This window comes from Vigna unguiculata, chromosome 10, assembly GCF_004118075.2.
Source record: "Vigna unguiculata cultivar IT97K-499-35 chromosome 10, ASM411807v1, whole genome shotgun sequence".
Taxonomy (NCBI): Eukaryota; Viridiplantae; Streptophyta; class Magnoliopsida; order Fabales; family Fabaceae; genus Vigna; species Vigna unguiculata.
In genome coordinates, this window is record NC_040288.1 from 39880414 (window position 1) to 39942525 (window position 62112).

At 29.3% G+C, this 62112-nt stretch overlaps 6 protein-coding genes, 2 long non-coding RNA genes and 1 other non-coding gene across 11 annotated transcripts in view; 4 read left to right on the top strand and 5 right to left on the bottom strand.

The window, feature by feature from the left end:
* LOC114166316 (protein MODIFIED TRANSPORT TO THE VACUOLE 1-like) overlaps window positions 1-2109 on the bottom strand; it is a 4859-nt gene extending 2750 nt beyond the window's left edge. Inside the window, exons 1-3 of the mRNA XM_028051030.1 lie at window positions 1575-2109; window positions 474-1223; window positions 93-248 (exon numbers count right to left, since the gene is read on the bottom strand). Coding sequence (XP_027906831.1) covers window positions 93-248; window positions 474-1223; window positions 1575-1781 — 1113 coding nt within the window. The 5' untranslated portion in view covers window positions 1782-2109. The remainder of the gene's footprint in view (window positions 1-92; window positions 249-473; window positions 1224-1574) is intronic.
* Window positions 2110-4686: 2577 nt separating this feature from the next.
* On the bottom strand, window positions 4687-6104 carry LOC114167558. Its single transcript, XR_003600263.1, has 2 exons — window positions 6013-6104; window positions 4687-4996 (listed from the first exon to the last, which is right to left on the bottom strand). It is a non-coding gene; the product is annotated as an uncharacterized LOC114167558 (long non-coding RNA).
* Window positions 6105-10467: 4363 nt separating this feature from the next.
* LOC114165032 lies at window positions 10468-11880 on the bottom strand. The gene is made up of 2 exons (XR_003599678.1): window positions 11794-11880; window positions 10468-10777 (listed from the first exon to the last, which is right to left on the bottom strand). It is a non-coding gene; the product is annotated as an uncharacterized LOC114165032 (long non-coding RNA).
* A 7195-nt stretch (window positions 11881-19075) lies between these two features.
* On the bottom strand, window positions 19076-23333 carry LOC114165901. 3 transcript variants are annotated; one of them, XM_028050530.1, is made up of 9 exons: window positions 23001-23333; window positions 22653-22734; window positions 21119-21347; window positions 20850-21004; window positions 20728-20773; window positions 20555-20646; window positions 20339-20435; window positions 19720-19776; window positions 19076-19602 (listed from the first exon to the last, which is right to left on the bottom strand). In XM_028050530.1, the coding sequence occupies exons 2-9, from the start codon at window positions 22670-22672 to the stop codon at window positions 19444-19446; spliced, it is 855 nt and encodes a 284-aa protein (XP_027906331.1). In that variant the 5' UTR covers window positions 22673-22734; window positions 23001-23333; the 3' UTR covers window positions 19076-19443. The 3 variants fall into 3 exon arrangements, with proteins under 3 accessions (XP_027906331.1, XP_027906330.1, XP_027906329.1); XM_028050528.1 differs by having other exon boundaries at window positions 19189-19602; window positions 22653-22729; window positions 23001-23332; XM_028050529.1 differs by lacking the exons at window positions 20339-20435; window positions 20555-20646 and having other exon boundaries at window positions 22653-22729.
* A 4900-nt stretch (window positions 23334-28233) lies between these two features.
* Window positions 28234-30045, top strand: LOC114167401 (aquaporin TIP2-1-like). Its single transcript, XM_028052489.1, has 3 exons — window positions 28234-28482; window positions 28747-28997; window positions 29394-30045. Exons 1-3 carry the CDS (start codon window positions 28356-28358, stop codon window positions 29760-29762), a joined length of 747 nt encoding a protein of 248 aa, XP_027908290.1. The 5' UTR covers window positions 28234-28355; the 3' UTR covers window positions 29763-30045.
* Window positions 30046-33266: 3221 nt separating this feature from the next.
* On the bottom strand, window positions 33267-35591 carry LOC114166304 (auxin-responsive protein IAA27-like). The gene is made up of 5 exons (XM_028051018.1): window positions 34948-35591; window positions 34451-34680; window positions 34217-34358; window positions 33893-33954; window positions 33267-33572 (listed from the first exon to the last, which is right to left on the bottom strand). Exons 1-5 carry the CDS (start codon window positions 35409-35411, stop codon window positions 33535-33537), a joined length of 936 nt encoding a protein of 311 aa, XP_027906819.1. The 5' UTR covers window positions 35412-35591; the 3' UTR covers window positions 33267-33534.
* A 5935-nt stretch (window positions 35592-41526) lies between these two features.
* TRNAL-UAA lies at window positions 41527-41609 on the top strand. Its single transcript has one exon. It is a non-coding gene; the product is annotated as a tRNA-Leu (tRNA).
* Window positions 41610-46769: 5160 nt separating this feature from the next.
* On the top strand, window positions 46770-47751 carry LOC114166258 (protein THYLAKOID ASSEMBLY 8, chloroplastic-like). Its single transcript, XM_028050973.1, has one exon. The coding sequence runs from the start codon at window positions 46828-46830 to the stop codon at window positions 47551-47553; it is 726 nt and encodes a 241-aa protein (XP_027906774.1). The 5' UTR covers window positions 46770-46827; the 3' UTR covers window positions 47554-47751.
* A 4914-nt stretch (window positions 47752-52665) lies between these two features.
* On the top strand, window positions 52666-56919 carry LOC114165732 (peroxisome biogenesis protein 2). Its single transcript, XM_028050308.1, has 8 exons — window positions 52666-52976; window positions 53408-53521; window positions 53631-53784; window positions 54321-54457; window positions 54552-54652; window positions 55632-55749; window positions 56189-56355; window positions 56496-56919. The coding sequence occupies exons 1-8, from the start codon at window positions 52893-52895 to the stop codon at window positions 56608-56610; spliced, it is 990 nt and encodes a 329-aa protein (XP_027906109.1). The 5' UTR covers window positions 52666-52892; the 3' UTR covers window positions 56611-56919.
* Window positions 56920-62112: the final 5193 nt, after the last annotated feature.

Sequence of the window (62112 nt, forward strand, 5' to 3'; positions counted from 1 at the left end):
ATTAAAAAAAATTGAAATAAGTGCAAAGTGTAAAATAATTGATATGGAAGCTTCATGTAATAGCTATTCATTTAGATAGATAATGAGGGTACCTTCGCAGCCCTTTCCCGTAAAGAGACTTGCGGAGATTCAGAACATCTCAGCACCACATCTCTATTTTCAGTGAAGTAAGATTCCACCAGTGAAAAATGATCATCATCCTTCTTCCTCAGAATGGACTCAAGGACACAAACAGCTTTCATGCGAACCTGCAAATATTATTCACACAACACAAGTTAAAAATAATATCAATGCAATCAAATAAAGATATAATGTAAAGTCACGCTATATTCTGATCCCAAAATACTTAGAATGAAAATAATCTGTAAATCCTAAAGACTTATATAAATAAACAAGTGCATATCTGTATATTTCACACGGTTTTTCATGTCTAAATTTACATTTCTGCAAAAAAATCAACATAATAGACATGCCTGCCAAATTGGAGATTGAAGCTTCAGTTCAAGGGCATGACATAAAGCCAATGCATCTAACTTTGCAGCCTCTGCTAGGAAAGCTTGAATTGCATCACGAGTGGGTTGCAGGCGAACACCTCCTGAAGTAACAATTGTCTCCAGTAACTTATGCTCTCTTGTCTTACTCTCTACAGAACTTGCACCAGATTCCCCATTTGATGTTTCCGTCTTAGTTACTCTTGAATCTTGGTTCCAAGGACCAGAGGATTGATTCTTTGAACCTCCAAAACTACTCTGAGCTTCATTATGATACGAAATTGGTTCATATCTGTCACCATGTTCTGTTTCATTGGTCAACGATCTACGAAGATTTGGACTCTTATAGCTGCCAGGATCATTTTTCATCAGCGAATGTCCCTGCGTTAAGGTATTAAGCCCTTGCTTAATTGATGCACTTCCAATACCAACAACCTCACTGATAAAAGATTTTTTATCTTCCTGTGGCGGTTCATAGTTTTTATTCCCAAACCCTTGTATCCGCCGGTTTAGATCTTCAGCAGGTGCTGGCTTACTATTCTCTTCTGAAAAGATGGCAGAGATAGCCTCGTGAGCAGTGTCTCTCACAGCCTTATTTAGTGCATCACCTTTCAAAGGATCCAACTGTCCCTTGTAGTGAAACAACTGACGAACCGCCACTGAATGTCTCTGCATTTCCCTTCTGAACTCCACGCCAGACTTCCCAACCACATACTTTATCAATCTTAAAGCCTGCCAACATTAACACAAGCATGTAACACAGCATAAAGTGTTCAGATAAATGATTATATGATGCAATTTCAAATCTCTGACACCAAAAACCACTATAATCCTTTCTCATATCCCCACCTCCAACTTCACACTGTATAATTGCAAACCTAATTCTAACTATTTCAATTTTCAAATCCACTATCCCTTTCATCCCTTATGCAAACACTAGCAGCTATTCCAAAAACTCCCCGCACCCCAAAAACAATAAAAAAGTATATAGAAATAAAAAATTTGAAGTTTGACCCATCCAGATCCAACTCATCCAATCTCAAGCAGGTTACATCAACCAAAACCAAATGGATTTTTAAGTACCTTCTGTTTCACAATTGGGCTTTTATGTTCCAAACGTTTTAAGACAAACTCCGAAATCTCCTTCACAATACTAACGTGCGAAGAACGCAAAAGTTCGCTGATTTCCTCCAATTTGTAAACGGGTGTGACTTTATCTTCATCGGACGTAGCTGAATCGATCAACCGCGACCGCCAGTACGACTCCACCGCTCTTCGACTCGATTCCATTTTTCCCCAGATCACAACAACCCTAAACTTCCCACTGAGATGGGATTTTAATGCATAAACTTTATTAAACCCCGAGACGAATGCTAATTCTCTGAACTTAAACCCACGGATCGATCGAGTAAACGATGACCCAGATGGAAAATCCAAATAGGGGTTTGAAAAGTCGCAAAATTTTGAGGTAAATGGAATGAACAACGATGCCCCTCCGACGGGGTTTTGAGATTTGGGGAAGAATCGAAGACGACGAACGACTAAGAAAGAAAAAACAATTTGTGGTACCAAATATCACTTGGAAAAATGAACTCGTGGAATGAAGTTTCACTTTTTTTCTTCGTCTTTCAACTAAAAAAAACAAATAAAATATTTATAAATTTAAAACAATGACGTGCTTGTGGATTGATAAAAAAATTATTCTTACCTATTATTCAGACAAGATTAATTTTAATTAAATACTAATATTTTATTGTTAATTTAGTTTCATGTTCAATTATGGTGTTATCTTATTTTATTAATTGTATAAATTATGGTGGAGAATTCTTTGGATGTATTATACTTTTTTTCTTGGTAAGTAACAATTGTTATCGAATTCGGTGGCACATGCCAAATTTGGTTACCATTAATAGAGTACATTAATGATTATCACTCTACATTTTTAATTTTTAATGTAAGCACAATTCCAAATTATTTTTGTAAGAAGTAAAACAGCGTTTATTTTTATGATTTATATATATAAATCGTGTTTCTATTCAACTAATTGTAAATTTTATTTTATGTTAGCGTACTATATAGTAAAAGAAATTAACCATTTAAGATATACTTGATGATAGGAGTTTGAATAACTTTAAAATTTTAAATTTAAATTTAATTATCATGTGGTAAAAATAAATGAAAACCATTTAAAACATAAACAATTAAAAAAAAAACAAAGTTTGGTTTCGAATGTTGGTTGTCATCCTTTTCATGTGTCTACCTAGGAACCATAAACAGAGACAAACGCCAAAGAAAGAAAAGACAGAAATAACACGCACGTTTTTCATTTCTCATTAACATTTGTTATTTTTTTTTCAATTATTTCAGAATTAAATATGTTTTTGTTACTCAACTTTCAGTAAATTTTAAAATTATTCCATTTCAAAATTTTAGATCAATTTAGTTATTCATCTTTTAAAATATATAAATCTAGTCATTTTAATCAAATTTTGTTATGTTTATTTGATGTTTCGTATGTAATTTTTGAAACGTCAAATAAACTTAACAAAATTTGATTAAAAAGACTAAATTCACGTATCTCAAAAGATGAAAGACTAAACTGGTTCAAAATTTCAATATGCACTAATTCCAAAATTTTAAGACATAAAAACATATTTAACCTAATTATTTTAACCTTTCATATATTATAATACAACTTAGTAAGTATGCATATGGGGGAAGCTCAAGAACAAGAAAAGAATATTTTTCTTTCATTGGAATTTTTTAATGGAAGAGAGAATACACACTCCACAATTTTTCTTTTTTTCCTTACGCTCTTTGTTGATTTTTTTTAAAGAATATTAACTAATACTATAAAAAGTATATATGTAATTTACTTCCTAATTCATGTTTTAAACAATTTATTTATTTTAGTCAAAATAGAAGAAGAAACAGTCAAGAATTAAAACTTTTCATAACCATTCCTTTAGCTTTTTTTTAGTTTTCCTGAAGATACTCCATCCCACTCATGCTCTGGAACCAAATTTTCGGAATCCTGTAATGGGGTGCAGAAAGAAATTTGATGGGTACAGAAAGAAACATCCACTCATTATTAATGTTTGCGCCTCTTCATGCACCTCATATAGAGAAACTTTCCATTTTTTTTTATGGTATACAATTCAGAAATTAAAAGATAATTTCAGTTATTTTGTTATGAATTTTACTTTGAAATTTTCTTAAAAGAAAGCGTTACTTTCAGATTATACAATTTAAAAAAATAAAACGAAAAAAAAAGGACATATGAAGTTCAACAAAAATGTTATGAAAGTGCAGAAAAAAACTCACTTATACTATCTTTATTGAGTCCAAACACCGTTTCATAACCTTATAGGGTATTTTAATGGTAACTTATGGATGATCTATTTTCATAAGCTTTTCTGAACAAGATATGTTTTAAAAACATATGATACCTGGAGAATTACATTTAAGAACGTGTGTAATAAAATCTCTTAATCATTAACTTTAAAATAATATTTTTAATGTTGTTTCTTAATTAAAACACTACAATGTAGAAAGAAAAATCATTTACTATGTATTTTTTTTATAACCAATCCAAAATTTTCTTTTAGTAAATAAGTATCTTAATTTTAATTTTTTATTACATTATAATAAATTATTTTTTAGTATTAAATTTTGTATTTTAAAAACATAGGTATTTTAAAGAAAAATAAATTTATTTTTCAAAAAGTAATAGGAGAGAAGTGACTTCATCTTTTAATGTTGAAAAGTTGAAAAAAATATTCGTAGAGTTTTATATTAATTCATTGCAACTTAATTCAGCAAAATGTTTTCGGATAGGATTATACTCGATTAGTAAAAAATAAAATTCTAAGAGTTTTAGGATCTAATTTATATTAAATACAAATTCAAAATTATTCTTCAAAATTATTATACTAATTATTATTTACAGAGATTCATAATTATCCAAATTCAAAAAATTTATTAATTATGTTTTAATTAGATCAATATTTGGCAAGTACACTAAGGTCAAATACCATTCCATTTTACTCTATTAATTTGTTTTGTTTTAAAATTCTCGCTTTCTAAAAGTAAAAATGAAATTCATTTTCTGCAGTATAGATTATTAAAACAAAATTGAGAATAAAATAAAAAATAACTATTTATAAAAGAATATGATTATTTTTAATAAAAGAAATAGTTGAAAAGTTTTGTTCTATTTCAATTATTCATGACTCCAAAATGCGAACGATCCTTTATTCATGTTCCCAATCTTATCATTCTGTGTATTTTAATCACTCTTATCATCATCATTGCCATATTTTTGTTGAACTTGCTTGGCCTGTATCATTGCAGTGTCATATTTCTTCTCACCGTGAAGAACTTGACCCAGGTAGTTCCCAGTCACTGCCCCTGCAACAAACCCTACACTCTGATACACCAAACATCTCATTAAACACATCACGGCTCCTTCGCAGGTTTTCCAAGGATCACTCTTGCAAAAATCACTGCCAGAAAAAAACAAATCAGAATCAGGCCAAAAACATCATTTATAAGATTCTATATCAAATTAATGTAAAATTGATTAAAATAGATTTTATAACGTAAAATAAGTAAGTATTTGATTTTCAAAATCAATTAAAAAATAAAAAATTCACATTGAATAAGAAACAACTAATTAAAAATTGATTCAGCTATATTAGGTTGAACCAAACACACATATATGTGGTGTCATTCCATATTCAAACACACTAAAATAGGTTGAACCAATACTTCTCAAGATACACTCCCTTTTATCAGCATAACAATATCTACGTAAAATTTGAACTACTGGGATAAGTCCCAAACAGATCGGATACATACATAACTAATATTCGATTATTAAAACTATATTTTTTTTTTCAATTACCAAAGCCTTATTACGATGAGTCCGAGAACCTACCCTAAGAGTAACATTAGAACATACTCGTACCAATTTTCTGACTCCTTTTAGATATTGGGTAAAATAATAAAAAATTCTAACCTTAGAAAAGTTGCAGAAAAAGAAAAAGAACAGTATCAAACTCCTGCATTTGTTGTTACAACAAATCTGTATATTATCAAATTTTATCAGATTCCGTTGAAACAAAATTATTATCAAATTTTCACATCTTTTTAAGAGAGAACAGAAGGCTGATAAATAAATGCTTTTAGTGTAAAAAGGACCACAAAATCTCGTTGGTAACAAATAAGATGAAGGTAACTTTCCTGTCAATGACCAAAATTCCACAATAAAAAAGAGAATTTGATTTTTCTAAGACCTAATCAATTAAATTATCAATCTATTGATCAATTAATCAAGAAGAAAAAAACATCAGTATTCTACAACAAAAGAACAGAATTAACAAAGAACAGAATTGTTTTGAATATGAAGCCTACAAATTCAAAGGAAGAAAATACAAATCCGTAGTAAATCAACAAAAATCAACCAAATCATGCACAGAGAAGAAAATACAAAGAAATTTGGATTTAACTTCTCTTTTACCTATTTATTGGCGGAGGTTGCAGAGTTTCCGATGGTGGCGTTTCTAGTTCCCGTCCTCTCTCTTCTTCGATGTAAATTCAAACTAAATTAAGTTATAATGCAATTCCGTATATATTGAATCCGTATATATTGAATTACTTGAAAGTTTTGGCCCATTTAAGTGTTTGGCCCAATTAGTCTGATATATATATATATATATATATATATATATTTATTTATTTATTTTAAAAGTATAACTAATTTTTTAAATTTTTGTATATCTTATTCTTATTAATATTTAATTATTCTGTAAATAAAATAATTTAAATATGTTTTGATATATAAATATAAAATGGTAACATCACTGATAAGACTTACCAAACTTTAGAATAATTGAAGTGATATCTCATTTGAAAATTTTATGTTGGCTCAAATGAAATTAAGAGCAATTTATAAAAAAATATTTGAGTCCTAATAAAAATTTAAACCCCTATCTATATAATCTCTATTATAAACGTAATTATACGTAACGTTATAATTTAACACCGACTTCAAGATCTGCGTGCACGATAATAATAACATCTATATTTTCGTAATTATTTTATTAATAATAACAACTATATTTTCGTAATTATTTAATTTTAAAAAATGTATGCATTTTTTGGATATGTATGATATTATATTACTAATGAATGATATTGTAATGTTATTAAATTAATAAATAAAATAAAAGTATATTTATCAAAGTAAAATGTATGAAGAAAATATGAGAAAATATTTATTGATGAATTAGAGAAAAAAAGAAGGAAATAAGTAAATAGTTTTATAAAAACTTGTAAAGGTAACCGTTAATTTTTAAAAATTTAAAAAATGATTATATGGTAAAAGATAAAGTTGAAATTATGAAATATGAACACAAAAGTAGTTATAGATATAATATATTGAATAAAAAATAATTCTTTAATTTATTTTTATTCATAAAAAAATAATTAAAAATATGATCAATTTAATCAAATTCATCCGTGAACAATTCTTACATGATGGATGCATCTATAAAAAAAATATTCATTACAATTTTTTAAAGTTTCTAAAGTACATATTGTAAAATAAATTTTAAAATATAGTGTTTAAAATTTTAAAAAAAAATCAGAAAGATATAATTGCGAAAAAACAAAATGTTAGATTAAGTTTCATGCACGGGACAGTCCATTAAATTGTAATAAATAATGGATGAATCATTATTTGTAAAACAATTTTCATCACATACAATTATCGATTAAAAGTCAAGTAATAATTGTAATTAGACTAGGATAATTATTTAATATAGAGTAGCATAAGGTTTGGATAAGAGCGGGGTTAATATACGGATAATCATATTTATAAATATTCACTTTAATATATATATATATATATATATATATATATATATATATATATATATTACCTACCAATAAAACTTCCAGAACTTTGTTTCTATTGGTTAACCAAACAATTAATGAGACAATACTGGAAATGAGTTTAGAAATTTTTGGATAAATTCTTCTTATACGACGCAATGCTACAATCCACGTTTTAGATAAAAACATGTAACCACTAACAAATTAACCAAGAGAACTTTATCCACGTTTTAGTTATACGACGCAATGCTACAATCCACGTTTTAGATAAACACATGTAACCACTAACAAATTAACCAAATTAACCAAGAGAACTTTTCTAACAATCTTGGTTTACTCAGGCTCGTCGATGTAAGAATGGAAGCATAGAAGAAGTTTTTATAGATGATCTAGTACTGAATTCAAACCGTACATAACAAAGAAAGAAGAATTACATTGTTCAACCTTATGCTGCTAGAAGCGTATCTTTTTCACCACAGATTTTGAATGCCTGAAAAGTGTATATTACTTGCAGAATGAAATGTAGAAATCAATTGTCCTGGCCATTGTTAGCGGCAGGTTCTTGCTCCACCGCATCTTTTTTTATCTCCGCCTCTTTCTTGATGTTCTCCACAGCATCTTTCTCGATCTCCGCCTCTTTCTTGATGTTCTCCACCGCCTCTTTCTTGACCACTGCCTCTTCCTTGATCTCCGTGGTGGCCGAGCCACCTCTTACACGCACAGAGATATGATACTTAATCTGTACGTAACCTATCAAAAGCCCGTTCAGGAGGGCTGCTCCCCCGACGATGCACTTCGTCGTTTTATCCATGGATTCAGTTTGTTTCAAATGCTACGAGTTGTATAGTACCCAGCTTTTATAAGCCAATAAACCCAACAAACCCAACAAACCCAACAAACCCAGAATCTGATTAAACGTACCAATATCTATATTTTTTTTTATTTATTTAAATTTTGTTACGGTGATTAAAATAATTTAACATCATAATTTAAAAACTAATTTAATATTGAAACAAATCTCATAAATAAAATTAATAAGGTGCAGTAAACCTTTTTTACTACGTCTAATACAAAGTTTGTAACTAAAAAATAACGAATAAGTTAAATCAAAAAATAAATATTAATTCAAATAATAATAGTGTTAAATAATATTAATAATATTAATATTAGTAGTTAAAAAAGTTAATATTAAAGAAATCGAGTTTTAATTAAAGAAATAAATTAAAAAGAGATATTAATAATAATAACTAATGGAGAGAAAATATGAATGGACTTTTAAACTTTTTGTTAATATATATATATATATATATATATATATATATATATATATATATATATATATATGATTAAAATAATTTAAGCCTTCATTAAATCCTAATCATATTAAAATTAACCTATAAATAAAAGTAATAAAGTATAATAAAGTCTTTTAATTTTTGACAAATACCAATTCAAAATTGGTAATATTATAATCAAATGAATAATTTAAAATAAAATATATTTATTGATTCAAATAATAAACATAATTATAATAAATAGTATTTTGAATTATATAAATATTTATTAAAATAATAATACTTTTGATGATGATAATAATACTCTGAAAAATAGTATTTATATATAGAGGCAAAATTTTATACATTGATGATAATTAATTAAGAAAAACTATATTCAGTATTAGCAAGTAAGTAAAATTAAAATTAGGATGCTTCATATATCAAAGACAATTGTTTAAAATAAAAAAATCTATATATTTTATTTTTTTGTAAAAGAAATAGGTATTTTAGCTATGAATAAAGTCGTAGATAAAATATTGATATGAGTGTTTACAACAAAAACATATTTTTACATATTATATTTAAAAACAAAATGTTATGGTTTTTCCATAGTTAAAACAATTTGATATCACCCTGAATAATTAATTTAACATTGAATTAAATCTTGTAAGTAAAAATAATAAAGCGTAATAAACTCTGTCAATAGTTCTAATGCAAAATTAGCAACTAATGAGTATCAATCAAATTAATAAGTTAACGCAAAATATAATTATTGATTCAAATAATAATAATTTTAAATAATATTATCATTGTTAATATTATTGAGATTAATAGTTCAATGAAAAAGTTAAATTAAAATATATAATGATGGATTAAGAATAATGTTAGAACAAAATATATATAATCATTGGTTAAATAATGATAATAATAATAATAATAATAATAATAATAATGAGAAAAAATTGTGAATGAACTTCTGGATTTTTTGTTCAGAAGTAAAATATTGATCAAAACCATTTCACATAATCGTAATTTAAAAAATAAAATAATTTTGAAACTATCTTAAATTAAAAAAATAAAGTGTAATAAAATCTCTTAATCATTAACTTTAAAATAATATTTTTAATGTTGTTTCTTAATTAAAACACTACAATGTAGAAAGAAAAATCATTTACTATGTATTTTTTTTATAACCAATCCAAAATTTTCTTTTAGTAAATAAGTATCTTAATTTTAATTTTTTATTACATTATAATAAATTATTTTTTAGTATTAAATTTTGTATTTTAAAAACATAGGTATTTTAAAGAAAAATAAATTTATTTTTCAAAAAGTAATAGGAGAGAAGTGACTTCATCTTTTAATGTTGAAAAGTTGAAAAAAATATTCGTAGAGTTTTATATTAATTCATTGCAACTTAATTCAGCAAAATGTTTTCGGATAGGATTATACTCGATTAGTAAAAAATAAAATTCTAAGAGTTTTAGGATCTAATTTATATTAAATACAAATTCAAAATTATTCTTCAAAATTATTATACTAATTATTATTTACAGAGATTCATAATTATCCAAATTCAAAAAATTTATTAATTATGTTTTAATTAGATCAATATTTGGCAAGTACACTAAGGTCAAATACCATTCCATTTTACTCTATTAATTTGTTTTGTTTTAAAATTCTCGCTTTCTAGAAGTAAAAATGAAATTCATTTTCTGCAGTATAGATTATTAAAACAAAATTGAGAATAAAATAAAAAATAACTATTTATAAAAGAATATGATTATTTTTAATAAAAGAAATAGTTGAAAAGTTTTGTTCTATTTCAATTATTCATGACTCCAAAATGCGAACGATCCTTTATTCATGTTCCCAATCTTATCATTCTGTGTATTTTAATCACTCTTATCATCATCATTGCCATATTTTTGTTGAACTTGCTTGGCCTGTATCATTGCAGTGTCATCTTTCTTCTCACCGTGAAGAACTTGACCCAGGTAGTTCCCAGTCACTACCCCTGCAACAAACCCTACACTCTGATACACCAAACATCTCATTAAACACATCACGGCTCCTTCGCAGGTTTTCCAAGGATCACTCTTGCAAAAATCACTGCCAGAAAAAAACAAATCAGAATCAGGCCAAAAACATCATTTATAAGATTCTATATCAAATTAATGTAAAATTGATTAAAATAGATTTTATAACGTAAAATAAGTAAGTATTTGATTTTCAAAATCAATTAAAAAATAAAAAATTCACATTGAATAAGAAACAACTAATTAAAAATTGATTCAGCTATATTAGGTTGAACCAAACACACATATATGTGGTGTCATTCCATATTCAAACACACTAAAATAGGTTGAACCAATACTTCTCAAGATACACTCCCTTTTATCAGCATAACAATATCTACGTAAAATTTGAACTACTGGGATAAGTCCCAAACAGATCGGATACATACATAACTAATATTCGATTATTAAAACTATATTTTTTTTTTCAATTACCAAAGCCTTATTACGATGAGTCCGAGAACCTACCCTAAGAGTAACATTAGAACATACTCGTACCAATTTTCTGACTCCTTTTAGATATTGGGTAAAATAATAAAAAATTCTAACCTTAGAAAAGTTGCAGAAAAAGAAAAAGAACAGTATCAAACTCCTGCATTTGTTGTTACAACAAATCTGTATATTATCAAATTTTATCAGATTCCGTTGAAACAAAATTATTATCAAATTTTCACATCTTTTTAAGAGAGAACAGAAGGCTGATAAATAAATGCTTTTAGTGTAAAAAGGACCACAAAATCTCGTTGGTAACAAATAAGATGAAGGTAACTTTCCTGTCAATGACCAAAATTCCACAATAAAAAAGAGAATTTGATTTTTCTAAGACCTAATCAATTAAATTATCAATCTATTGATCAATTAATCAAGAAGAAAAAAACATCAGTATTCTACAACAAAAGAACAGAATTAACAAAGAACAGAATTGTTTTGAATATGAAGCCTACAAATTCAAAGGAAGAAAATACAAATCCGTAGTAAATCAACAAAAATCAACCAAATCATGCACAGAGAAGAAAATACAAAGAAATTTGGATTTAACTTCTCTTTTACCTATTTATTGGCGGAGGTTGCAGAGTTTCCGATGGTGGCGTTTCTAGTTCCCGTCCTCTCTCTTCTTCGATGTAAATTCAAACTAAATTAAGTTATAATGCAATTCCGTATATATTGAATCCGTATATATTGAATTACTTGAAAGTTTTGGCCCATTTAAGTGTTTGGCCCAATTAGTCTGATATATATATATATATATATATATATATATATATATATGGTAAAAGATAAAGTTGAAATTATGAAATATGAATACAAAAGTAGTTATAGATATAATATATTGAATAAAAAATAATTCTTTAATTTATTTTTATTCATAAAAAAATAATTAAAAATATGATCAATTTAATCAAATTCATCCGTGAACAATTCTTACATGATGGATGCATCTATAAAAAAAATATTCATTACAATTTTTTAAAGTTTCTAAAGTACATATTGTAAAATAAATTTTAAAATATAGTGTTTAAAATTTTAAAAAAAAATCAGAAAGATATAATTGCGAAAAAACAAAATGTTAGATTAAGTTTCATGCACGGGACAGTCCATTAAATTGTAATAAATAATGGATGAATCATTATTTGTAAAACAATTTTCATCACATACAATTATCGATTAAAAGTCAAGTAATAATTGTAATTAGACTAGGATAATTATTTAATATAGAGTAGTATAACGTTTGGATAAGAGCGGGGTTAATATAGAGTAATATAACGTTTGCATGGACAGAGATATGATACTTACTCTGTACGTAACCTATCAAAAACCCGTTCAGTAACGCTTCCACGATGATGCACCTCGTTTTATCCATGGAATCAGTTTGTTTCGAATGCCAATATCTATATTTTCTTTTCATTTATTTAAATTTTATTTAACAAATATCATAAATTGAATATTGATATAATATGTGTTCTAATTATTAATAAATATTTACATATTAGATTTAAAAGCATTATAATGTTACGGTGATTAAAATAATTTGACATAATAATTTAAAAACTAATTTAATATTGAAACAAATCTCATAAATAAAATTAATAAGGTGCAGTAAACCTTTTTTAATAAATCCAATACAAAGTTTGTAACTAAAAAATAACGAATAAATTAAATCAAAATATAAATATTGATTCGAATAATAATAATGTTAAATAATATTAATATTATTAATATTAGTAGTTAAAAAAGTTAATATTAAAGAAATAAATTAAAAAGAGATATTAATAATAATAACTAATGGAGAGGAAATATGAATGGACTTTTAAACTTTTTGTTAATATATATATATATATATATATATATATATATATATATATGATTAAAATAATTTAAGCCTTCATTAAATCCTAATCATATTAAAATTAACCTATAAATAAAAGTAATAAAGTATAATAAATTCTTTTAATTTTTGACAAATACCAATTCAAAATTGGTAATATTATAATCAAATGAATAATTTAAAATAAAATATATTTATTGATTCAAATAATAAACATAATTATAATAAATAGTATTTTTAATTAATAATTATAGTAAATGTTTGAATATAATATAAATATTTATTAAAATAATAATACTTTGATGATGATAATAATACTCTGAAAGATAGTATTTGTATATAGAGGCAAATTTTTATACATTGATGATAATTAATTAAGAAAAACTATATTCAGTATTAGCAAGTAAGTAAAATTAAAATTAGAATGCTTCATATATCAAAGACAATTGTTTAAAATAAAAGAATCTATATATTTTATTTTTTTGGTAAAAGAAATAGGTATTTTAGTTATGAATAAACTCGTAGATAAAATATTGACATGAATGTTTACAACAAAAACATATTCTTACATATTATATTTAAAAACAAAATGTTATGGTTTCTCCATAGTTAAAACAATTTGATATCACCATGAATAATTAATTTAACATTGAATTAAATCTTGTAAGTACAAATATAATAAACTCTGTAGCAACTAATGGGTGGCAATAAAATTAATAAGTTAACACAAAATATAATTATTGATTCAAATAATAATAATTTTAAATAATATTATCATTGTTAATATTATTGAGATTAATAGTTCAATGAAAAAGTTAAATTAAAATATATAATGATGGATTACGAATAATGTTTGAACAAAATATATATAATCATTGATTAAATAATAATAATAATAATAATAATGAGAAAAAATTGTGAATGAACTTCTGGATTTTTTGTTCAGAAGTAAAATATTGATCAAAACAATTTCACGTAATTTAAAAAATAAAATAATTTTAAAACTATCTTAATAAATTAAAAAAATAAAATGTAATAAATTATTCCCGTTCTCAATAAATATCAATTCAAAAATATTGAGTAATAGTCAAAACGAATAATTTTAAATAAAATACATTATTAAATTAAATAATATAATAATAATATAAAATATACCTCAATTATATTTAGTGTGCTAAAAATATTATTAATACCAAAATCATTATTGTTATCATTATTCATATTATATTATTATTATTATTAATATAATTATTATATATTACAATTATGATAATTATTTTACTTTTTATTACAATGATAATAATAATAATTATTATTATTATTATAGTCATTATTATAATAATATGTTATTATCATTATTTTACAAAATATTATTATTACATAATATTATTTTTATAATTATTATTAAATATTATTATAATATTACAATTATTACTGTTTTTATAATAATAATAATAATAATAATTATTATTATTATATTCTTATTATATGTAACATTCCAATTTTAGCATCTTAAAATTGATAAAATAAGATGTTTCATCTTAGTGTATAAAGTATATCAATATAATTTTATAAAAGATAGACTATATAAATATATCCATTATACAAACTAACTAAAAAGTCAACAACTATAGCTCTAAACACAGACTAACCACTTACAACAGCTTTCCACTGAGACCTTCCACCAACATAAAAGATGACTCATCATCCTCTAGAGGTGTCTCTTACCCTATAACCACATTTGCTTCCACTAAATACGTGATCATTGCAATAAAAAAAAGACAAACAACACAGAAACACAAAAGAAGAGTAAACTAATTTACAAAAGAGATAATCATACATATTTATATTTAAATCACGCCAAATACTTATAAACATGTTATAAAATATAACTATGATATATATATATATATATATATATATATATATATATATATATATATATATATATATATATATAATCACACAAGTAGTTGACACTAAACTCAATTATACGGATACATGCATCTCACACGCCTGCACTTGCGGATGGTTCCCAAACTTTGCGGAGTTTGGCCTCAAAGGGTTATTACCCAACCATCAACAAGGTAAATCATACATCAACTAGGAACTTCTACTACTTTTCATGACATAACTCATTCTATACCAACCAATAATGAATTCTTATGTCGATGCCTACACTAAAACCTCCATACAAATTTTTTCCTTGAAATTCTTTAAACATCATAACTTTGCATGCCCACACAACATTTCATACCAATTATCATCTTATATACCCACAATAGCATTTTTATCTCAATTTATAGCTATAAGGATTATATAATCCTGTTCAAGTATACACAGAACATCCAAAGTAACCAAAATAGCAAAAACAGGAAAACAGAGCAATTGGCGTTATACATGAAATATATCCAAACGGTAAAAACCATTTCTCTAACCACAAACTTCAAAAAAAAAGGTCCCACTGATCAAAATGATGATTCACGTATTAATTGTCAAAATTTTAACTTAATCTGATGATTAACAAAACGAGAATCTTTATTTTACCAATAAGATGTAGTATTGAAAACTAGGTAACGCTCAACGTCAATCAATTCGTAAAAACAAACGCTCAGAAAATTATTGGTCAAGATCCAATAACCATGGTTGAGATTTACACAAACTACAAGAAGGAGAAAAAGTTTGTTTACAAGAAAAAAAAAATGATACATACATCTAATTAGACAAAATTAATGCTTTGATTAAAGCATAAACTCCAACCTACATGCATGTTAATGGTTATATTGTAATTCTTTCATTGGAATTTCTTAATGGAAGAGAGAATACACACTCCACAAATTTTCTTTTTTTCCTTACGCTCTTTGTTGATTTTTTTAAAGAATATTAACTAATACTTTTTAGTATATGTTATTTATTTCCTAATTCATGTTTTAAACAATTTATTTTTATTTCAGTCAAAATAGAAGAAGAACAGTCAAGAATTAAAACTTTTCATAACCTTTAGCCTTTTTTTTTAGTTTTCCGGAAGATACTCCATCCCACTCATGCACTTGGAACGTAATTTTCGGAATCCTGTAATGGGGTGCAGAAAGAAAATCGATGGGAGCAGGAAGAAACATCCACTCGTTATTAAGACATAACTTTTGGGCCTGCAATGGAGACTAAATATTTATATTAGGCAGTTTCTTTCTGCGCCTCTTCATGCACCTCATATAAACAAACTTTCCATTTTTTTTATGTTATACAATTCAGAAATGAAAAAAGAATTTCATTTATTTTTTATGAAATTTAATTTGAAATTTTCTTAAAGGAAAGCGCTACTTTCAGATTATAACCAATCCAAAATTGTGACTTTATTTTCTTTTAGTAGATAAGTATCTTAAGTTTTTATTGGATTATAATAAATTATTATTTTAGTATTAAATTTTGTATTTTAAAGGGGGTATTTTAAAGAAAAATATTTTTTTTTTTCAAAAAGTAATATAAGAGAAATGACTTAATCTTTTAATGTTGAAAGGTTGAAAAAATATTCGTAGAGTTTTATATTAATTCAACAAAATGTTTTCAGATAGAATAATATTCGATAAGTCAAAAAATAAGATTATAAGAGTTTTAATATCTAATTTATATTAAATACAATTTCAAAATTATTATTAATAATTATCCAAATTTAAAGAACTTATTAATTATGTTTTAATTAAATCAATATTTGACAAGTACACTAAGGTCAAATACCATTTTACTCATTGACTTGAAACAAAATTATTATCAAACAAATTTTTAAGAGAACAGAGAGCTAACAAATAAATTGACTTGGTCTTTACTACTTTTCGGTCAAAAATTGATTCCTCAAACAAATTTGGTTGGTAACAAATAAGATCAATAAAGGTAACTTTCCATGACCAAAATTCCACTCCCTTTAGGGCACCGCCGTTTAACGGCATTGCAATTTAATTAATAAAAGAGAGAATTTGATTTTTCTAAGACACTAATCAATTAAATTCCAAATCTATTAATCAATTAATCAAGAAGAAAAAACATCAGTATTCTACAACAAAGTTTCAGCCTGCAAATTCAAAGGAAGGAAAAAAAAAAGGGAAAACGCACATCACATAAGGAACATTACTAATATTATATAATCTAAAACAAACAGGTTACAATGGAATGGTAGTTAGGATTTATTAATTTGGCTGTCCAATTCCGTAGTAAATCAACAAAAATCAACCATTTATGTAATCTATTAACTTCTCTTTTACCTATTTATTGGCGGAGGTTGCAGGGTTTCCGATGGTGGCGTTTCTAGTTCCGTGCTCTCTTCTGTAAATTCAAACTAAATAGCCATTAAGTTATAATGCAATTCCGTATATATTGAATTACTTGAAAGTTTTGGTCCATTTAGTCTTGAAATCGTTTGGTCCATTTAGTCTTGAAATCGTTTGGCCCATTTAGTCTGATATATATATTTATTTTAAAAGTATAACAAATTTTTAAAATTTTAGCATACATTATTCTGATTGATATTTAATTATTCTGTAAATAAAATAATTTAAATATGTTTTGATATATAAATATAGAATGTATGACAAGACTCTACCAAACTTTAGAGTAGGTTGAAGTGATATATTGCATGCAGAATGAAATGCTATAGACATACCTTTGAAATCAATTGTCCTGGCCATTGTTAGCGGCCGCCACCGCATCTTTCTTGATCTTCCCCACCGCATCTTTCGTGATCTCCTTTACCGCCTCTTCCATGACCTCCGCCGTACCAGGTTATCTTCCTGGCCGATCCACCTCTTACATGCATACTTATACATAACCCGCCAAAAGCCCTGGCAGGAACGCTCCCACCATGATGAAGCGCTTCCATTCACTTTGTTTTCAATGCTACGCAGAGTTGTATCAGTTCGCAGCTCTTATAAGCCAACGAACCCAGACTCTGATTCAACAAGCTAATACCTATATTTTTTTCATTTATTTAAAATTTATTAATAAATATCATAAATTGAATATTGATATAATATTTTTTTAATTATTGATAAATATTTACATATTATATTTAAAAGCATTATAATGTTATATCATAACTTAAAAACTATAATTTAATAGTGAAACAAATCTTATAAATAAGATTAATAAGGTGCAGTAAACCTTTTTTACTAAATCCAATACAAACTTTATGACTAAAAAGTAACGAATAAGTTAAATCAAAATATAAATATGGATTCAAATAAATTATAAATGAGTATCTAATTTACAAAGTCCTAATGTATTAAAAAAATATTTGAATAATGATTAATTTTAGTGACAATAAATAATTAATCACTCTGATCTTATACACAAATGTATAATTTCAAAAATTTAAATTACACTTTCATTCATCATATGAATTGGGTGCAAGCTTTCTCCAGTCCCATAAATTTCTATCTCTTTCTCTATTTCTGAGATGTTGCTATTCCCACTCCGAAATTTAGAAACTAAACATCAACAAAAATAGTTTTATTATAAATTGGTTTCGAAATTAGTCATTAACATTATCTAAGATTTTTTTCAAAATAATTGGTCTCTACATAGGATTTGGTCTCAACATATTTTTAAGATTAGTCATTATTTAAAAGTTTTTCTTTACAATAAATTATATTTTTTTATATTAAAAATTATGTTTTTAAGAATTATTATACACTCTCAATATTCATATATCATATCACGTATCTAATTCTATTATTTTCAAAATAAATGTATCGACATACATATACAACATGTATCCGATAGATATATCATATCTATGCATTATAACCTATAATAAAATTGTAAAAAACTTCTCTATTTTAAAAACAAAAACACAGGTTACATTTGTGGACGAAACTATATCAACTCTATACATTCGTAAACCAAATTTATCGTTTACAATATATTTTACCTGACCGAAACAAAATTAATTTTATTTTTTTTTCCTCTTAAATCATTGATATTGTTTTAAAATACAACTTAGTCAAATCCTGGATGTAATTAAAAAACCTTGGAACTGATTTTCAATATAAGTCGGCACCCACTCCCTTGGCAAATTAGTTCACCAAGTAAGCTTTTTAGTGTCATAGGCCCTTTGGCACAACTGCCAATTAAAATGAAAAGACTAACACCACGATAAAGAGGAATATTTACATTTATGACTACATTGATAATGTATTATTACATATTTGCATGTGCCTCTAGCCTCTAACCTCTCTTTTACTGGTGTGAAACGAACTAAAACGCATGGGTTTGCGCTTAACTCTTGGATTCAAAGTCGACAGAAAAAATTGAGGGTGTGATAATTAAATATATAAATCATATATCACGACCATGCCATCTGCCAGGGAAGCAGATATAATTGATTATGTAGCAGCATTCGTTACGTTTAGACATGGAGATGAATTTGTATTGAGGGCGCTGTGTGAAAAAGTATTGAGATTTCTTAGCCTGTGTGCTCGAGGATGCTGGATGATTACCAAAACATCACTTTTTGAACTTTCGACATGAGAAGCAGAAGTTGGCTACACAGACAGAAATGAACTACTTCAGTTTACTGAAAGATTAAAAAAATAAATAATACCGAAAGCTTATATGAATTTGTGGGACGATAGTTAAGAATGCAAGTTTGTAACACTTACCACTCCAATGTGCCATTCATGGCTTCTAAATTCTTTAAATGTTACCGCATCCATTTCCTGAACCAAGGTGCTTAGAGTGCTCAGAAAACAGAATAGTATTCTGTAAGTACATAAACACTAGACTAATTATTTAATTATCTTATTTGCATATGCGAATGAACTCTAGATATGTTTTTTTTTATTCGGGGAAGAAAACTAAGAAAATGAATTTTTTGTTAGATAGAAAATAAAAATAGAAAAGAGAAAAAAGAAACTTTTGCTTTTGTTTGATTGTGAGGATGGAAGAGGATAAAATAAAAATAGGATATTTGGCTGGAGAGAAGGAAGAGAAAACCAGTTTAAAAAATAAATAGTCGACATTCAATAATTTATCTAATATGAAGCAAGCATAGTCTTTCCTTTAGATCAAATTTCAAACTTCTCTCTTCTCTCTTCTCTCTCATTCTTTTTTACCCAACCTTACGTAGGTAACACACTAAACTTATCTAAATGACAAATAGGAGCTCCAATCCTAAAGCAGGGCTAGACTATAAACGTAATTTGCAACTGATTTATTGCTACTGTACTTCACTGTCTGTCCTTTGGGATCTTGATCCACTAGTGAAGAAGGAAAACTTACAATACTATAGATGGGAGGAACCAGAGTATCGCCTTTACACTTAGTGATAGGCATGACAGAGAAGTTTGGTGCCAAATCATGTGACCTAAAAATCCATCTGTATGTAAAGGATAGATTAATAGCTATTGAAGAATAGAAAAAATGATCATGTACTTGGATAAATTTTATAAAGTTCGACAGTTCAGGGAACATGCACTGGAAAACAGATATGCATACCCAATGTACATAAAGATGCAGAATTGTGCCCATTCCCTGAGCAATAAACGAAGCCAGTAATTCTCGGAAGAGTCATTCATGTTCATATATATCTAAAATTGATGAGATTGTCAAAGTTAGATATTTATATATATAACAGTGTAAGTTTATAAAGAGAAACCCAAGAATAATACCACAGTTTCTGCTGTAGCTACTATCTGCATTGCACCCTGAAATTTCCTGCACGATGGAAAATATGTCAACAATTAATATGAATTATTGTACGCATGGGAAGAGATTACAATGTGGAACTTACTTGAATATTGTGTACTTTTTATACACGGCATCATACATTTGTTGAATATCCTCGTTTTCTATGAGGCTCAATTGTTCTCGCAACACTACTAGGTTTTGGGATATATGGTGGAATATTATATAGAAGGTAAAGAAGTAATTTAATAGCAAAAGAACCTGCACATTTGGTCAAATTATGAATTAGCATCAAAGAATCATGCATACTTCTTATAAATCACAAATATAGATGTTTTACCAATTACACAGCATTATATTAGACCAGAAACTTACAGAGAAGTATGGCACACAAGCCTTGTACCCAATCAGAGTCAAGTAAAAGATACACGCAAGCGTGGCAGTTGACCGGCGTTCATGTAGAGAAAGGCGCTCACACAAGATGCAGTAACCATGAGAAATGAGCAAAAAGCAGACAAAAGCAGCTGTCTGAAATAGCACCCCCGTTACATACACCCCAAATGACATCCACAAAGAGCAGGCCTGAAAATTGAAGCAAGAATACCTGCAAGAATTGTGTCATGAGATCCAATGAAGTAAACTTTGCTTACAACAACCATACACAACTTCACATTTCTATACCGTGTTGTCAAACAAACTTCAAAGCCTGCCATGCATTGTCCGGTCTCACATTAAAAATGTACGTGTGAAAACTCTAGACAGTAATGAAAAAAAAAATAAAAGAACACCAGTAGAAGCATTCTGTATATTATCAATTACAAGTAGCATTGTATAGATGGCCAAGCATAACTCTCACTGTCTGATACGGAGAACTAATAATTACTAACAAACTAACTGCAAAATAACAGAGGAAAAATTACAAACTATTTACTAAGCTAAACCGTAGAGCTAAGCAATACGTATGTTAACAGTAGGTAGAATGTCAGTTTTGATACATGGTATAAGGGCAAGAAAACATGTGAAAATGGTTAATCAAGGTTACATTTGGTAGCTTCTCTGTTGTCGCAGAAACTATGTCCCAAACACGCTGTGTAAAATTTATATACTCAGAGGACATCATAAACCATCCTTCTGAAATTGAACTGCTTTATGATGTATGTAATTGATTCTTCAACACAAACGAGATTCTCCATTATAGACGACAACCCCACGCATATATTTCAAAATTGGGGTTAATTTGAGGTGCCTGCTGGTCATAAACTTTGTACAGGACCAATCCGCAGCGCTTATATGTAAAAGAAGCAAAAGAATATGATGTATACGCATTCCGAAAATTTTCAACCAATACAGAGTTGTTCTTGTACATGAGAAGATTTTGCAAGACTCGTTTCTAATGTATCTGAATTTAGAACAATTATTTGCCTTTTTTTTCCATCGTCACTGACAAATACTCTATCAATATATAGTCATGCTTAGAACAAATAAGGCTATATTACTCAGCGATCTTGTCTGACTAGTATTCTGAAAGCAGAGTACGCTTCCATAGAATCCGATATGTTGGAAATTAAATTATTAAAAACCCAACTGTAAAATGAAATCAAAGGTGGGTGAAAAAGTAGAAAGATGAATCTTAGGTATTAAGGTTTTGATTTCCATTCAAATGTTGAAGTTTTTTATTCTCAAATATAGAATGTTTTACTCTTGTAGATTGAAGTTCCTCGTCTTTCCTCCAATCACAATCTTATTTTGCCTCCTTACTAGTTAGCTATTTCAGAGGCAGAGAATGACCTACTCTTTCCAGACAAACCACACTTGGTTTACAACCAAAACAAAAATATACAACGCTAGAAACCAATTGCAACACTAAAAAAAACAAAAAGAACAAGATCAAACAAAGTGCAAAACCTACCAGAAGAGGAAGGACAGCATGAGCTGCAATGCTTTAATCAACGGAACCGAAGCAAGTGTCCACTGCAAATTATTCCACTGCTCTAACAGAAACAACATCACAAAACAAAGCTGTTACGCAACCAAAATATAACCACCTTTAAAACACTAACTTATTCAAAACTCAAGTCAACAGTACTACGAACACAATTAATTATCATAGAGCTTCCAATTAAAATCACATACTAATAAAGTAAAACTTCCTCATCCACTTCACTCAGACAACAATAAATAATTATGTTATCAAAAATTCATTTAATTAAAAGATCAAACTCGAACAACGATAACAAAACATCGCTTAACGTGAAACCTGCGTGTGGCGCGTTTTGTAGGTGTAAACGGTCCAAGAGCAAGCAGCGACGAACCAGATCGACAGGAACATCAAGTACAGCCACGGCAGCGAGCGATACGAGTCATCCACTCCCAAATCGTAACCGTCGACGGACGTCACCATTTCGTTGCCGGAAAACGATACACCTTGCTCCGCCGGCGACTTCTGTTTCCGTTTTAACTGTTTTATTCTGTGCCGTCGTCGCGTTGGGCTGGATTATGCAGTTGTACTTCACCTCACACCATGCGCATTTTTATACGCTGGAGCGTTGCACACGTCTCAAACGTGGCCTATGCTTTAAACGAGTCAAAACCATAGTTCATTTTTTTTTTTCATAAATGTTTAACCAACAAACTTTGCTTTATTTTCGATTACGATAACCAATCTATTAAACACGATTAATAAATATATTTATATTATTTATATATTTATAAGATAATTGAAATAAAATAAAATAAAGCATGGGAGAAATTGAATTAATTAAAGGGTGCAATTTGGATTTTGTGTTTTTGTATTAAAATGCAAAGTTGATGTGCCGGTTTTTTTGGGGAAAGAGAGTTGGTGGGTGTAACTGTATTTGGTGAGAGCATCTCATTAAAAGATTTTCCATACAAACAAACATAAAATTATTGTTTCTTATTTTGGTGAATTGTTTATGAATTGGTAAAGAGAGAGAAGGATATGATAGGATTTGTTCAAAAATTGTCTCAACATTTGTCATAATTAAGCGCTTCGAAAGGACATGAAGAGCACTTACAAGTTACAACCCTCTTTTTCAATTCAGTTAAAAAAACATTAACATATAATAACACAAATAATAAAAGGACAAAACATACCAAATCAATATAGGAAGTGATGCGTTTTACCAACTAATTTGCAAATTTTAAGCAAGGAGGTTTGACTTTTGAACAGAACAAGATTCTTCACACAAAATATCTGATGGAGTTTTTTAAGGGATTGAAAAAGATATTTTTTAATGATGATAACAATTTTACTTTTTGTTGTTATCGTACACAATAGTCTCACATCGCGTAAAAGCTTAAAAACTTAGATTTAAAGTAAGGATGTCAAAACCGGTTAGTCTCGCTAGTCTGTCAAGAAAAGGGCAGGCCGGGTTGGAATTTTCAATCCGTCAACCCACTGTAACCCAGCCCGCCAAGCTCACCCGTTTAGCGAGCCAAAATAAGTCAGCTTGCCCTAATCCGCCAACCCGTTTTTTTTATGTTTAAAATTAAAAATAATTAAAAAATAATATTTTTTTATATTATATAAATTTATATATATATATATATATATATATATATATATATATATATATATATATATATATATATACAAGATTTATAAACAAAAAATTTTAAAAAAAGGAGCAGGTTAACCCCTCCTAAGAAGGGACGGACTACAATATCTAACTCGTTTATTGGTGGCGGGCCAGTCCGGCTCAACCCGTTTTTGGCAGACCATAGGCAGGCCGGCCTCCCGATTTGTCACTCCTAATTTAAAGTGGTTTAAATACCTTTTCTTTTTTCATTTTTTGAGAATTATAACCAATAGTCTCATCTCGCATAGAAACTTAAGTATAAAACGGTTTAAATAATTTTTTCTCTATTTTTTGAGAATTTTGACGGTCAAATTTTAAAATAGACAGATACTTTATATATATATATATATATATATATATATATATATATATATATATATATATATATATATATATATATATGATAATAGACAATGATTTTATTATCCAACTTAAGTTCGGAACATTTCTCATTCATGATTTTTCCATAAAAATGTAAGAAATAACACACTTATCTTAGATAGTTGTTTTCTTTTTTTAAAGGAAAGATTTTTTTTAAATGGAAGTGGTTTGACATATGGTAGTTGAAGATGGTAACCAGAAGAAAATGAAGACTCTAGGTTAACAAACTCACTAACAAAACTACTTTCCTTCACTTCCTACCCAATCAAAGATGTAATGTTTATTTATTTCCATTTGTCAACATAAGCAAACATTTATATTATATAGTTCTACGCAAATAAATATTGTATCTTTCATTCTTCACATTTTGATCCATGAAAGAGATCACCAACACCACTGTTTTGTTCAACAAAATTTTTGAGAGGATAATGTCGTAATCCAAGGAAAAGTCTTTACTTGCAGAAGAAAAATAAGGGTTCGTACAAATGAATGAAAAACTAAACACTTCTTAGTTATTTTATGTTATGGTTCTTTCTATGCAAAGTTTCTTATAATTTATACTCTTTCACCTAGTGTCATTCAAAAAACGAAGGAGAATAGTTTTTTATTTTATTTGGACTCACTTGAAAAGCCTGAAAATGGGTCCTTTGAGACCCAAAATGTATCTACTTGTTATGGATATTTCTTCTTGCACCCCATTATTTTTTCGTGCTTATGGGGTGTGTAAAAGGAAAAAAATACTTTTATTCATAGTGCATTCTTGAAAAAGTCCTTTTGGTCCCTACGCTCTTTGTTAACTCTTTTATAAGAAAAAAAAAAAACTTTTAAATAGTTCAATTTGAAAGTTTTTTTTTTCAAAGTAGAAAATGCTTTTTAGATCGTATAATCTAAAAACAATGATAAGCATTTTTGATAATATAATAGACCGAACAAATAATAAATTGTACTGAGATAAACTTTAAATTATGATTTTAATAAAAGTTAAAAAAATAACTTTAAATCTAACTCAATTTTACAAAATCACAAAATTAACTTGTAAGTAAAATTTTCACTCATCTATTTATTGTAAACTGATTTTATCACTAATTAATCTGAAACTTTCAAATTTGGATTCTTTGTTGGATTTTGTTATGTTGTTCCTCTATTATGCCTTCACAATACACTAATTATCACTAATGTTAACGTTTTAAGATATATTAAAAAGATATTTAAAATAACAACATATTATATTTTTAATGTTCAACAGACGAGAATAAAAAAAAATCAATAAAAAAAACTGAATTCGAAACTTTTAACATTTATCGGAGACACTAAATGAGACATTCACTTAAATTTGTGTCTGATCTGGAAAATTTGAGCATGGCAGAAAACGGTTTATGTAACTTAAGTCACTTGTTTTAAAATGGCACTTTAAATTCTGTTGAAAACAAAACCATTCTACTACTAGTGATGAGGGTCTTGGATAGTTTTTTTTTTTTTTTTTTTTTTTAATTATTTGTGTTCAAAGCATAGGCTTTCAACAACCACTTCACGCTCAACTTTTGGCCAATACCAAAGGACAAAATAATTACGTGTAGATATCCAAAAGTGATTCTTTTTCTCTCTTTTGATTACATCAAATGATTAATAAAGGGTTTGTTGGTGCAGATAAGATAAATATAAAGAGAAAATATTTTATACTACACTAACAAAATATGATAGCTTTACATGGCTATCCGGTCAAAAACCGGATTAATTTACTAGGGAGTTAATTTTTTTATATTATAATTCTGGGTCGATTTTTTAAAAAATTACGGATATAAGTTAATTTGTACATAATATGTTAAGGGAGACTTCAATCTTAAAAATAATGAAGTTGTATTTCATATTGGCGATTTCAATACAATACGAAGAAGTCTCCAATAACATTAAAAAATTCAAAATAAAATCGTGCACACCAAACACGACTTAACCTATATTCATAATTTTTTTAAAAATCGATCCAAATTGATAATATCAAAAAAGCAATTAACCTCTTTTGATAAATTAACCCAAAAATTGTCATAAGTGATACATTTATTAACTTTTACTCTAACAATTAGCATCGATCTATGAGGTAAAAGTTTTTACATAAACAATATTGATTATAAACTAATGATCTCATAGCCATAATTAACCAAACATTTCTTGTGAAAAAGAAAAGCTTCTGACAGAAGCTGGAAAAAGTCAAAATGATTTCTTTGCTGAGCACTAATTGGCCGACAAGTTATCCACGACATTGGCCTAAACAACCAATATGTGATACATTAATTACTCAGAAACTTAAAGACCCAAGAATTTGAAATTCCACAACCTCTCTGGTATTTTTTAGAGCATGGGCGGTGCTATATGTGGCCCAAAGCTATTCATGTTCTCTCCACTCTCCTACTTTTCTTTTATGATTATTTCCTTCACATTAATCTACCCCACCACCAAACATCACCTCTACCACTCTCTCTCCTTCTCACATGGAGGAATCATTCGTTAGCTTCCGGACATTTCTATTAAAGTATGCCAATGACAGCTAAGTTTGCCACTAAAGAACTCCTTGGATATGTGCATGGATATGTCTCACATAACCATCCCTTTTATCATGCAAACAACACACACTAAAATAATGGTATTAACTGCTGTGAGTCTAAATTTTTATATTGAACATGAAAAAGTTAAACATCATATAAGGATTAAGATTGTCAAATTTAGTGTCTTAAAATTTTGGATTGTGCTTTTGTATGGAACCGAATTGTCTTATATGACCATGACTTATTACCGAGATGTTCTTTTATAACCCTGATATTCTTTCATAGCCCTTGAATGAACCATAGAGGATGGGTAACTACAAATATTCCGATACTCAAATCATTGTACATAATTATAACATATTTATTTTAGGAAGGTTTAGATCATCCGATAAATATAAATGAATGTTCTATGGTAAAATTAGGGATTGAATACTACTCTTTCCATGTTCAAGTCAATTGTAGATTAATTATACCACACTTATCTTAAGAAGTTTTAGATCTTCCGATAAATATCGATGAATGTTGTATTTGTAATGTTAAAATGATTCAATATTACTCCTATAGAGTGAATACGAAGTCGGTTATCCTGACATAATTGGTGATTATGTTTATCTTGTTTGAGTCTAGTCGAGATTATCTCAATCTTATATACTATATATTAGAACTGAAGTCAATCAATCTCTTATGAGAAGAAATCATCTTTTATTAGTATTTTTAAAAGGATCCATCATCAACTATTTAAATTAAAAGTAGAATGTAGTACAAGACAATGATAAGATTAGTTTTAGTTCCTATGTTTTAAAAATGATAATGTTTATTTTTGTTTCTACACTTTATCTTAAGCTAATCACGAAAGAAATACATCACATTTAAGCAAAAGTTAAAATCTTTGCTTTTAAAACATACAGATTAAAGGTTAAAACATATATATAACACATTTTATCCTTAAAATAACATTGTATTTAATAATTTCTGCTGCATATATATATATAACCCCAACAGAGAAGCTTTTTGTACTACCTTTCTTGTTTGGAACATTTCCTGGTCTATCCTCATCTCTATTTTTAACAGTTCCCCTAGAAACTTCTGAAGATGGGTGGCATTGCCTTCGGACGTTTGGATGATTCTTTCGGTTTAACCTCAATCAAGGCCTATATTGCAGAGTTCATTTCAACCTTGCTCTTTGTTTTTGCCGGTGTTGGATCAGCCATAGCCTATGGTTAGTTTTCTAGCTTCACAGCAAAAATTGAATCAAAGATCTCTGTCTCAACCCCACCACTCCCATTCAAGTAGCTGAAGCTGTTTCACCATGATTAAACACAAAACAACCTTAAAAACAAGTGAAAACCGATGAAACAATGTTTGTTTTGGCTTGTAATTGACTATAGGATGCTTTTATTTTGAATTGTCACCATGTAGAAGTCTGCAATTTTTTGGTGCTTACTTAGTTTCAACATGTTTGGCTTTTTTTCTTCACTTGTAGGTAAGTTGACATCAGATGCAGCACTTGATCCTGCTGGGTTACTGGCGGTTGCTATTTGCCACGGTTTTGCACTTTTTGTTGCAGTTTCTGTTGGTGCCAACATCTCTGGTGGCCATGTCAACCCTGCCGTGACTTTTGGATTGGCTCTTGGTGGCCACATCACCATCCTCACCGGCATCTTCTACTGGATTGCACAGCTTCTTGGTTCCATAGTCGCATGTTTTCTTCTCAGCTATGTCACAGGAGGCTTGGTAAGTCGATTTGAAAAAGTCTCTCAGATTCGAAATCATGTTAGAAGTCTCATATCGCATAGAGATAAGGTCAATTAACAAAATATATAAGTGGATGCAATCCTTATCTTACAAACCAGTTTTGTGGGGTTGAGTTAGGCTTAAAACTCACTTCTAACATGATATCAAAACCAAGTTAGAATCTATTATAGCAAATTTTCTTGAATATTCTGTTCCACTCGATATCGGGTTAGGCTTAAAGTCTACTTCTAACAAACTAAATTGTTTGAGTGTGGTTTCTGGGGTTAAGTTAGGCTTAAAACCCACTTCTAACATGGTATTAGAGCCAAATTAAAATCTATCATAGCGAATTTTCTTAAACATGTTTCACTTGATATTGTTGTTATTTGTTGGCAGGCAATTCCAACCCACAGTGTGGCTTCTGGGGTTGGAGTTGTTCAAGGAGTTGTTACAGAGATCATAATCACATTTGGTTTGGTGTACACTGTGTATGCTACAGCAGCTGATCCTAAGAAGGGTTCATTGGGCACCATTGCACCCATTGCCATTGGTTTCATTGTTGGTGCGAATATTTTAGCAGCAGGACCATTCTCTGGTGGGTCGATGAACCCTGCACGCTCCTTTGGGCCTGCAGTTGTGAGTGGTGACTTCCATGACAACTGGATCTACTGGGTTGGACCTCTTATTGGTGGTGGTTTGGCTGGTCTCATCTATGGCAATGTGTTCATTCGCTCTGACCATGCACCTCTTTCCTCTGAATTTTGACTTCATTGAGAAATCATGGCCTGTGTAATTCATGCTTCTTGATAATAAAAGTAGGAAAAAGCAATTCTTGCTTTTCTTGCTTTTTTTTCTATTGTATGCTTTTGCTTCTTGTAATTTATTTGTAAAGTGTGCTACTGTTTAATTTGGTGAGAATTCAAAGAGGTTGGTGGTGTGCTGTAAAGGTTTAGTATTGAGAACCAGCACAGAGATTATCTCTGTGTAACAAGGATTCATCAGTTAACGATCTAAACGATTTATGATTGAGAAGAAATTCTTATCGTAATTTTTTCTTTTCTAATACTTAAATCTTAAACTCTAAACCGTAAATCACTTTTGAATTAATGCACAGAAAAAATATCCAACCTTCTTTCAACTTCTGCATGGGAATAATGATTCAGTGGTTTAGTACAATGGAAGAGTGGCTTAGGTTTTACTGTGTTGACAAGAACAAAGGGAAAACGCCAATAGTTAGCTGTTAAATACATGATGATAGATCCAATTTGACTAACATGTGACTATCACTGTCTAGAAATGAAATTATAGCAACAAAGTGTGTTTGATTTTGGTTGTTTTTGAAATAAATCATTTATTTTTGCGAAAGAAATCTGAAAAAATAAACAATTATGTCTGAGAAATGCTTTGTTTTCCTTGATGCAAAGTGTGAAGAGTGTTGAATTACATGAAGATGGGACGGTTAGGACTTTATGGTTGTCCCAAATGTAGAAAAGGTGGTGGTGAGGCCCAGAAAGTCGGAATTATTAATCTTCAAATGTAAACTTGCAATAATAGAAGCTAGGGAAAACAAACACCATTAGAGTCACGTCCTTTTAGATCATGATGAAGAAAAAGAGGACAAGACTTTACATCTAAATTGCAGAAAATCTGATAGTAGATTCATGTGTATATACAGAAATCGCTTAGAGGAATCAATATTAGAGGAGATTTTTACTGTGAATTTTATACTTGAGAATGACTTTGGTATGTTGTATCGATGTTAGTGATTTCATGTTATATGTTTTTATTAACCTAAAATACAACCAAGTGAAATAGATGAAATTTAATTATAGTCTTTTTTTAACTTCTTTCATAAATTATATTAGTTTTGTTTGTAGTTTCTGCAATATCAATTAATCATGGATCCATAAAAAGAAAATTATTTTATATGTATGTATACTTAATGAGCCTCAACACTTTATTTTATATATATATATATTTCATCTCCAATCCAATGTTTGACTCTTAATTCAAATTCCTCCAAAATTAATTGAAGTGAGAAAACTGAAATAATTTATTTGAAATTTAATACACCATCACTTCGATTATATAGACATGAAAATTCTTTAACAAAAATTTTTCTCAACTAGTACCATCCAACATAGTTTTTATTCGTAGAGCACATTGTTCCAACTACACTTACCACACTTAACTATGTTAAACTAAAATAACACGTTTCTGGTATCGTATTTGAAAAAGAGAAAGAGAAATGATTTTTTTTTGGAATAATTTATGTAATAAATTTTGGTTAAAATAATCTATATTGCTAGAAAGCTTATTTATTTTATAAAAAATTGAACATAAAAAAATGAATTTAAAGAAATAACAATTAAGTGTGCACATTTTATGTTTAATTTAAATTTCTAATATTAATAATTATTCATATAAAGTGTGAACCATATGAAAAGAACTTTGCATAATTTTATTAGTTACGAAAATAATAGTCATGAATTGATATCGATAAATATTTAATAAAAATATTACAAAAATTAATAACATAAACTTGTGTTACTTTATGTAGACTTACATTAGACTTAAGTTCTAAATGTAAGTGTGGGCTTGAGTTCCATTTCTCCTCTCAAGTAAACATTTATCAAAATCTTCATTTGCATATTTAATTGTTATAATTTTTTGTTTCATTTTCATGGAAAATGGGTATTAATATACTTGTGTTGATACTTGTCTTTTTACTGTTTTTTATAAAAAATAAAAAAGTACAATAAATAAAACATGATATTACATATATTTAATATCAATATGGTACATATATTTTCTTAATATTAAATACTTTAAAAAATTATAATTATATAAATGTCAAATAATAATAATTAAATAAATATCAAATAATTATATATAAAAAATATCAAATTTGTGTATTAAAGATAAGTTACAAATTAATAGGAAAAAAATAATACAAAAATATGATAGATATTTTAATAGAGACGAGTATTGTCATATTCGTACCCAATTAATACAAAATATCTTATCAAAATCCAAACAAATTTAAATACCACGTAACAAAGTTCATTTGTTATCTCTAAATCTTACACTTTTACGATCTTTATACTACACACATATTTAACAGTCAAATTTGTCAATATTATTTATTAATCACAAAATTTATTTATACAAAAATGAAAAAAAAAATTTACTCATCTTAGTCATCACTTGAAATTTGTAAGGTATTCATACTTTTTAAAATTAAATACATATTTGAATTTTAAAAAGTAAGGTATATAACAAATTAAAAAAATATTAGCAATTACAACCAACATAATCATATTTTCATTAATTTCAAAAAAATATTATTTAAAATTACCATAACAAATTAAGACTTTTTATTTCAATTTTATTTGTTTAGATATGAATTGATTAATTAATTTAATTTGTTCACTTTTCTTCTATTTATTTTTCATTTAATTCTATATAAAGTTTTGTTAATAAAAAATTACCTAATATAAAAAAAATAATATTTTTCTAATAATACAATTCTTTTATTACTTAAATTACATACCAAAATATATTTGTTCTCATTTTTTTATAAACATTGAAATATCATACCGAAAATTTTCAGTCCTCGGTAACTGAATTAAGACTATTTTGCTATTAGATCTACACAATTGAGTTTTTTCGGAAACCAAATTTTATTCTTAAACATTAAAGTGTGATATTTATATATATATAATTAAACCAATGTCATCCGAATAAAATTTAGGATTAAATATATTTTCTTTTTAAAATTTTAGTTAATTTTGGAATTAGTCTATTTTAAAACTTTGAACCAATATAGTCATTTATTTTTTGAAATACGTAAATTTAGTCTTTTTAAATAAATTTTGTTAAATTTATTTGACATTTCAAGCGCGTTTCATAATAATATTTGACTTAAATACAATTCTGAAATACATAAGAAATATCAAATAAACCTTTTAAAATTCGACTAAAAGAACTAAATTTACGTATTTTGAAAGATAAATGACTAAATTGATCTAAAGTTTCGAAATGAATTAATTCCAAAATTCACTGGGAGTTAAAGAAGAAAAATATATTTAATCCTAAAATTTATGTTGGACCGAGATAGTTGGGAAAAATTTTCTGCTTTTACAACACCTTATTAAATGTAGTTGATGCTTGAATGGATCTAAAAGTTTGTACCAATAATTTCTTAACTACAATTTGCTGTTAAATACATAATAGTTTAGTAACAAGAATTCACAAGTCGAACTCAGATATTCTTAACTTTCTCATTTCTATATTTAACGTGAATTAATCCGAAAAAAAGTGCACCGTGTGAGTAAACAGCAAAATATTTCATATTCTACATGCACAAGGAAACTGAAACTTATCAGTGTCCAAAAGCACAAAAACTGAAACGCTACATCACGCGTTTTGTTTTTGTTTTATTTAATACAAACTAGAAACTATAGACTCAAATTCTCTTCTAATCCTTCTTTATATGCTTCTGTGAAGACCAAATAGTAGACCAGAATCTTCTACACTAGTATTGGCTCCTAGATTTTTCCATTGCCCTTGGAGCTGCAACCAAATTGAACACATATTTTTAGTTAACCTTCCATTATTATTTAAACTATAAAAAAGGTATCATATTCATCATACATATGTATAAAGTGTTTAAAAATTTAGAAAAAAAAAATTATTTGATACCATTTGACAACTCTTATAAAGATAAAATAGTTTTAATAAAAATTAACTTTTATATTTCTAAAAAAAGAGTAAGTGAATTTCTATAAAAAAGAGTAAGTGAATAAAAATGAAAAATAATGTAAAATGATAGTAAAAATAAACGTGGTGTTAAAATACCAGTATCCAAAAATTTATAACAGTGAAAGATATACCTAATCCAATTGCCTCAGAACCTTTCATTATCCTCAATTTCTTACACGACTCAGTGAACATCCTACAGTGTTGCAATTGTTAGAAACAAAGACAATAAAAAAATAAGGATAGAAAAATAAATGAAACAAAAATTTAATATAGATCCGCGTAGGATGTGTATATTTACAATTCACGACTATACCTGGAAAGTATTTTTATTTCGGTATTAATAACAACATTGGTCAATAAACACGATCAAACACAAACTTTGTTATCTAAATCACATATTTGCTATCTAGATTACTGAGTAATGAATCAGAAACAAAATGAAAAAGGGAACTTACTCCCAAGGCACATCACCCACTAGCATCCAATCCCCATCTTTATCTTCATAAGTAAGAACATATTCAGAGCCATCAACAAGATCCCTGAAAGCTCTCTCACTCAATCCCTCTTTCCCAGAAACTCCACGTGAACTGCATTGACCTGATTTCAGCAACACAAATTTTGTAATTTTGTTCACAGCATTGAATTAAACATAATGAATGTGACAGAGAGAGAGTAGCATTATAGCATACCAATGGTGAAGCAGCTGAACATTTTCTCAAGAGCAGAAGAAAGTTCAATATAGTTGCAGTGGGTTTTCAGATCAACCTTTCTGAGATAAGGGGCACCATCCATGCTCACCTTAACATAAAGACAACCAACTCTTGATTTCTCCTCAGTTTCAGTGTTGCTTTTTGCCATATTATAAGCCATTGTGTTCTTCCGAAAAGATCGAATTGGTGGCCATCCCACAACTTGTGCTCTGCAACAAAAAAGTTCCCATAGAACACAGTATCAATAATCAAACAGAAAAAAATAACCCCAGAATAGAAATCAACAGCCACTAATTGAATTTTCATGAAAAACTTCATCTTTAAACAAGTACACAGTGGACTACTTAATGCATTAACGAATGTTTTCAACAAAGTCTATCAGAAAGAAAACACAAGTCAAATCATTTGAACCTTGTGAAGAAGTTTATCAGAAACGTTTATGTAAAGCATAAATATGTGAGGAAAAGAAAACTTACTTTGCAGCAGGAGCAGTGGCATGTTCAATTGTTGCAGAAACCTGAGGTGGCTTCTCAGAGTGAGGAACCAAACCAACCTCTTTGTTGCACCCATTTCTCAAATCATCCCCAGATGCATCACTGGCTGAGAAAATCCATTTCCCAGAAGAGGATGAGGAGGAACTAATGGCATCAGAGAAACCCCTTTTGAGATTCTTATTGGAAGGGATTGAGGAAGCAGAATAGCCACTACTCTGCAAATCCTTGCCAAAAAGAGAAATCCCTGCAGCTCCTGGTTTGTTCTCAGAAAACTCACAACCTGGTAGACCAAGCCTCAGCTCAGTCTCCTTGAAGTTCAGAGATGAACTGTTCTCATCCTCAGATGAAAGGTTGGATGAAACTGAAGATGATATCTTATCACAGCTTTTCTCCATGTATGGAGTTTCTGCTAAGCCTATGTAATCATGTTCAAAGGGTGTAGACATCAAAGTTTTGCACAGTGAAAGGTTCCAAATTATGCAGCAGAAATTCAAAAACAGTTAAACGAGTGAGTGAAGTGAGTATGTGTATAAATTTATAAAGGAAGGTAGATGTATGAGAATGGAGGAAACAAATGAGTCAGAAAGTAGAGTTTTAAACTAGAGTTATCGCATGGCATGGTACGATTTTCCTATGCAGTAAAGAATCTTCTTGGCCTTTATGAAGCAACTTTTCTCTTTCCATACATAACCATAGCCATATTTTACATGTTATTGGAATAATCAACTCTGTCATAAAAGAAAAAGACATAATTTTTCTTTATCGTTAGTGTATTTTTTTACTTGCTGGTAAACTTTTTCAGTCATGTCATTAATATACAACAGTTATAACTTATAACTATCTCAATGATTAAAGACATAAAAAAGTTCAAATTTTTACTGCTGCAAATCTGATTCTTCAATGGATTCAAAGTCCTTGATTGATTAAAATGCAGTCGAGGTGCAAGTTCGAAGCACACACACAGAGATTTCACGACATTCCAATTCGAAAAGCATTGAGAATAATAGAATAAGTTTGTGAAAAAGAAATTTGTATGAGTCGAGACACGACACAAACGAAAGAGATTGAACAGAGGTGAATCTCCACTCTTTAGTTGAATACGAAATGAGTCCCTAACTGGCAGACAATGTTCCGTATCTTAGCATGTGTGTCGTTCAGATATTTTCTCTCTCTGTTGTTTTTTTTTTTCCAAAATTACGTGAAACATGTTAGGTTTACATAGGAATTTATAGGAAAATACAACATCAATCAGATTTAAATTCAATCACATAAAATATTTACACCACTCTTAACTCAAAATCTTAAAACAATGATTTTATGGGTCTTCATCATCCTTATGTGATGCTCTACTTTCTTATTTTTATTCAATAAAACTTAAACTCATAGATTCTAAAAAAAAATCATACGTTTTATGCCAAAGTGGCCATGGCTTGCGAATGTAACAAGACACCAACACATGAATTCTTGGAGTTGAGAACCACAAATTGTGTGTTTGCTACAAAAGGTAAAGAGGGTATCAAGATCTGCTTCGGAAATTGTAATCTGAAATTATGTCTTGTCTTCGCTACTTGTGTGTTGTGGATTAATGGAATGATTATAAATGGGTTAATTATTGGTATGATCTTATAAACATATCCAAAGAAAATCGTGGGAAAGTTTTGTTGAGCTCCGTTAACGTGTGACAAGCATAAAACCGCGTCAAAACAAGGACAACTTGACCTAAAAGTAATGACTTGTTCAAAATAGAAAAAAAAAACAAAAACAAAAGGTAGTGGTCAATTTACAGTTTCTAAATTTTGGGTATGAGATTCCCAACTAAAATGTATTTTGTGTTTTTTAATAGAAATTAATTATTGTAATAGTATCCCACTATTCTTTTCTATTTTCAATGCATGAGATTTAAAGATTAATTTATTATAGTCATGTCAAAGTACATTATGAAGATAGTAACTACTAGTGTATAAATACTCCACGAAAGAAAAAACATATTCTTTAATGTTCAAGTTTTAAGTGGCTTGAATTTTAAAAGAAACTTACATAATAATAATTATCAATAAATGCACGATTACGAGAACAAAAACATTATATGCCTTGGAAGGGTCTTAAAATTTTCAAGAAACCTTAATTGTGATGGGAGAGTGCAACATAACCATAGAATAAAAGCAAGACATGTCAAAGGAAAATTCTTATATGATGTAAGGTTTTGAAGTTTCAATTAAATGTTAACTCTTTTTCAATTAAATTTTTTAAATATTGATGCGAACTCCTCTAAAATTAAATTTATCTTTCAAGAGGTAAAATGAATATGTTTTAATTTTATATATGAATTAATTTTTCAACTTATGACACTTCATTTAAATCACTTATTGCCAACGCATGTACTTGCTGTTGGTGAGTTAGGTTTGGACTTATTCTCATATTATTATCATCATATACTCATTCTAAACGTGACTTAATTAAGGGTTAGTTTTGGTTAAAATTAAAAGCACTTCTCAAGAGTAAAAATGCATTTTTACAACATGTGTGTCAATTATTAAGTTACATATCACACATGTTAAGGATATTCATATTGATAAAAAATAAAGGGGAAAATAATTTTAAAAATAAGTCGAATAAATATTAAAGTTTAAGTTGATAAAAAAAAAATTAAGGCTGACAAAAGAAAATAACTATCACTCAGAATTCTAAAGATGGAAACCTAACAAAGAACCCTAGATTGTCTAAAATTGAGGCTTTGACTACTAAACATGGAAACATGTTGAAAACCCTAGAAAGTTGTTTGTACAAGTAAAGATATAGGGTTAAAGAAGGAGTTTCCAAATTGTAAGCATTTATTTTTCTACAATTATTAGTCTTCCACAACTTGGAATCATTAAAACACCTTTTTAATGCTTCTTCCAATTAACCCATCTTAGTTTTTTTGTTTTTTTTTCAGAGTCTAGATCTTGTATTGGTTTCTTTGGTGTTGTCCTCTACTGAGCATAAAAAATATACTGTGTTGATATTTTAAATATATTTTTTAATATATTTTAAAATGTCAAAATTAATGATAATTAATGTAGTATGAATACACAGTAGAGGAACATCACAAAAAAAAAACCAACAAAGAATCCAAATTCCTATTTTCACCGAAAAAAAAATACAATATTATTATTTGTATTTTTTTAATTGTAGAAATTGTTAATTATAAGCAATTTATATGCAATTTCTTTTTCCTCTGGCTTTAATGGCAAATTTATTGTTATATGTTTTCCTCGTTGATTTGGTCATGAGGAAATTGGAATCCCCATTCTACCCTCCAACCAATCATATCTTTAAACGTTGCACACATTATAACCTTTCATTATAAGTGGGAAGCTTTACTATTTTGTACCTCTCACATGCTAAGCAACACCCTCCTGAGTTGACCATTGACCATTGACCATTTGACCATTATTTAAATAAAACCAATTTCTTAAGAGTACTATTTGGAGAGTAAGTATTGGGTTGAAGAATCTTTAAGATTTTGTAACTTTCCATCATTGTTCAAGTTCCTAGCTTCAATTTAAATAACTTCAATCATTCAACTATAAAAAAGTTTGTAAACAACCACTTTGAACGTCAATGATCCATAAGAGTGAGATTGACATTTAATGTGCCCAAGAAAGTGAAAGACATGTAAAAGAAACACACCCTTGATTGTACCTTTTCCCCAATTTTTTCACATTTTAATGCTGTAGTAATAATGTGATATGCAAAGTTACACTCAAGCCTTAAAATTTAAACACATTAATATTTGAAAAGAAAAAAAACTACTGAGTGAAAACATTTTGAGAATATAATATGATAATTATATATAAAAAACAATAAGTGATATATGTGTTTTTGTGACTAACATATATACACACATTACTAGAATGATTATTATGCAAATGAGGGTATTTTAAAAAAGCAATAAGGTGGACAATCTTTGTGAAAAAGGAAGAAAATGCGAATAAAGTAAGGGAATTGTAGAAGGCACTAGCCCTATATAGGGACCAAAATTTGGAAAACACCCACTTTGTTATGACTGTGTATAATTAGATGAATCTGCATATTGTGTCTGGGAATTAAGGCAAAAGTTAATCTTCCGGAATATTATTTCACGGAAAAGTGGCGAGTGAATCGTATTTTTGAAGAATGAACACAGAAAGGACAAAGAAACAAAGAACATATGTGGAAAAAGAGTTGGTCTTTTCATGTTTTTGAAATAGTTCAGAAAATGTTTAATGTGGTTGTGTTTGTGAGTTTAGTTTGCATGGACCATAGTGTCCCATTTGCTCTCATAATTCCTTTGTGGCTAAAGTGTTGATAGCATAGCTGGAAAACTTTAATTTGTTCAACCAAACTTTGGCCCTCTACTCTACAACAATGGAAAACTACACTTGTTGCCTCTATTATTCATTCAATCTTAATCATCTTTGACTACAACCTAAAAAATCAAAACTCTTCTAAGACAAGTTTCTTCATAAAGTAAATGAAAATAATCTAATTATAACCCAAAGTTGTTGTGTTGCAAATAGGAGAGTGTAAAAAAAATATTAAGTGAAAATATATAAATGAAATATGCATCTAAGTTTAAGAACAAATTTGATTGAATCTCATCAAAGTATCTCATTAATGATTAGTTAATAGCAGTAATTTAATGTATTTTTTTAAAAATCGAAGCATAACTACTTAAAGTTATGTAAGTTGCCACTTAAATATTATATATATATATATATATATATATATATATATATATATATATATATATATATATTAATTAGTCTAATCATATTTTTAATTAATGTAAGATTTTAAGTACATTCCTTCACATTAATTAGGATTATAAAATTTAAATATAACTAATTGTCACAAAAATAAGAAGCCTAACTTAATTCTATAAAATTGGCTTGTAAGTTAAGGTTTGCACCCATTTATATACTCTAAATTGACTTTATCTTTAGTCGATGTGAGATTTTCAACACTCCCTCACGTCGAGGTATGTATATTTCAGGCGTGAAACTAGACATTAATGGGTGATCCGATAATGGTTCGATAGGGGATGAAACAATATGTCCAACTAATCTCACTAGGATAAACTTTAACAATAGCTTTGATATCATGCTAAGAAGTGTACTTCAAGTCTAATTCAACCCTACAAAATCGGTTTGTAAGGTGAGATTTGCACCCATTTATATACTAAATTAGTCTTATTCCTAGTCGATATGAGACTTTTAGAAATAACTAACTTAATAAGATATACCTCTCTCTCTCTCTCTATCTATATATATATATATATATATATATATATATATATATATATATATATATATATATATATATATACACACACACTAATTTAATTATATATAGTTATTTAAAATTGAATACATATTGTTTCACAATTTATCACATTAATCTCTTAAAGTTACTTTTGTATTTATGGAAAGGTAGAATGGTTATTTAAGGAACTATGGTAACATTAATGATGAATGATATATATGGTGATGAAGTATCTCACATAGAGTTGATTGGTTATTATTATAAAGGTGTAAACGTAAATTGCTTTGAATAGGTAAATCAATAATTTGTCCTTGTGGATCCGACATTAATCCTTCCATACCTACTGATTGGTGTACTTGAGATGCATTTCCTTTAACTCTCGAAAAGGACATTATATGGACCAGATTAAAAGGGCTGGTCATTCTAAAATTAAGATTCATTTCTTGTCGACAATATTCATTTGTAGCATATGATATCTCAATTGGCATTATTTTTTTTTACTGCATGTACATCTCACTATTGGAAAAGAAATTGAGCTTTAGGCATCAAGGTAAGGGATGATAAGCTATACTGTTACAAAATCAGAATCAAAGGGATTGGTTGAAGGTAAGGAAGGATAGCGTGATTGAATGCTTTAGTAGGTAAAAAAAAATCATACTAACACGCTGGTGGAAGGAAATTATTAATAAGACTAGTCGATTGATGAGTGAACACACATTTACTAGCTGAAACATAAATGCATATAGATTTTAAAGAAGAAGATAAGTGATTAAAATTAGGATTAGATTAGCACATGTTTGACAATAATTTACAAGAAGGGGAGATTTATGGGAAGGTAAAGGTGATAGAAATTATTATTTTCTACGATCTTATGTACAAAAGATTGTGTGGGTTCAAACTTTATAAAGGAAGACTTCAGATTTTTTGCACAAAAAGTGTGTGTGGGTTAAAACCCAGTTTAAAATATAGAAATATTTCCACATAAAAATAATTTTAAATTAATAAAAGAAAAAGCTGGTTTGTCCGAGAGGTTAAGGGAAAGACTTAAGATCTTCTGCACATAACTGTGTGAGTGGGTTTGAACCTCACAGTCGGCAATTGTAATCTTATTTTTTTGTACAAAAGGAATTTGCAATTTTTTTCACAAAAATTTACAAGTTTGTCCACGAAAGATTGTAAAAGATTAGTAGTTTTATCATATTGGTTGGTTGGCAATAGTTTAAAATATTGAAACTTTTTCACATCAAAATAACTTTAAATTAATAAAATCAAAAAGCTGGTTTGCCCGAGAGGTTAAGGGGGAAGACTTAAGATCTTCTGTACAAAAGTACGCGTGGGTTCGAACCCCACAGCTAGCAATTGTAGTTTTAATTTTCGTACGAAAAAGAATTTGTAATTTTTTTCACAAAAATTTACAATTTTGTGGATAAATAATTGTAATTTAAAATATTGAAACATTTTCACATAAAAAATTTCAATTTAATAAAAGAAAAAGCTGGTTTGCCCGAGAGGTTAAGGGGGAAGACTTAAGATCTTTTGCACAAAAGTGCGCGTGGGTTCAAACCTCACAGCCAACAATTGTAATTTTATTTACAATTTTATCCAAACCCTATTGGAGGCTAAAGTTGTGTGGGTCCAAACTACAATAATATTTTTGGGGGAGGTAGCATATAAGCGAGTATGTTAATTAACACATTATTTGGGACAGGATATTCTACTATGGTCTAATGGTAACTATAACTACAAAGATTGTGTGATTCAATTTGACAAGGTTGACCACTTACAATATGCTCTTTGATTAGTTGTGTTTCTCCCGTGTGTTGAAAAACTAAGACAATCAATAACTACAAAGATTGTGTGATTCAATTTGACAAGGTTGACCACTTACAATATGCTCTTTGATTAGTTGTGTTTCTCCCGTGTGTTGAAAAACTAAGACAATCAATAAATTAATAGTTTCTCGACTTTCTATAGAGGTGGCAATGACAGATTTTCACCAAAATTTTTTGGGGAGTCAAAATAATATACTCAAAATTTATATATTTAATATTATTGTGACTAATTCAATAAAAATGAATACATAATCTAGTACATATATAATTATCAAAGAAATTACACAATCTAAAGCAATGTCTATCATTTTTTCATATTTTTGAACTCATGGAAATTGAATTATAATTAGATTTTTCAATTAACTTTTTTCGATGTAAATAATCATATTATCTACAAAATATCCATCTTCCATTTTATTAACATTCATTTGATTTAAAAAATATTCACAAGCTTTCATTTCATTGTTATGCGATAAATAACCATATTTTCATGTTTTCATCTTCACCAGTAATTTCTCTATAAATTTTAAAAAATAAATTTATTCTTTTGTTTTTCATTCATATACCTATTTAAAAAGTAAGTTTAAGACTAAAAAATAATTTATCATAATTTAATCAAAAGTTGAGAGACATAATTACTAAAAAAAACTATGATAATCAAGTTACAATTGAAAATTGACTATGGAAAATCACATAGTACATTGTTTCTTCTTCTATATTAATAAAAAATTAATATACAAAAGGTCATGAGATAAAAAATAATACTAAATGTTAAACAAATAGTTCTTCACTATTAAGTGAGACAAGAGAAAGTTACCTTATTTATTTATTTAACAATGGAAGAGAAAATATAAAAAGATGATGATAGAAATACTGAGTTTATGCCTAACTTTTTTTAGTAACAAAAGACAATAAATAAACATAAAAGAAGAATACAACATATGAAAAACTCAAAAGATAATGAGAAAGAAAATAAAAAATATTTTAATAATTTTGTTTTCTTATATATTTAATTTTATATTTTATTAGTTATTATTGTACTTTATAAAATAAATAAAAAATACTTAATTTCATTTTTATTAATTTTAAATATAATATTATTTAATTTAAAAAATATAAATAATTTTAAAAATTTTAAAAAAATTAAATGTAAATAATGAAAAAAAAAATAAAAAAAAAATTGGGGGAGGGGGGGCCGTAGCACCCGCCTGTCCCTTGCATCCTCCGCCACTGAAAGGTGGGATATCGCTCTATGACAATACTTACATGTAAGTTAAAATAACTCAAATAGTTACTTAATGATTTAGAATTAGTATTTCTAAATGATGTAACTATATTGTGATGGTCAATTAATAAACATTACATATAATTGTATTGAAGTTGATTATCATTTTTGTTTGTGATAAGATGACAATTTATATATTTTTGTCCTTACATATTCCTAACTCGGTATAACTGACAAATATTTTTATAAAATCCTTGGAAAAAATATAATATGATAATGTTCTTTATATATTATCATAATGACTATTTATTATTATTGATTTTTATTTATTTATTATAATTAAATATATACTCTTAACCTGATTTTGAGTATCTTTAGTGGTTATAATTTTGGCTTAATTTGTATGAGTGTCTTGTGAGATATATTTATATTAATGAGCTGATTAAAAAATATAAGTTTTTTCTTATTGTAAGGTTTATTACATGATTTTTCAAAATATTAAACTAATTTATATTTATAATTTTGGTTTTTGTTAAACAAGTTAAGTTAAATATACCTTATACTTTTTATTTTAATATGTAAATTTTCCAATATTAGGTGTTTTAATAATATACACTACTTTTTCATACAATTACTCGTTTTATTTTCATATTTTTCTTTGTTCTCAGGAATTATACTTTCACGTATTAAAGTATGAAACATGTAGGACCTATGGCATGGAGAAATGGTGGTACAGTGAAGATAAAAGAGATGCAATCTTTTGAAGTATCACTAAAGATGGATTCTATCTGTTCTGCACTATCCCATCACAATACCTTTCTTTCACTTACTCAATGTCTTCAACATTTATTTATACACTTTCACTTTTTTCTTTCTTTCATTTATAAAAGATATATATAAATATAGAACATCTAGAGAACCTTAATGACACGTGGGTGTGTTTGTTCTACTTTGACATCTTCATGACTATCTCTTTCTAACTCTGAGACAAACTTATATACAAAGAGGTGGGATTGTTTATAAATTGATACATAAAAACGGAAAGGATATAACTATAGCCAAACAATAATATTAAATCTATAAATAATGATATTTTGATCTACTTTTTTATTCATTTCTAATCTACCGTTCTAATCACCTCTTAATTATCTATTTTAATTATTTTTAGTAGTATGATACGATGATCTAAAAATGATTAGAATAATAAATTATAAGTGGATAAAAGTAAGTGAGTCAAAATATCATTATCTTAAATTTATATAATTATTTGGTTAACTTTGTTGTAAAAACACTAATAAGATAGAAGTTTAAGAAGAAAATCAATAACTAAAACAAATATGAAATATGTTTAAGATAAATTCATAATAAAAAGAATAAAGATGAGTTTCACACCAAGATTAATTAATCATTATCTTTACCGGGGATAAAACGTATATTTAAATGTATTTGACACATTTACATAAATTTATTAAGTTCTTTATTAATGAAAATATATACAAAAATAATTATTTTTCTCAACAATATATATAATCTTGAAGGAAAATATTATACCTATCTAATCTTGTTGAATAGGAAACGCGAAATATCAAGTTTCATTTATTAATATCTTAGTCTATATAATGTTACTTTAAATTATTTATTATATACAATTATCTACTCGTTGTTTATATAATTACCTATTTGTTGTTTATTTAACTTTATAATAGTTCATAATTTGGCTTACTCACAAATTACTAATTTGATCATATACTTAAAAGTAATTTAGTTTAATTTTGGATAAAAATAATTAGTTTTTTATTTAGTTTTTGTAACAACCCCAAAGCCCATTCACATCAACGGATCATAGTTGATGGGTAGGTCCAATAATACCTGGATTTGTATACCACTGACAATTGGGCCTCTCATGACCAATATTAATGGTAAAGTTTTAGTTCTTTATGTTTTCCATTAGATATTGAATTTAGTTATTTAAAAATAAATCTGGTATCAAAGAATATTAATTAATTTCTTAATGAGCGAATTCACATAACTAAAATAACATTTTCCCGGTAATTAATATATTTAATTTGTATTATAATAATACTTTTATTAAAGAATAATATTATCATAATACATTAAAGGTTTAATTACTCGGATGGTACCCACTTTGGTAGGAGTGTGTCAATTTGGTACCCGCCGAAAAAAAAGTGTCAATTGCATCCCCACTTTTGAAAAAGTGCATCAATCAGGTCCCTTTCAAAAAAAAATAATTAACGCCGTTAACGGCAGGACACGTGTCACTCTCACGTTTTTTTAATATTTTTTAATTTTTATTTTAATTTATTTTAATTTATTTTTTAATTTTTTTTAATTTTTTTTTTGTAAAATTTTGTTGTTGCCACGTGTCAAGTCCCTGTTTTGACACGTGGCAATGTCAGTGCCACGTGGCAAGATAATGCCACGTGTGATAACTGTTATTGTACTGATTTCCATTTAGTACCCATATATACCTAATTGTTTCAATTTAGTCCCCATTTTTGTGCCTTTGGTTCAATTTTGTCCCAATTTTTTTAATAATTGAATTATATTTTTTAATTTATTTTTTTATAAGATTAATACTAATTAAGTATAAATATTTTTACAAAATTAAGTACTTATATTTATCTTAAAATTTAGTGGTCAAAGAATGGACAAGATATGGGTTAATAATATAAAATAACATAATATGCTAAAAAGTTTTTTTTAATAAAAAAATATTAGTATAACATTTATACAAATAATATATTTGGTCTTGAATTGGACAGAAACAATATTGTTTTAATTTGAAAAAAAAAAGTAGATGATTATATTGTTCTATTAGTATAACATTTTTTGTACAACTAAATTTTAATATAAATATCAGAGTACTTAATTTCGTAAAAATATTTATACTTAATTAGTATTAATCTTATAAAAAAATGACTTAAAAATCTTCTTCAATTATTTTAAAAAATTGGGATAAAATTGAACCAAAGGCACAAAAGTGGGGACTAAATTGAAACAATCCGGTATATATGGGTACTAAATTGAAATCAGTACAATAACAGTTGTCACACGTGGCATTATCTTGCCACGTGGCACTGACATTGCCACGTGTCAAAATAGGGACTTGACACGTGGCAACAAAAAAATTTTACAAAAAAAATTTTTAAAAAAAATTAAAAAATTAAAAAAAATAAAATTAAAAATTAAAAAATATTAAAAAAACGTGAGAGTGACATATGTCCTGCCGTTAACGGCGTTAATTATTTTTTTCTGAAAGGGACCTGATTGATGCACTTTTTCAAAAGTGTGGACGCAATTGACACTTTTTTTTCGGCGGGTACCAAATTGACACACTCCTACTAAAGTGGGTACCATCCGAGTAATTAAACCTACATTAAAATACGAAGAGGGTAAAATCGTCATTGAGTATCTAGGTTCGAGAATCTAACCATGCTTCAGTTGTAGATAAAATTTGTCACTCTCCTTCGTACTCTGTTTCATCAACACACATTATCGATGGCTTTGTCCCTGTTCCAAAGCCCCACCTTTCTTAAATCCCAACTCCAATCTCAGCCCCAAATCGCCACCGCCACCGCCACAACCACCGCGCGCTGTGGCTACGTTCGGGTGCGGTGCGGCGGACCGCGGTCTCAGCGAGGACCGCTGGTGAAAGGTCGAATCCTGAGCATCGAAGCAATCCAAGCCATCCAAACCCTAAAACGACTCCACCGAACCAATCCTCCCAATCTCTCTTCCCAACTCTCCAACACCCTCACGCGCCTCCTCAAATCCGACCTCCTCGCCACGCTCCGGGAGCTCCTACGGCAGCGGCACTGCGCCCTCGCCCTCCATGTCTTCTCCACCCTCCGATCGGAATACGGCGCCGAGTTATCCCTCTATGCCGAGATGGTGCAGGCGCTCGCCGCCTGCGATATGCTGGAGGACGTGGACCGTCTGATCCTGGACATCGAAGATGAAAATGAAATCAAGTGCGACGATCACAAGGGGCTTGCCAGCTTGATCAAGGCCGTTGTTACTGCTCGGAGGAAAGAATCAACGCTCAGGATTTACGACTTGATGAAGAAGAGTGGATATGGAACCGTGGATGAGTTGGATGAGTACGTGGTTAAGGTTTTGGTTCATGGATTCAAGAGTTTCGGGGAAGACGCTCTTGCTGAAGAACTTCAACAACATTACAAAGTTTCGCTTGCTAAGTCTCGATTCAACACCTTGCCCATTTAGCCAACTTTGTGAATATTTTGTTCTTATTTTTTGAATACAGTGATTAGGTAGCTGTAGAAGAAAGCCATTGCAACTGTTATATTTCTGATTAACTTCACTGCTTTTATGAACTTTTCAATCAATACATTCTCACTGTAATTTCTAATGAAACCCTACTGTGATTTACGAATGTATACTAATGAAAAATTGGTGAACAAATATTACAAATGTACACGAAGGAAGGGAGAAAAATATTCAAATAAGAAAAGAACTATGCAAATGAAAAAAGTACCAAAAAATTAAGCAAATAAATGAAGGAACTCAAATCAGTGAAAAAAAAAAGTAGGCAAAACGATGAAAATGGCGGGGAAAATTTATTTAATTCAGCAAAAGAGAAAAATAGACAAGAAAATATTATGGGAGACAGTAGAAAAAAAAAAGATTAATTATGTTTTTCGTCCCTCAAGTATACGTAATTTTTGGTTTTAGTTCTCACGTAAAGTTTGGTCATATTGAGTCCTTCACGTTTTAAATTTAATAAAATTGGTCCCCAATTTTAAACTCCGTTAATTTTAATTCACACGTGTCTAACGAATGGTCATGTAAGGATCCCGTTTACAGCTGAGAGGAAGCTTTGAACGAAGAAGGTGGTGGTAACTGCTCGTATTGGGTGGACAAAGAAGTGAGGTTAGTCGTTTATGCATTTTGAATTTCTTTGGTTTAATGTTCACTTTTCTCTTTACCGTTTATGTGGTTGAATGTTGGATTGGGTTGGTTTGTGATGCGATTTCAAATGTAAGGCTGAAAATGGGGTTCGCGGTTGCGTTCCATCACATGGGTAGGTTTGAACGGAATAGGGGATTGAAGTATGTGGGGGGTGAAATCCATGTGGTATCGGGTATTGATCCAGATTTCTGGTCATTCTTTGAAGCATTAGGCATCATGAAGGAGTTCAAATACGCTGGAGATGTTAAACTTTGGTGGAAGGGCTCGAAGGAAACTTTGTTGAACAACCTAAGATTGTTGAGTGACGATAAGGAGGCATTGGCGTTGGCTAAGTATGTGGAGGATAGGAATGAAGAAGTAGATATATATGTCCAGCACATTCCTTGTCAGCCTGAGGTGGTTCATTTTATTACTGGTCCTAGAATGGATGAAGAAGTTGGTCAGGAAGAAGTTGGGGTTGAGGCATAGAGGTGTGAGACAGAAATAGGAGTTGATGGTGGTCCGGTTGGTGAGACAGACATAGGAGTAGAGGGTGATCAAGAGGGTCAGGTAGAACAAGAGGTTGAGGTTGAAGAAGGGGTTGAGGCACAAAGATGTGAGACAAAAATAGGAGTTGATGGTGGTCCGGTTGGTGAGACAGACATAGGAGTTGAGGGTGATCAAGAGGTTCATGTAGAACAAGAGGAGGTTGAGGTAGAACAAGGGGTTGAGGCAGAAGATGGTGAGCCAGAACAGAGGGTTGAGGCAGCACAAGTGGGGGGTGATGAGGATGTGGTAGTTGAGGATGTGTCTGATAAGGATGAAGGTTCTGCTGCAGATAAACTAGATGAGAGTGAAGAAGAGAGGGTGACAGATGATGATGATGGTTTTGGGATGCACACTGAGTCTGAGGTCAGAAAAATTGGGCTTGTTTTGGATAGGTGGAGAGCAATGAAACGAAATCCAAGCACTATGAGGAGTAAAAAAGATGTGGGACCTAGTTCATTTGTGACTAATGAGGAAGTTGGACAACATGACATGAGTGATGAATATGATACTGATGAGTTGGATTCAGATGTTGATAGTGAGGATGGTGTTCGTCGTGATGGGCCAAAATTTTCCAGATATAGGGCTGAAGATATGACAAAGGACTTCAAGTTCAATTAGGAATGAAATTTTCGTCTTTGAAAGATTTCAAGCAAGCATTAATGGAGCATAGTGTTTTAAATGGTAAAGAAGTTCAATTTGTAAAAAATGATCAGAAGAGAGTCAGGGCTGTATGTAAAAAAAAATGTGGTTTCTTAATGATGGCTAGCAAGGTTGGTGGTAGGCAAACTTTTCAGATCAAGACCTTGGTTGGGCGTCATAGATGTGGCAGGGTATTTGGGAACAAAAATGCTAACTGTGATTGGATAGCACAAGTCTTAATAGACAGGTTTATGAATGTGGATGTAATGACAGTGAGTCAAATTATTGAGGAGATGAAGAAGACATACAGTGTGGGTATAACCCCTTGGAGGGCTGGAAAAGCTAAGCAAATAGCAATGGACTGTTTGGTTGGGGATGGACAAAAACAGTACAGTCGCTTACATGATTATGTAGCTGAATTGGTTAGAGTAAAGGCTGGAACATTCAAAATTAAGATCAATCAGCCTCAACCAAGTCTGCCACCAAGGTTTGGTTGTTTCTACATGTGCTTAGAAGGCTGTAAGAATGGGTTTTTGGCTGGGTGCAGGCCCTTTATAGGGGTTGATGGATGCCACTTGAAAACAGCTTATGGTGGTCAACTTTTGGTTGCGGTGGGCAGGGACCCTAATGATCAATACTTTCCACTTGCATTTGCTGCTGTAGAAAACGAATGTAAGGAGACATAGAGGTGGTTTCTTTCACTACTGCTAGAAGATATTGGGGACATTGAAAACCATCGTTGGATTTTCATCTCAGATCAACAAAAGGTAAACAACTTACTTCCATTCAATTTATATAGCATTCATTCAGACTATATTCTAACACACAACAAGAGCTGCATATGAGGCATGCTATAGCCCAGAAATAACCCCAATCAATGGACAACAATTGTGGCCTAAAAGCACTCAACATGAACTACTCCCACCAATTTATAAAACACCACCTGGGAGACCCAAAAAACTGAGAAGAAGGGAAGCTGATGAACATGTCAGTCATTCCAAGCTATCAAAGAAAAATCTTATCATGAAGTGCAGCAGGTGTAAGCAGATGGGACACAACATTAGGAGCTGTAGAAGGGGAATCAGGCACAGAAAGGTAAAAACACAAACTGGACCTCTGATTCAATTTTTTTTTCATTCAAACGTACAAAATCTGGAGCTGTAAAACATACCCAATTCACAAGCACAATCACAAGGAACTCCAAGTGTTAGTGCACCTAGCAGCGCTGCAGGACCATCTACCCAAAGCTGCAGTAGTAGAAGAAGATCCAAACTGAGAGTTGCTGCAAACGTGAACCAGGGAGAAAGACCACCAACAACCCAAACCAGAAGCATGGCTGCACAAGTGATAGGGTCTCAAGCAAGTACTTCAACCTCTGCTCAACCCACGTGAAATACAAGGAGGAATCAAACTATTTTGGTTGCTTTTAATGGTGGACCACTTTTTGTAGCCGTGGGCAATATCATAGTGGACAACTTTTTGGATTAAAGCAATATTGTATTCAGATGTATGGACCACATGTCTGGTGTCCATTAAAACTTGTGTATGAATTACTTGTGTTTTGTGAATGAAGTAAAACTTTGTGTATGGATTATTTGTGTTTTGTGATAATGCAGTCAAACTTTGTGTATGGATTACTTGTGTTTTGTGATAATGCAGTAAAACTTCATGTATGGATTAATTTTATGAAATCAATTAAATGTATATCCTGTTAACATCAAAGGAAACCTTACAGGATAAAAGTCACAGCAAATAACCATTGCTATTTAACAATGAATTAAATTACAGCACAGTTGTTAAGTAAAAATTATCTCATAAATTACAACAGACTTGTTTCTACGCATGAACTTGTCAGTTTAAAACACAACCATGTAAAACACAATTGAACTTCTCATTTCATTCATTACTGCCATATTACAAATACAAAACACTTCCCCAACAGAAGTTACCTCAAACTTACTTAACCATTAAAGTTCCATACATAACTAATCACAACTAAATAATAGTTACTAAAAAACTAGTTGCAATTGAACTTGAACAACAACATAAAAACAAAGACAACTGTTAATGTCCACGACAAAAAGAAAAAAACTTGCATGAATCTCCCAAACTTTTTCTCTTCTTGCAATTTCACCTTCAATTTCTCCTTTTTCTTAATCAACTCCACTATAACTTTCTCCTTCTCCAAACACACTTCATCTTCTTCAGTTCGTGTTCTACCACTGTCTTGAAAGTCCGGTGCGTTCCCTTCATATTTAGAATCCTCTTCATTAAACCATTCAAAGAAATTGCAATGAGAATTGGACTGCATAAATAAAACAAAACCATTAAGACATCAAACGAAATCAAGTTCGCCCAATAAATACCAAATTTGTCACTTACAGCCCAGTTTCTACATTTCCAAAATAATCTCCCCTTGTTCTTCACAGTCGTTGCCTTTAGGAGCAATAATCTTTTCCCACATCCACACAGTTTGGATGTCATATCCGACGACGATGAACAGGTCTGCGAAATTTTCGAACCACTACTCCTCTGCGTACAATGAATCCCTCTGCTCCCACTTTTCATCACCCTAAAACGATCTTCAAACTTCAATTTTGGCTGCCAAAGAATTCAATACGATACCCCCTCCCAAACCAACACGAACACTCCAATTTTAGGGTTTCAGAAAGACCCTAAATCCCTCTTTTAAAACGGTCCTAAAATATCAAGACCACGTGTTGTTCATCAATTCCTCTCAACTGAAAACGGGATCCTTACGTGGCCATCCGTTAGACACGTGTGAATTAAAATTAACGGAGTTTAAAATTGGGGACCAATTCCATTAGATTTAAAACGTGGAGGACTGAATATGACCAAACGTTACGTGGGGGACTAAAACCAAAAATTACCCATACTTAAGGGACGAAAAACATAATTAACCCAAAAAAAAATAACTCAATGTCATAAAATATATATGCTTAATATTTTGTCATAAAATATATATGCTTAATATTTTATGAATGATACTTCTTTTATGTCCCTCTTATGTGTTACCAAAACTTTTGGATATTTTTTTTAAGAAAATTTATTCATATTTATATATTTTAATACAATAATGACCATTTTACTATATTATCAAACTAATTTAAATAAAAGAAATAAATAATGAAAAAAAAAGCAATTCAGCCAAGAATAAAAGCATGTACTGAGTCTTTCATTTAAGTAATAATCTGCGAAAAAGTGAGAAAAGACGAAAGAAGCCCCGTGTGTTTGGAATGAAATGACGGTGGAGAATGAAATGCAACATCAGTGTTTTCCTTGTTTTTGTTGAGTTCAGCTTCCTTCAGCAATGACCAGACCCTTCTGATCTCTCTTTCTCTCTCTAAACTAAGCAACAAACACAGAGATTAGAGAGAGAAAGAAGCTGTGCATGGAAACACAAAACTCAACCAAACCAATTTCATTGTCATCTTCATCATCACGCAATGACTCTCCCTTCACACGATGCTTGGATTCACACTTCCCATACCCTTCTCCCCACATGGAAATCCCTTTCCCTCTCTCATCAGGTCCTTCTCTCTATTCATTTCAATACAATTCATTCTTTGAACCCCTTAACTTTACCTCTTTTCATGTTTAGGGTTTGCCCATATTCTCTCTATTCATTTATATAATCGGAATCCCATGTTCATTCATTAACTCTTACTGGGTTTTTTTTTTTTTGTCCAAAATCCTTCTGCTTGTGATAAAAATTACTTTTTTTTTTTCTTGGGGTGTGGTTTTTCTGTTTGAAGCTAGAGATGAGCTGAATTTCTGTAAACGTAGTGGAGATTAATAGTTTACTGTTGTTAAAGTTTGTTTTTGTTATCATATTGAAGATTGAATATTTGATCAAGTTGCATAGTATGCTTCCCTTTCCCTGTTCTTTTTTTTTTTTTTTTTTTTTTTTTTTTTTTTTTTGCAACAGTGTTGTTTAAGTTATTGTTGTGGTTTTCGGCAGTCAGCAATCCCAATTTCGATATCAAGAGTTAACCAAGTCGATGCTGCACGATTGGATGTTGAAATGTCAGCCATGTTGAAAGAGCAGCTGGTTAAAGTGTTCTCATTAATGAAGGTACAGTTATGTATGACTTACAGTAGTAAACCATTGTGTGTGGTGATTTTGTTATCAATTTAGAAACTTGCTTGAACATTTTCAAATTTCTTTTGTTTTTTGGGATTAGCCAGGAATGTTATTTCAGTATGAAGCGGAGCTTGATGCTTTCCTGGAGTTTCTTATTTGGCGGTTCTCAATTTGGGTGGATAAGCCAACCCCAGGCATTGCTCTCATGAACCTGAGGTACAGAGATGAGCGTGCAGTAGAACCAAGAGATAAAGGTACGAAGGTCCGAATCTCATCTTTCTGCAGTGTAGTGTAGTGCTATGTAGATAAGCATGTCTTCTATGGTGTGAGACGCTTCTGAATTCTAATAGATTATTTGATAAGTTGTGAGGTTTAAACACTCGGAATGACCTTTGTGGAAAATCTCCAGCTATTGTTGACATTACTGACATCATGAATGATAGTTGATAAATGTAGTAGATGATATCCTGTCGACACCTTTGGATAGAAATTTGAGCGCGCAGTTTTTTTCTAAAGTCCTTGTTTACAATTTTTGTTTATGATTGTTTGTATGGTGCATCATGGTCAATAGCATACTGCTGAAGGTGTTAAATTGTAGTGTTATACCGTTTTGTGAGGTATGTCAATGCCTTAAACAAACCCATAAACAAGAGGGAAAGTGTACAATTTTTTCTGGTGATCTGTTATCAGTGCATGTATACCTTTATCTGAGTATTGCTCATTCTTGTCCTATGTTCATCGTTCTTCTTAGCTGCTAACTTCTCATTCTTGTGTGGTACATTGCACACAGTTAGAACTGGTCTGGAGGGACCTGGACTCACTGTTGCGCAGAAAATTTGGTATTGTGTTGCCACTGTTGGTGGTCAGTATATATGGGCTCGATTGCAGTCCTTCTCTGCTTTTCGTAGATGGGGTGATACTGAGCAGGTATTTTTTTTTGCCAACTTGCAAGTCTACACAACATCATGAATTTAGTTAAAGTGAGCTCCAGTTTGACTTTCAATTTTTCTTTTTTTTCCAGAGACCATTGGCACGACGCCTATGGATCTTGATACAACGAATAGAAGGAGTTTATAGAGCTGCTTCTTTTGGAAACCTGTTGATATTTCTTTGCACTGGGAGGTGATTCATTTCAACTACCAAACAGTTAACTCAACACCTCTTTTGTTGCTGATAAAGAAAAAACCTCTTGTTTCTTCTGTTTGTGTTCTGAAATATATATATATATATATATATATATATATATATATATATATATATATATATATATATATATATATATATATATATATATAGGCAAATATGATGTAGAAATTTTGTTTATGAGAAATGAGAACAGCAGATATAAATCATGAGATAGCATTTCATCTGTCAAACTTCTAAAATATTGTACATGAATTTTTTAAGTGCTCATATATCATGATCACAGATTAAATTTTACAAATAAAATTAGATAATATTTTATTTTTAGAAAAATGTGCACGACTTTTTTAAGTGGTCATGTCCACTACTTAATTTTAAACATAATGTATGGTTTTATGTTGGGTTTATAGTTCTCACTTTCACCTTAAGAAATGTTCTCATTTGATACAAGGGGAAATCACCTTATACTGGTGTATAAGTTAAAATATTCTTACTATTAACTTTGTATAAAATATATATCTCATCTATCCAACTGTTACTACATGTTACCCAGATTGTTTGTGCCAAGTTTTATAAAATTTTAACACTACAATAAGATAATCAGTGATTCTCATTTTCACATGTTTCAAATGTATATATTATGTAATTTTGATGTACACAAGTGAGATATCAAATACTTTTGGATTAATCTAAAATTTTGCAGTTAATATATATATATATATATATATATATATATATATATATATAATAGGAATTTTTAACCCAATGGTGAGTTTTAGAATAGCTTTTTTAATAAAAACTGTTGAATATAGTGTAACAATGAATGCTCATCTGGTGTGAAGGTTCTGTGGTCCTATGGGATATATCTCTCTCTCTATATTTCTGGCATATAATTGGTTTCTTTTAGTTTGACTTGCTATGTAAACTTATCTTCTAGTTGGGCTCTTTTGTAAAGCAGATATCGAAATCTTATTGAAAGAGCCTTACGAGCCAGGCTTGTATATGGGAGCCCAAATATGAATCGTGCTGTTAGCTTTGAATATATGAACAGGCAATTAGTTTGGAATGAATTCTCGGTACTTCTTCCCCTCTTCTTAAATTTATTTGTACTTAATTTGTGGATTCTTGTGGGTTAGATGAGATATTTCAGTTATTTACTAGTTGAGACTAATGATAATTTGTGAGCGTTTGGATTTCAGTTAGAAAGTAAAGGTTTTTGAATTCTACTGGAGTTGAAAAAAGGCAACATATTTTAGCTTTTTAGTCAACTGGAGTATGAGATGAATTTTGCTTGATTAAATTTGAAAAATTGTCAAACATGTTGTCAAAGTGTGCAATAGAAACTGAAAGTTGGGTTTGAGTGTTCCAACTGATCCAAACATACACTAAAAATGGTTGTGGCTATGTTGCAACTGGATGTGTTCTTCTGGTTCTGATAACAAGTGAATTTGCAAGAATGTTTCACATCCGAATTTACAATCCATTGGAGCTAATTCTCTCAGGTTCTGATGGCAGGAAATGTTACTGTTGCTTCTTCCTCTTCTTAATTCATCATCCGTGAAAAATCTTCTCCGACCTTTCTCAAAAGATAAATCATCAAGTTCATCCGAGGATGGTTCAGCATGTCCCATTTGCCTGGCCACTCCAACCATTCCTTATGTTGCTCTACCTTGTCAGCACAGGTACATCACTGCAGAAACTTCTGTCATAACAATTTGGTGGGATTATGGAATGTTCATATATGCCAACCTTTATGTATATATACACGCTTCTCATGAAAAGTGAAAAATGACTAAACAATTGTTCACATTTTGTGTTGCAGATATTGTTACTACTGTCTTAGGACACGATGTGCTGCTGCTCCATCATTTAGGTGTTCCAGGTGCAGTGAGCCAGTTGTTGCTATGCAACGGCATAGTGGTGGCCCCACGGAATGATTGGTTGTTACTAAGAAACAAGGAAACAATGTTAGAGTTAGGGAACATTTGATCAACCTACATAATTTAGCATATAAAAATACTACCTGAAATTGTGGTGGTATTCTTTTCTTCTTACTTTCTATTTAGTTGGTTTCTCCCTTGTATTAGCATTCTCATTTAATTGGGAAAACACATCAAATTTCTTCATAGCATCATCACTGTACTCGGTTGAGTGGGAAGCATTCTTTCCCTTGTACCAGCAATGTATCATTCAGTTACGTCTCATACGTTTCTTTCTCTTCTGCAACTTAAACTTCATACTTGTAAGTTCTCTGTGTTGTGATTAGTCTCTTATCAACTTAAAAAGCTAAACTGTTTAAAAGGGCCATGATATCTTTTACAGTGTGTAGTAACTAAATTGATTTCAATTATAGTTAGTATATATTTAATTTTATTATCTAAATTTGTACTACGGAGTTACTAGATGGAAATAAACAGTAAATCTAAAACTCAAGTGCCACTTTTTACCTTTTAACTGGTTTTTTTTCTGATATAACTTCGAGAATAAATTTTGTACTTGTTCTCGTAATGTCAAAACTCAATCACATGACATTAAAAAAAAAAGTTTGGTTGATTGAAAGTATTTTGCTTATACTTCCATCAGTCTTAGACTCTTGCCCAATCTGTGATCAATCTTAACTTTTAATCAATCTTGGTTATCATCATAACTAGGTTTTTACAGCAGAATCTTTGGAATTTTAATTCTGTTAATGTGAGTATAACATTAAATGAGATAACAAGAATATAATTACACAGTGAAAGTAAGGAGAAATCATGTTTGGTCTACGATGTACACATGAGAATGTTTAAAGCTTGTTTTTCAAGTCACCTCAAATAATTGAATTGTGGGATATGAATTGGAGTTTGCTGCTTTAATATGTTACAATGCATCTTACTCATGTCTCATCCTTTTTCTCTCGCTCTTACAATGTCTGTTATTGAGAGAAAAAAAGGGTTAAAAGTTCAATTAATTTGGATTATCTTTTTTAAATAAAGGTTGTGGGTAGAATATTTGACCAGGATGTTTCTTGACACAGAAACCACCCGATGGAGCTTTTGACTTCAAAATTTGCGGTCATAATAAGCAGGGCCAAGCTTAAAAATTATTTGTGATAAGAGAGATCAACAACACAAAAAGAGAAAACAAGAAACAAAATCAACAAGGTGTCAAACTCAGTCTCAACCCTTTTTCCTCTTTTTCTTTATGATTTTTGTTGTTTCCGTGCATGATTAAGCAAAAGTTCACAATTGATTAAAAAGGGGTTGATAGATATCACTTAGCTTCTGGTCCGTTGGAGAGGCATAAACTTTCTGGTTATTATTGAATATTCTTGAGTGGAAGACCAATGGTCAAAAGGAATCCATCTGATCCAATTCTTATCCCTTCTTCTAATAATCATCCATACATATGACATGTGGTGTGTTGAATTCATAACCTTTGTTCAACAGTGTCAAATGCTGTGATGAGCCCAACTTCTTTTCCTTTTCCTTTTACCATGTATGAGGTTATCATCTTTCCTTTTCATGGATTCTTAATGTGCAGAAAAGAAAAATGTTCTTGCAAAAGATGCACACTAGACCATCTTCCGTATACTATGAGACTCACATCACATCACTAATAATTTCATAGAAACTGTTCATAAATGTTCTTACAAAGCAGCATATCACCTTATTATTCCTTAGTTCTTATATATCTTCTTATAATTTCGTCGGAAAACATACTTATACAAGATACTTCAACGCTCAAGTAAGTTATTAAATAAGAAATCAGAATTGTAAAAAATGTTATTAAAAAGATCTCAACAATTTTATCTGATTCCTTTATTTATATATCCTTAATTGATTTTTACCTTTCTATCTGTCTTATCTGTCTAATTACGGTCTAATCACTTAATAATCTTCTTAAAAGTTGTTAAAAGTTGTTGTAGTATTGTATTTGATCTTGACTCCTAGTTTTTTAAATTCTTGTAACTAAAGAAAATAACACGATATAACCTCATTAACTAAATACTTGTTTCTGGTTTGGTTGAATCTGTTTATGCTGTTACAAAGCAGAGAAATAAGTATAAACATATATATACACAGTATAGGACCAAAACACACGTATATACGTACAAGGCCATGTGCTGGTATGGATCTAAAACTTGTTGTTTGGCGTTTGGTAAATGTAATTTTCCTTGTTCTGCATCTCTCACATTCTTTTCCCATTTTTGGATCATAGTGGACAGAGTTCCTGATTTTTTGGTCGGAACTCGCTGTGTGGTGTTTGTCTCAAATTATACCAAAACCATCACATGCAAAACCTTGTTTAGTGTCAAATTATTAAGGTGACATCACACACACAACAAAGTTCAGTTCCAACAAATGACCAAAAGAACTCAAACACTAAGGAGAAGAAGCATTTTGTCCAAAACCATCATCACAAAAGGTATTATTCTTCAAATAAAATCGATTCTTGAAGTGAAATAATTCCTAATACATGATGAATATGAAGGTGCTAGCATATCTAAATGGTTTTCACAAAAATCTTACCTACCAAACAACATAAGCATTGCAAATTGGACCTAGCTAGCTTGCGCATGCTTTGTATCGAACATCTTGTCGGCAGAATCCTTAGATAAAATTCACTCATCAGATTCCTAGGTAGCAAAAAGTTGAAAAACCTAAAACACTGTTTCTTTTGTTGTCTGAAAATTTGATCAAATCCACTATTTAAAAGAAAGAGTTCACATAAGTGAAGAAAAATAGAAATGAAAATTTAATATTGGGAGTTTTTTTTTTTTTTTTTTTTACAGTTTTTAAAAATAATTTAGTAAATATCACAAATGTTTATAAACATATGAAAATATTGGTGAAGCTTAGGTATTCATCAAAAATAGAATATGATAGGGACAAAAAGATATAGGTTTTCATGGACGGAGGTTAAATTATTGGTTGTCATTGATACACATGTTGCAATATTGGACAACAATTTATAACGTAAATATTATTTTGAGGATTTCAATAATTTAAAACAAAAGATATTATTCAATGTAAAATGAGTTAATATTTTTTTTTCTGTGATTTTTTTTTTGTTTTATATTTGGTCTTTCTAAAATTGAAAAATAGTTTTTTTTATCCTTATAGTATGTTATATGATAATTAACTAATTACGTATTGGACATGTTAAATAGAACGGCAAGATAATATGCGTATGAGTTTAATTAGTCGTATGGTAGTCATTTTTATTCAAATGTGTCAGTTTGGTACCTGTTTTTAAAAAAATGTTAATTGAGTCATAACTTTTGAAAAATTGACTTAATTAAGTCTCATTCAGACAAAAATTATTAACGTCTTTAACTTTATTCATGACTTTTACCACTAATTTTTAATATAAATATCAATACTTAATTTTATAAGTCATTTCAAATATCAATACCGTTAATAACATTAATAATTTTTTTCTAAATAGATCTAATTAAGGCATGTTTTCAAAAATTAGGACTCAATTGACACATTTATAAAAACAGTATTAAACTGACACATTCAAATAAAATTGGATATCATCTGACTAATTAAACATATGTGTATGTGTCACTTAACAAAACAAATGCTATTAATTTATGTTGTAAATGAATATCAGGACCAAAGAGGATTTAAATGTTAAGGAGATAAAAATCAATGAAATAATTTAGAGTGATTTCAAATTGTATACATTTTTTAAAAGAATAAAAAGACTGATTTCAAATTTTATAGGAATAAAAATATTTTTTTATAAAACTAAAATCAAAAGTCACTGACTTTTGTAGGATTAGTAAGTCATAAATTATATAGTGGTTCTTGTTAAATAGATGAGGTCTTTACATTTTTTTAATTATTTAGATCTCAATTAAATAAATTTGATTTATCAAGTAATATATTTGCATAAAATATTTATGAGGTTATATAATTATCAACATTTGATGTACTTAAACTTTAGTACAAGATCATTAATTATCAAAATACTCCATTAATGTGATCTTGTAGCGTTATTATTTCTACTAATAAAACTATTTATATAATGGTTACAATATTGAAAATCCATTTATAGTCGTTAAGTTAATATATTGAAGCAAAATTCTTGAATAATTTGTTAATTCTTTTTTCTTTTAATACTTGAATAATTCACTATTTTTACTTTAAAAACCACTCGATTGAGAAAATAAAGGATGAAATTGTGGAATTTGATGGTTCAATTAAAATTTATATGTAGAAAAAAATTCTTTCGCTATTTCTTTATTATTAACTTCAAATTAAAATTTATTGTTATAATCATTTCAAATCTTAATTCAAATTTACCACCACTAATAACTATTGACGCACTACCATCCATTCCTATAATAACAATTATATATTATATATTAATTTACAAAATGATTATTGATATTCTATCGTTATTTTCCATTTAAAATTTTGAAGTTTTTTATTGCTAGGGATGGGTTTTAACTAATAATTTTAAGAAGTCAAAATATATTTAAATACATAATATAAAACAAATACACTTTTTTTAATCACCAAACAAAATCACAAATATTTTAGTCTATGCAATATGCATTACGAAAAACTCTTTAATTTCAATTTTTTATCTATTAAGTCATGTCTATATGATAGGTAAAATATTTCTTATCAACAATATATAATATAAATGTTTCAACGATTTAACTGTGTTTAATAATAGTGTTTTATTTAAATTGACTTAAATTAGTATTTTAGTACACACAATAAATATTTATTTTTTACAACTAAAATTTATAATGAATAAATAATATTGCATATATAAATTATTAAAATTTAAATTTGAAACAAATAATATATATATTAAAAGGGCTTTCATTGAATCAAATTCCTAAAGTAACACAACTGTCCTGCTAGTTGCTCCCTTTAAAGATAAGTAATATTATCATATTATAGTTTTAAAATATTCACTCCTTTCTCTTCAACTTGATCAATGAAGATAGGTCAAAATGCATATCAAAAACTTGTCACCTGACCTAGACAATTTATTAAAAATGTCACACTCTACTTTCTTTTTAAAAAATATTTATTTAAGTAAATGGGTCAGACTTCGTATCTTGAAACAAACCCTATCATAAATCGACTTATTATGAACACATAATATATTACAAGAAGAAGCAAATTGTCATGAATTTCTAAAATTAGTTATACCATGTTCTCCTTTATTTAACTTTAATCCAATTACTTATTAAAATCACTAAATTAAAAAAAAAACAAGGAGAATAAAAAAAATATCCTTCAAAATAAGTTTTTCTTAACAACTTTAATATATTTTTTTGTTATATATATATATATATATATATATATATATATATATATATTTATATTTATAAACCTTGTCATAAAGTAGGTTTTTAGACAAACTTTAAATTCTTGCCAATTTTTTTTATTAAAGATAAATACGTCTTAGTAAAGCTTTGTTTGTCT

Excerpts from the sequence above, each read along its gene's own strand:
- LOC114165901 (XM_028050528.1), bottom strand. The coding sequence starts at position 23,144 with ATGGTGACGTCCGTCGACGGTTACGATTTGGGAGTGGATGACTCGTAT. Across the intron at positions 21,005-21,118 it reads CTTGTGTGCCATACTTCTCT|GTTCTTTTGCTATTAAATTA; the intron begins GTAAGTTTCTGG and ends CCAAATGTGCAG. Across the intron at positions 19,603-19,719 it reads ATGAATGGCACATTGGAGTG|CCAACTTCTGCTTCTCATGT; the intron begins GTAAGTGTTACA and ends CTGTCTGTGTAG.
- LOC114167401 (XM_028052489.1), top strand. The coding sequence starts at position 28,356 with ATGGGTGGCATTGCCTTCGGACGTTTGGATGATTCTTTCGGTTTAACC. Across the intron at positions 28,483-28,746 it reads TGGATCAGCCATAGCCTATG|GTAAGTTGACATCAGATGCA; the intron begins GTTAGTTTTCTA and ends CTTCACTTGTAG. Across the intron at positions 28,998-29,393 it reads GCTATGTCACAGGAGGCTTG|GCAATTCCAACCCACAGTGT; the intron begins GTAAGTCGATTT and ends ATTTGTTGGCAG.
- LOC114166304 (XM_028051018.1), bottom strand. The coding sequence starts at position 35,411 with ATGTCTACACCCTTTGAACATGATTACATAGGCTTAGCAGAAACTCCA. Across the intron at positions 34,359-34,450 it reads GTTCAGCTGCTTCACCATTG|GTCAATGCAGTTCACGTGGA; the intron begins GTATGCTATAAT and ends TGCTGAAATCAG. Across the intron at positions 33,573-33,892 it reads TTCTGAGGCAATTGGATTAG|CTCCAAGGGCAATGGAAAAA; the intron begins GTATATCTTTCA and ends ATTTGGTTGCAG.
- LOC114166258 (XM_028050973.1), top strand. The coding sequence starts at position 46,828 with ATGGCTTTGTCCCTGTTCCAAAGCCCCACCTTTCTTAAATCCCAACTC.
- LOC114165732 (XM_028050308.1), top strand. The coding sequence starts at position 52,893 with ATGACTCTCCCTTCACACGATGCTTGGATTCACACTTCCCATACCCTT. Across the intron at positions 53,522-53,630 it reads AAGTGTTCTCATTAATGAAG|CCAGGAATGTTATTTCAGTA; the intron begins GTACAGTTATGT and ends TTTTGGGATTAG. Across the intron at positions 54,458-54,551 it reads GATGGGGTGATACTGAGCAG|AGACCATTGGCACGACGCCT; the intron begins GTATTTTTTTTT and ends TTTTTTTTCCAG.